We start from the raw sequence: 63808 nt of genomic DNA, 5'->3' as shown, positions 1-63808 counted from the left end.
CATCATAATGAAGAATGGAGATGCGTTGCGAGATCATGTTTGCGATGATTGTGAACGAATTCGGACATGGGGATGTTCAACCCATTCTTCCGGGTTGTTGCAGCAATAGATTCGAGGTAGGTTTCTAGTTCTTGATCAAAACGTTCGGTTTTGACCGTCCGTTTGTGGATGATAATCGGTGGAAGCAGCGATGTCGTATTAAAGTTTTGCAAGGGCTTTAGAGAATTTGGATATGAACTGTGGGCCACGATCTAGTACTTTCTCGTGGAGCCCAAAGCGGCGGTAGACGTATTTGAAAAACTTCTTTGCTACACCTTCTGAGGTGATAGTTTTTCGTACAAGGTATGAGAATTACCCCCTTCGTAAGGCCATGGTCTACCACGACCATGATAGAGTCAAACCCGTTACATGGGGGAAGATCGGTTATGAGGTCGACGGAGACTTGGGAAATGGAGTAGAGACCGAAGAAGGGATAGGAACCAACGGAGGTAGTGGGGATGGGTATCGGATTTCATTTGCTGACAAAGGCGCAACCTTCAACGTATTTACGGATATAGGTTCCCATGGACAGCCACCAGAAGTCGCGTTTGACTAGTTCTTCGTTTTAAACGCGACCGGGATTCCCACTGTGGCGTGGTCATGGGTTCGTTCTAAAATAGAGTGGGCGGCCGGCCGGTCGGACGTAGGCACGATCTTTGTAGAATAAGACGTCATCTTTAATCGCCAGTCAGAGAGAGCCATTTCATGGGAAGGCAAAGGCCATTTAAGCATCGGAGGCGGCTTGGAAATGGGGTCGGTGTCATCAGGATCAGGGTTCGCAAGAGTAGTCATGAGCTCTTGGTCGAGAAGGCAATGAACATAGAATCAGGGAGGATGTTACGTCTTCGTTATCGATGGTGTCCGGTGCATGATCAGGTCGTCGTGATAAGGCATCAGGTGCAGTAAGCTTGGTTCCTGGACGTGGTGAAGTTCAATATCATAACAGGAAAGAGGAGTTGCCATCTCGCTTGGCGACGGTTAACTTCTTGCGCAGTACGGAAATAAAGAAGGTTCTTATGATCGGTGAAAACAATAATTGGTGGGTTTCCTTCCAAATAATGACGCCATTCTTGGAGTGCACGGATAACGGCCAGGAGTTCTCGATCGAAGATCTGATAATTTCTTTCAGCGGGTTAAGGGATTGGGAGGTATCCGCATGGATGATACACGCCGTTTTCGTCGTCTGCAGTACAGCACCTGTTGCAACAAGGGATGCATCGGTGGCTACAGCGAATTGTCGAGATGGATCAGGGTTACGGAGGACAGGCTGTTTTAGGAAACACTCCTTTAGCTTCGTAAATGCCTCTTGACACGTGCAGACCAAAGGAAGATGTTATCTTTCTTTGTAAGATCGATAAGAGGTCGTGCGATATCGAATAATGAGGATAAGTTCCGGTAGAAGTTACAGAAACCCAGGAACGATCTGGTTTCCTTAACAGTGGATGGAGTTGGCCAATCGCGGATTCCGTCAGTTTTAGCAACGTCCATAGCTACACATCCAGGGCGAATAATCATGCCGAGGTATTCAACTTCTTGTGCGTCAAAGGTACATTTCTGGTTTCAAGAAGAGTCGTTCTTCGCGGATCTTCGTGAAGAATTCGACGGTACGAGCGTGATGTTCATCAAGGTTATCCGAAAAGATGAGGATATCGTCCATATAATTACTAACCATCCTTCATTGATTTCCTGTTGGAAAGTGCGGTTCATGTAGGCTTGGAACGTGGCCGGGGAATTGCAAAGCCCAAAAACATGACATTCGGCTCATAGAGTCCGAATTCCGTGAACGCAGCTTTCCATCTATCATCAGGGTGAATGCGGATGTTATTATAACCGGATCGGACGTCCATCTTGGTGAAATACTTTGCTCCGTAACCGTGCGACAAGGGATAAGGGAAGCGGCAAGGGTAGGCGTTCTTGATCGTCCAATCGTTGATATATCGATAATCTTGACAGGGTCGGAGATCTCCGCTCTTTTTCCTACGAAGAAGAAACCGCTGGCTTGTGGCGACTTGATCCGAGATAAAACCTTTCTTTACGTTTTCGTCAATGAATGCTTTGACAGCGGTTCGTTCGGCGATAGAGAGGGGATAGATTTTCGACGTTTTGGGGATGAATCCGGGTTTCGTTTCAATACGATGGTCAATACCGGGTCGTTCAGGAGGGAGTTGATTGACCGTCTTTAGCGAAGATATCGCGAAGTCGTGGAGATAGGAGGGTACGAGTTCTTCGAAAGTTTTCTTCTTCTGTTCTAAGCCCGCAGCTAGAGCGAACTGCTGAGCTTTGTTACTAACTTTCGCGTATTCCGTAGGCCGTGGCAAGGTTTGACCGTGGGTTTCTGTTCAGAACGACTGGTACCGTCCGGGGTCAATGGCGTATCCATGGTAGTATTTGAAATTACCCGGAGTTCGGATGCGTCAAGGGTATTCCACCAGAATTCGTCATCATCTAGGTCATACATAGAGACTTCTCGCACTGGTGCGGCAAAGTTCTCTTGCGTCCAGACGTCTTCCTTGGTATCAAAAGTCTCATCGTCTTCGTCGGGGATGGGGAGTAGATCAGGTAGTGAATCATGGTGGGACGGATGGTGCTTCTTCGTCAACGATTTCTTCGATGGTTGCTTAGGATAAACGACAGGGGTTTCGATGATTGGTGCTTTCTAAGTTTGGATTGCTTCCAAGTCCGATCTATGGGTTCTTGTCGAAATAGAAGTGGAAGATCGTTCTTCTTCCTTTCTTTGTCGACTTCTTCTTCAACTTGATTACTCTTTTCCGTTCGAGAAAGGATAGAGTTTCGCGCTGCCCAGTCAATAACCGGGTTCATAGCCCGTAGCCAGGGGATCCAAGAGTCTGATCTCTTCTGCCAAGACGTGTGACGTTAAACTTCCCTATCATAGTTCGTTCGTCAATTTGATGGTGAGAACGCAGTATCGGCGTATAGCTCCGCTTTTGGAATAGCTTCCATCGGCGGTAGTAACCCGGAAAGGTTTACTAAGGGCGTGGGTTCGGATCTTGTGTTTTTGACGAAGTCTTCTGAGATAAAGGTTCCGGCCTCCGGAATCAACAACTGCGGTGGTTTCAACGGTTTTCAGACGTGTTTTCGAAATGAGGGAAAGGGGAACCCGAAGTTCTTTTCGTTCACCAACTTTTCGTACAAGTCTTATGGGTACATCGAGAGATACTGACGTTGATCCAGTCTCCCATATCAAAAATCCTCGTTGAGACGACGGACTTCTGCTTCTTCTTCTTCTCGCTGCTTTCTACTTCTTTGCGGCGTACCGGAGTCTTTCCTTTCTTCTTCTCTGGACAGTTTTGAAAGATGTCCGGTCTTGTGACAGGTGAAACATTTTCCGGTTCGGAAATGTTCCATGCGTTCTTCTTCAGAAAGCCGATCAATTACCATTAGTGGGACTCAGAGTAGAAATTAAAATGTCGCTAAACGTCGCTAAAGCTCGCTAACTCTCGGTTAGAGTTCGACAAAACTCGGGTAAGGCTGAAACAAACAGAGCTGAGTAATGCTCGGCGTACATCGGCACGACGTCGGACATTCAAACGACACTTAGGATTTGCGAAGCATGTAACAGTACATGTAGTTGAATTATGCAATGTTATGAGTAGCTATTACAAAATTACAATAAAAAAACCAGTCCCACAGTACGGTAAGCACCAGAGGAAGCAAATGAGCACCTGGGGAGGAAGAGGCTGAGGGCTGGGGAGGAGAGAGAAGGACTGAAGAAGATGGCAGGGGGGGCAGGACTTGACGAAGATGGCGGGGGCAGGACTTGATGAAGACGGCGGGGGCAGGATTTATGAAGATGGTGGGGGGCTGTTACAGTCAAGTACGCCCCTATTCATTTTCCTTTTCTTACATCATTGTATTACATCACGATCGCATCTTGCCGTCGCTAGATGATCTATTCCTGTTATCTCTGACTCGTCTTATCTCATGATCTCATCGTACCGGCCCTAAAGTCGTTACCGTTCACTATATAAACTCGTTCTGTACTATGTAGTTCTTTACTTTAATCTTACTAGGTTTTACCTGGAACTTCCTTCGCTTAAGACCCCCAATCTTAAGTCGTATTGAACATGATTCAAGTCGAGGACACTCTCCTCGTCTTGTCTTAAAGAAACCCTGAACTTCGGTATACGCCGAAGCCTTGAACCGACCTTGGCCGATTACTCTTATCGAGTAGCCATACGTCAGAACCATCCTAGTTCGTAACAAAAGATTAAAGGTCTTTTACGAATACATCGCTATCACGCGTTGTAACTCAGAACAGAACAAACCCTGGTCATCACGACAGATAGAACTCCAGGTCCCCAGAAGCTGAAAACAAGCTGACGTCATTAACACCAATTTTTGGCGCTTTGAACCTAGGTGCTGTACCACCCCTACCACCTTTGAATCCCCCAATGTCTTCCACGAAACCCATTGAAATCAAAATCGGATCTCCCCCGGTCTTTGACGGGGATAGAGATAAATCCGAAGGATTCTTATGTCATGCATTGTCTTACCTCGATATCAACGAGAAGATCTATGTCAATGACAAGCAGAAAATCATTTCGTAACCTCCTTCATGAACGAAGGGGAACGCACGCTACTGGAAGGAAGATTTCCTCAGGCAAGCGCAAGACCCCAACAATAAAACCACCGCAGGCCTTGTCAAAGGATACGGTACATGGGCCGAATTCCTTACTGACTTTAAAAGCGCGTTTAGGCCGCTTGATCCCTCGGAACTGCGCTAGCCAAGCTCCGTAACCTGAAACAGGGGACCGAACTTCAGATTATATCTCGGAGTTCTTGATGCTCACACGACGGGCAGGGAATTCAAGGTGACGTCGCCAAGAAGCAATTCTTCCTAGACGGACTACACCCAGGACTGCTTGCTCGCCTTTACGGCACGGGCGATGTCTCTGACGATTCAAGTTGTCCTCTCTACCTGTATTAACCCTCGACAACTCACGCCTTCACCTGAATGCCATTAGGGCACGCAACCACCCCAGAAGAAGAAGAACTTCGGATTCCAACCGATACGTGCCATCTAGAGACCCCAATGCAATGTCTTCGAAGGATAGACTATTCCGGGCCGAGACTGCATTGGGTTCAAGGTGCGGAGCAATGGCCATGCATTACCGTCCACTAGCTGGCCGCTAATGTATGATAATTACATGCAAGGTAAGAATGTCAATTTAATCTCAACAAGCTCTTAAAAAATGGCAGCACCAGCTAATGTCTTCGAAGTATAGACTGTTCTGGTTCGGGACTACCTTTGGGTTCCAGGTTGCAGGAGCCATAACAATGCGTTACACTCCGTTAGCTGGCAGCTGAACTATGGCCACCACGTTCCATTATTCTTTTCGATTGCCCGAGCTTGAGAAAAACGTTGACCGCAGGTCGAGTGAAACCATCGAAATGTCTTTTCATTCTGTCTCCTCCCCCCCGTCCATCACCATCGACACCTCGGCCTTCCTTACGTAGAGGTGGTTAGTGACCACACTCTCGATACCTTCGATGTCGTGCTGGACCGAGGAGACGATAGTGATGTTTCTTATACGTGAGTGGGTTTCTGCCTGTCAAAACAATGAAGTTAACCATCTTTTACCGGCGTCTCCCTCAATAGGATGTGATAGTGGAGATCATCAGCTTATAGTAACATCCAGATGCTCATGACAAACGGCCGCCTTTCCTCAGCCTCCACGCGTAATCGATGGGGTTCCCGAATGTGTGAAGAAAAGTGAAAACCAAAGCAATATCCCCCAAAAAAGAATACGGTGCATACGAAGACAGCCTTTTTCATCCACTAGTGACCGTCTTGATAGTTGCCTTCACCAAGGCACGACGACCGTCTCTCCTCGTGCATTTTGCCTTGATCCCAATACGCCTTAGTTCATCACCTAGTTTCGACATCACATTTACAAAGCTCCTCCATTCTTTGAACAACGAGACAGCGTAATCATGACCCTCAATTATAACACTCCTTCACGCACTCCTGCACGTATCGTGCTAACATACACCAGCGAAAGCAAGCACATCAGCAACTCGGACTCGGGAGAGACGAGAAAAGACGAGCTCACCCAGGCACTGTGGTGTTGTCAAAGGCATTGAGGCATCATGTGCCCGCCTTCGTTAAACAATTGACAACAATTTTTTCCGGGTATACTGCACGAGCATGGAAACAAGGTCTCAGGGTGTCCATCATGTCCGCATATAAACCCGAAAGCGTTGCCGTTGTTGTAATTTTTGACGCCGTTTGAGCACCCCGCTTTATAGGTCGACGGCCATAAGGATGTGGCTCAAGGTTTACACGTAGGCAGTAAAAGCGCTCACCTGTGGCAGGGGTGCATTGTATGTTCGGGAAGGCGTCGCCGAATGCTACGCCAGCCATTGCTGCAGCAGCGATGATTATAGTGGTGAGTGAAGTGGATTTCATGGCTGAAACTTGATGGTGTTCTCTTGAGTCCAGTACCCTTGACTTTATACACGAAAAAGCAATAGGGCGCAGCCAAACGCTTTGCATATGCCGGCTCACGCACCGTGACATAATTTTTCATGAAGGCCTTAAATGTGCCGGACGCACTCACGAGTCTTTGGTACGGTTGGCGGATGTGATGTCGGTCTGTGATGCTGATTTTATTCATCCAATTCACATTTGCAGGGATGCAATAGATGAACTCACCGCCTATACTTATATGCACACTCGATTAGAGCGATTGCCCGGTGCCCGCATAATTCTCCCAATAACCAGAGTAAGTAGGTCAGTGGTTGTGGTGACGGAGAACGTTTTCCGAAGACGTTAAATGGATGTTGCTGATACGAAACCTTCTTGATATCCCCAATATCGCGGCTCGCGAGTTGGACCCCACCACTTATTGGGCGTTATTTCTGACATTATTTAGTGGAATCCCGGTACACTGAAGAAACCCCCGATGATGAACGTTAGTAGGGGCGACTTGATGCAGGAAGAGGATTGCGATGTGATTGCAGGAAACTGCTAAACTCTTGACGGTCCCGATAGCATTCATATTCATTATGAACATTTCAACTGTGCTAGCATTTCCTGCTAGCCGATAATGAAGCATTGTAGGGCTGACGACTCACTTGTTTTGTGAAGGACAACATGCAATGTGGCCGATGCCGGTCGTTGAACCAATAGATCCGTTGTCAAGTTTAATAACTGTTTTTATTTCGCATTGAATTCTCATGAAGCACAACGAACTGGACAGGACCCCATAACGCTTCAAGTTGAGCTCGTTCTGGTGAAGGAGGGGAAAATTTAACGTTCGAGGACGAGGCGTTTGTAGTCTTACGTAATTACGTAAGGTCAATTGTTTGGAGGTTAAGCAAAGGGTTTCCTTCTCACTCGATGCGCACTCCCAGACAGAAGTATAAACACACCTGCACTTCATTCGTTATTCACAAAGGAGCTGTCCTCCTCGTCATAGACGCTTTACATTTCAATTCCATCGCAGCAGAACACTCGCCAGAACCTGCATCACCTTTCCATCGTGACATCCTAACTTTGCCATGCCAATTGACTACCGCTCATCCAAGACCGGTCATTTAACGCGCACTCTGACCCACCGACCTCCATTCATGAAGATTCTATCAGCTAAACGCTACAGGCAGAAAGGAATATGCTGGCTGTCTTTTTGCACTCCGTTTCCCTGATACAATATACGAAGGAAAGATGGCTCTCGCTAGCGAAGACACTTAGCGTCACCCTTTTCCCAAATGCCTTTCAGCCAAAGAGTCATTTCCCTTTGACTCCTTCAACATCGAATGACTTCACACTGTAGACCAAGGGGTCCGAGTCATCGATAATCTTCCTACCCTTGATGCGACATCATCAAACTCGTGGGTTAGTCACGGTTTAGGCGTCGACCACCCAGGTCACAGAGTCGGCCCAGATCATCCCGTTGTCAGATAAAAACTTGTAGTAGACGAACAATATTTTACGCTATGTTGTTGCAGCTATGGAGATGACACCTTCCTCATAATGCTCGGGGATCATGGAATGGATAAGATGGGTAGCCGGATGGGGCCGGTGACCTCTTGCTGTGGCACACTCATTCGGTCCACTGAGTCTCGTTCTCTCCGTTCCCTGCAGTTGATCAAATCGATACTTCTAGCTCTTTATTATTCCCAGTAAATTGACTTACGAAGGCGTCAGAGAACCTTACGTAGACCACGATATGGAGTGTATATAATTCATTGAGTTGTTCGACATGTTAGATAGTTGATTGGATAACTTAAGGTATTTGAGAACACGTACTTAATGATCATTAGGCAATGTGTGAAGTGATCAGAGATGTGATGCACGTAAGGAACGGAGGGAAGAGTATGTTCACGCGGCTCTAACAGCGGATTGAAGGAACAGAAGACTGTAGCATCGTGGGGAAATGTTTGAACATTGGGGATTCGCTTGTTTCCATTGTAAACACGCGGGTTTAAACTTAGGAATATTGAAAGAAATGGGTTGCTGTGAAAGAACATAGCTCATCGTCTACTATACAACACGTATATTTGACAAGGAGAATGCTGCACCATTATCATGATGTGCAAAAGGATATGCGAAACCTGAAGAACAAATGGAAATGGGGACATCAGTAATTCGGACTCGGGAGACAGCGAGAAAAGACAGGCTCACCCACTGGGCACTGTGGTGTTGTCAAAAAACTCATGGCACGCAATAGGGCGTGAGATGCCCATCGGGTTGTTCATCCACTACACAGCAATATCGAGTATTGCAACTGCATGGAAACCAGCCATCGATGTTTCCGTCAGGGCCGCAGATATACCCGAATGCGTTACCGTTGTTGTAATTCCCGATGCCCGCCGAGCACCCCCCTTCATAGGTAGATGGTCATAAGCATATGGTCTGAGGTTTGCAGGCTGCAAAAGTGCTCACCTTGGTTAGGGACGCAGGCGAAGTTCGGCAACTCGTCGCTGAATGCGATAACTACGCCAGCCATCGCTGCGGCAGTGATGATTACAGTGGTGAGTGAAGTGAATTTCATGGTTGAAACTTGACGGTATTTTCTCGGACTCAAGTACGTTGGCTTTTATACACGAATAGTATAGGGCGCAGCCAAATGATTTGCATGTGCCAGCTCACGCACCATGTCATGATTTCTTGAAGGCCTCAATAATGAGCATACAAGTAACCAGGTCAGTGGTTGCGGTGGCACGGTGACAGTGGAGCGGTGTATCCGCGACTGTGTGCCTGCGTGTCGTGAGCAAGGCAAGAAGTGGTGAAGAGCACTACGCTACGACAAAGCCCGAAGGACACTGAATGGCTCGCTAAACTACGGTGCTGCTCGGCTGCCACTCGGCTCCTACCCCCGGGGTCCCCTACTCCAACAGGGAGCGTTTTCTGAAGACGTTAAATTCTAGATGTTGCCGATATCGTTTGTGGAATGCTTGGAGATATTTCCTATATTACGACTCACGAGTTGATCCACCTGTGGTTCCCACGTAACAGATGGGCCTGATGGCAGGCAGGCCGATCAAATTTGAGTAATTCTGTTTACCTGATTCAATTGGCACAAACGACAAGGGATCATAAACATGAAGCAAACTTGACACTCTGGGCACAGCCCTACCTTTCTATTTGCGCCACACGAGATCTAAAGCGAGTCCAGTATAGACAAAGCTGGACCTAGTACTAGCTGGACAGATGGCAAAATGGCGCATGCTACCGTTACCCCGATCGGCGTACTATTTGAGCCAGCGCTACGCTGCTAAAGCGATATGTCCTAACTAGTCTAGGTCCCCCTGTTACTCGATTTGCCCCCATAGCCCATCAATAAGAGGTGATAGGCCCGGCCTCCTCACCACTAAGCCGAAGGGTTATAGCTAGGTTTGCAATATCTCTGCCTGGGACTTGTCTCGGAGAAATCAAGTGACAACTCGGCAACACCCGCGTATCTAATAATAATGCTACCGCCCGAGCTCGCTGTGCCCGACGACGAGCAGCCCGTTCTTGCTCATTTCTCAATCGTTCAATACAGGTACGCAGTACTATTACTAATTAGTAATATGAACGGTGCCACCCAGGTAATTTCCTGATGAATGTGACTTCACGGCCACTACAGACAAGACAGCCTCGGACTCTTCTTCATAGTTGATATCCAGCAGTACTAGACTGGCACCAGCTTGAGAGGTGGCGCTCGAAGTATCATCAACTTCAAACCGAGGGAGTGATAGCCCCAGTAATGCCGACACACTAATTCCGCCCTCATTATCATCCTCTTCTTCATCCTTGGTGCTTTCTTCTTCCTCAGTGGCGTTCTCTGTATCTCGGGTCATTCACCTGTGACAAAAATTGCCGCCTCACATCACCTGCACCTCCCCCACCCACCTCAGACCCTGATCTCCGAGCCTTCAGAGCCGATCCCAATTCCAGGAAGTGACCAGAAACACTGCCCTATCCGCTGCGAGACATATCACCTCTGGTGAGTTCTGCTTGCTGAATTTCCAATATGTGACCAGACTGATCGAGGATAACATCCAGATGTTCATGACCACGGCGCCTTTCCTCAGGATCCGCGCGTAGTCAATGGGGTTCCCGAACGTGTAGAGGAAAAGTAAAACTAAAGCAATATCCCAAAAAAAAATACGGTACATACGAAGACAGCCTTTTCCACCCACTAGTGACCATCTTGATAGTTGCCTTCGCCAAGGCACGAAGTCGTCTCTCCTCGTGCATTTTTGCCTGGATTCCAATACGCCTTAGTCCATCGCCCGACATCACATTTACAAAGCATTTTCATTCTTTGAACAACGAGGCAGAGTTATCATGACCCTCAATTACAGCACTCCTTCACGCACTCCTGCACGTATCATGCTAATTGTTCCATGCACTAGCGACAGCAAACACATCAGCAACTCGGACTCGGGAGACAACGAGAAGAGACGGGCTCACCCAGGCAATGTGGTGTTGTCAAACACATTGAGGGATAATTTGCGCGCCACGGTTAATTATTTGACAACAAGATGGACCACTGCACGAGCATGGAAGCAAGGTCTCAGGGTGTCCATCTTGTCCGCATATAAACCCGAAAGCGTTGCCGTTGTTGTAATTTTTGACGCCGTTTGAGCACCCCACTTTATAGGTCGACGGCCATAAGGATGTGGTTTAAGGTTTACACGTAGGCTGTGAAAGTGCTCACCTGCGGTAGGGGTACATCGTACGTTCGTCAACTCGTCGCCGGATGCGATGACTACGCCAGCCATTGCTGCAGCAGTGATGATCATAGTGGTGAGTGAAGTGAATTTCATGGCTGAAATTTGATGGTGTTCTCTGATACAAGTACCTTGACTTTTATACACGAATAGTATAGGGCGCAGCCAAACGATTTGCATATGCCAGCTCACGCACCGTGATATAACCTTCTTGAAGCCTCAATAATGTGCCGGACACACTCCACGAGTTCTTTGGTAGTACCGGTTTGGCGAACGTTGGTCTGTGATGTTGATTTATTCATCCGATTCACATTTGCAGGGATGCGACAGATGAACTCACCGACCCTACACATATACACACTCGATAGAGCAATGCCCGGTGCCCGCATGACTTTTCCAAAAACCAGAGTACTAGTAACCTGGTCAGTGGTTGCGGCGACGGCGAGCGTTTTTCGAAGACGTTAAATAGATGATGCTGATACAAACCTTCTTAATATTTCCAATATCACGGCTCGCGAGTTGATCCAACACTTGTTGGGCGTATTCCTGACATTATTTAGTGGATCCCAGTACACTGAAGAAACCCCCGGTGATGATCGTTAGTAGGGGCGACTAGATGCAAGAAGAGGACTGCTATGCAGTTGCAGTAAACTGCTAAACTCTTGACGGTCCCGACAGTATTCAACATTCATTATGAACACTTCAACTGTGCTAGCAATCCCTGCTAGCCGACAATGACTCGGAAGCATCGTACAGTGTGTTGCATATGAGATTGCAGTGCGTCTTTTTCAAAACTCGGCCTCGCTACCTTTACCGGCACTTGTATACCATAATTAGATGTCACATCTTGTAATACGCCGTGCGTCTGTGTGAGTGACTCAGTGCTTTGACCACCATCAGCATCGACCTGCGGTCCAACACACCACATGTGAGTCTTTGCACCTTCGCTACTTACGAACGACTTCGACCTGTTGTTTTTTGACTAGATGAATACTGTTAGTCGTTCTAACCTATCTGCCGCATTCTCGGCTCACGTACTGCAAGACATGGAATGCTCGTCTCGATTTGAAGAAAGCTGAGAAGAGGCAGCGCATTAATTGACTTAACTATAGATTGTTTTTCATTGATATTGACTATGCTCCGAGTCGTTCCTACATTATCACTCAATTTAGTTCGTGATGTGGTTGGATTCATACTACACTATATACTGATACTACACATTGAAGGACTGCCCTCGAATGAAAGTTGATCTGCGAACACACGCGCGCCCGATATCTGCCTATCCCTGCATCCTCTGATTGGTCTTGTCATCAACACTGGACTCATCCAGCCAGACAAAGTATTCAGCCGGTATATCCCCATATGCGGCTTGCCAAGTTACCCGCAAGAGCTCATTCCTCTCCGCAGCCGTTTTGGAAATGTCTTTGTGGGTCATTCCCAGCCTTCGAGTGGCGCGTGAAAGGGTAGCGAGAGAAATGTCTTTGTTCCGAGCAGTGAGAAGTTGTTCTTATAGTTCATCCAAGTACATGGCAGGGTTTGCCTGGAGTAGTGCATGGATGTATTCGGTGTCGACGGTGTCAAGAACGCGGGGACGACCCCTGCGGCGTGCAAAGGGGTTGGTGACTTGACCATAGTCTCGGTGCAAGCGAAGAATATTGTATACTGTCTTCTCTGAGCATTGAGCAAGCTGAGATATTTCAAGAGCTGTCCTGTGCTGTTCAAACCGCCAGAATATGGCGTTATATCAGCACTTTTATTATTTGCGCGTTGCGCACCCCTGCGCGCTGTCCCCCGCACTTGCGCATCTTGTCCAGAGCCTCCGCGTTTGAATTTAACCTTCCCCGCACTACACACTTCACACATCGAAATCTTTGTCTATTTGGAAAAGAGTGTGAAGTAATGAATGAGATATGTATGTGACCGTGATATATCATTAGCTAGTGCACCGCGAGGATGCAAGGTAGGAAGTATAGGATGGGTGATGTGATGAGGCGGGATGAGGTTGACAGTATGTACCGCAAAGCACGAGGAAGAACATGAAATGAAATTAGTACTATCTGTAGCTCAAAGGGTGATCAGCGATTCAAATAAGAAAGTTAGCAGCATTCTGCATCATGATATAACGAGAGTCCCAAGGATTGATGCGTTCCGGAGCGAAGGGGTCATCGCCGTCCGTTCTGTTGCGCCAGAGGACATCGTCCTCACTGACGGACACAAATTCGGGTGGAGATGACACTTTGAGTCGCAGGTCACCGTGACGGAGGCTACTGAATTGAGGCTGGGTTGGTGGAGGGGCTTGACAACTTGAACTTCCTGAGTCTGAAAAGAATAGCGGAACGTCACTCGCTGATTCTGAACATCAAATACATATCATTAAGTAGTATCTGAGAAAACAAGCAGGATGACGAACCTTTCTTATGTTTCTTTTGAACCACTCGGCGCTTCGTATCGGATGATGACTCGTCAGGAGAAAGGACTCGTTTCACTGCAAAACAGACAAGTAAGACGTGAACAATTAGTAGAAGTTCCATAACACTCACTGTGATTGGTACGTTTTGGTGTTCTTGCCTTCATTTTACCTTTGGGGTTTGAGTCCTTGACTTTGACATCAGTCAGATCCAATTCCATCAAGGAACTTGCGAGCTCGTTGTCAGACTTATCGGCAACTGAACCGTCCGTATCAGAGAAAAGTTGGTCACTCTCATCACGTTCGGAATCTGAACCTGCAATAACAGGCTGCGTGTTCCAAGATTCGTAAATATCGTCCGGGATCCGGTTCCTCGTTACTGAAAATTGAATTGGATTTGTTAGCACATAAAGGTCAAAGCAAATAAACATGAACCTACCAAACCAGAGATGGCATTCGCTGGCGCTGGCTTTGTCTCGTCCCTTGTGTTTTGAGAGGTCACTTCCAGTTGGAAATGCAACATCGACAACTGTCAACACCTGTCCAGACTTGTTTAGGAGGCGCCAAACAGGTTTTTCCTCATGGCTGGACCGTGGTTGGGACGTTCGCTTCTCAACTTGCGTATCCAGGTATCTGAAGACCTTTGGGAACCAGGTACGTAGGTTATTGGTGATCTTTGCATATGACCATCCGCTGTCGATTCTAAACTGCTGGTCGAGGTAGGGAACTGCATGGGTATACCCCCGGGTATCAGAGGCCTTACCCACACCCGTACCCGGCGAAAACCCGTACCCGCTCTGACGGGTGCGGGTTTTTGGCGGGTACGACGAGCTCATACCCTTACCCGCACCCGTGCAGGGTTTACCCACGGGTAATACATATAAATATTAAGTTAGCAATTATAAAAATATGAAAAAACGATTGTGAAAAAGGACAAACTCGCCGACACGCTGCAGACGGCGGGCAATGACTTCGATCAGCATGACTCGAGCTCGAAGGAGGGTTGACACACTCACCTCCTGCGAACAGCGGGAAACGACTTCAATCAGCATGGCTCGAGCTCGAAGGAGAATCGACACACTCACCTCCTGCAAACAGCAGGAAACGACTTTGATCAACATGGCTCGAGCTCGAAGGAGGATTGACACACCCATGCTACAAACAGCAGGAAATGACTTCGATCAGCATGGCTCGAGCTCGGAGGATCGACGCATCACTTCCCGCGAACGGCGGACTTCAATCAGCGTGGCTCGAGCTCGAAGGAGGATCAACACATTCACCTCCTGCAAACAGCAGACTTCGATCAGCGTGGCTCGAGCTCAAAGGAGGACTGACACACTCACAGGTGTTGTGTTGAAGAAGATGGAGGGGCATAGCAGCAGGGTGTGGATGAGTGCAGAGGATGGAGAATGAGGTTGAGGTTGGATAGCGGCGCTGTGCGCAGACAAGTGCCTGATATTGAAAAAAGGGTGTAAATACTTGTAAGTAATGTACTGTACATACATACATAGATTTTGAAAAACATACCTTTAAGTTTTGAGAGCAGCATTACCTAGAGTCAGCAACAATAAGATCTAATAGTACGAGTATAAAGAGGAAGCGTTAGTGATACTTTGAACAACTGAATGCCAAACAATTACCACATTAGGAAGGCACGGGTATGCCAGGGGTACAGGTTAGCCCGCGGGTTTTTGAATCCCGACCCCCACCCGTACCCCAGTGGTACCCGTACCCGTGACCCGCACGGGTTACCTGTACCCGTGCATATGCCTAGGTCGAGGTAGCACCCGCGGTTCCTCATGGCTTGTATTTCATTCTGGCCACCCTTGCCTGGGGCTTTGGCTTCTCTGATGAGACCACTCTTCTGTGAAATGATACGGTATTAGCTTGATTCATTGAGGGTACTACTTGACTGACATCGGTGCCGCAAATTAGCATGGCGATTGACGCAACTCGAAACACAGTGGCAGTCGCTGCTGTGGCACTATTAGAGGCAGTGTTCCGGCGCACTTGACTTGGCGGGTATGGGTTGGTTTTCTTTGCGATCCTAGAAGTTATCAATGAAATTTTGTACTAGCTGTCCATGTATATCAGGCTCATACCTTCCGCAAGCCAGCTGATGGCACCGGACCCTTGGCCAATTTATTGTAGCCAGCGAGTCGAGTAGAAGACAATGTTGAGATGGCTTCGTCCCGGGCAGCAGTGAGTGAGAGGCTCCCTCGCCTTGTGGCAGATGGCTTGTCATTGATGCTCCTGCCACCAGCGACTCGATCAAATATCTCCTTGATGGTGGCCGATGAACTTGGTTGAGGTTCGTCTTGAATAGTATCTTCTGGTCTGTAGTCCAAGACTTTACGAGGGTGCTTGCTACGGCCGTGGCCACACTCCACACAATGACCCTTGTCCTGTGACTGAGCAAAAAACTCCTCGCAGTCACATGGTTCACTGTCAGCCTTGACGCCTCTACAGAAGATGACTTTGTTGTTGCTCTCGCTGATGGAATCCATGCAATTACAGCGTCACACCGCAAGTGGAAGGGTGCAGAGTGAACGTGACTTCAAGAGGAAGCGAAAATGACCTGAAGTGAGTTATCGAGTCTGGTTATTGTGTCTATTTAAGCTAATACGAGATCACTACCAGTTGGGCTATGCAATGCTCTCATTCACGTATTAAACCAGTAAGTCTCGTCACTCTCTACCAGCAGCTAAAAAATATGACAACACTACTAATGCTTGACACCACAGCTTTGCTCGACTAAACCATATCAATTCTCCAAGCGACACATGAAGCTCTTTGGATCCCCGGCGACCAACGGAAATGGTCTCAAAAACGGGGTATCCATTACCTTCCCACTCATCTGCGGCCAGCCTGCAATGGCGTGGTGTTATGTCTTCGGCTACGACTTCGGTGAGAGTGGCAGAAAATTGCCGGTATGTTCCTTCATTGACGAAAGGGTTCCTTTGCGACGGAACACCAATGGCTTCATGGTGGACATGATCCCTTTGCTGATTATTGACCGCTTGTGCTATATCTTGAGGTTCCTCACCATCATCACTGTCTTCTTCGTCCATGGGATGACCTGCTCCAGTCTGGTGTTGGCGTCGAGTTTGCAACACGGCCATAGACGCCGTAATACTCTTCAATTACGTCGGGATGTATCCCTTCACAGTCATCTTGATATACTCCGAATTGTACCTGTCCCAAAAAACGTAAATCCTTTTTTATAATGTGTCAATATCATAGTTGTGTCAATAATGCATCTGTGAACTTACCTTTGGACTCTTATCATTTGTATCCGGACCGCTTATTGGATGACAATTCCATTCCGCTTGAAAGTCGTAGCAGTCCCGATTGATTTCGCTAAGAAAGAGTGTTTGAAGTAGCCAAATGTGACTAGGGATGTCGGGGCGAAGTCCGTGGTAATTCTCAAGGCGAGTAAAAAAACGCCCTCCATCTCCGAGCAAACTGCGTGCCCACCTCAACCCACAAACGTTCGATCCGTGAATTCCGGGTAGAACTGGTACTTGTAATTAGCATATAATACAGTAAATAAGTAGAATAACTTACGATCCCCACATGAATGATGCTCAGCGTGGTCCATGTTTCATTATCATATAAGTCGCAACATCAATATTCTCTCCACCGCGATCTCCTCGTACACGAGAGGGTGTGCCGTATTCTTGTATTGAATGTTTGAAAAGATCTAAGACAGTAGTAGAGCGGTTGTTGTTACTTGCTTTGAGTCCAGTTATCTGGCAAGGCTAGACGTCAGAATCAGATACAGATGAGACACATTAGACTCGGACCGTTCTGCAAAACCCGTCGATAAATCCATGAATCACGATTCCCCATCGAATCAGTTTATGGTGCCCATCCACATGCCATAGAGCATTTGGCCGCTTTACATAGTATTTTCGCCTGCGTTTGACTCGACGGTCTCGTAACACTTGACCCAAGCCATCCACTCTCCGAAGGGATTCTACAACTCGTCGATGTTGTACTCGGAGTCCATATCTGCGAAGAAAACCAATTATATATCTGATGCCGGAGTCCGGTCGCTTTTTTTTGAACTCGCCAACAAGGATATCGAGGTCGGCATTGGTGAGTTCAGAGTACCTTCGTATGATTCCATGGGCTTTCATATAAAGTCGCAGAGTATTTCTGTGGAGTCCTAGTGTCTTGGCCAATTCCGTCAGGTTAATAAGTCGTGAATTTGAAAGCGCTTCAGCGAGGAATTCAGTATCGATGATTTTTTTCGGGCGACCTGCACGATTTGTGCGCAGTAAGGTTACTGGTTCAAGGAACACTATGTCCTTGTCCATACTGCATTGCTTAATCAATGACTACTGAAATAAAGCAAGTCAAGAGTGCGAATCACCAGTTTTGAATATTGCATTGAAACAATGATAACTGCGCTGAGAGCTCCCCTAGCACGCCTGCCGCACGAGAAAGCCAATCACACATCTCATTTCCTTGGGGATTCTGTGCAAGCGCTGCCAGGAGAGGTATGGCATCTCCAGATAGTGTTTCTATATGAAACATAAGCTGAATTGGATCAGCGTCTTCTTGATTAAGAATCTGTAAGGCATGCCGGTAGATATCTGAAAGTATATCGTGTGCAGTGAGGAAGTTTGCTGACAACGGAACCTGAGTCGCTGCACGAAATGGGAATTGAGGAAAAACATCTGGTAGTACTATAGGCATGATGGCAATGACATTCGTTGTCGATGAGTTCAATGTTAGGACAACACGGTCACATGATTATTTCGTCATTTGTCGTCCTGGGATGATAGATCAAAATGATATTGGTATATAAATTATAGCTGCACTCCCTCCTCCATCCACCCGTAACAATCGTCCTTGCTTAGGCAGCTTCGATGGGCGTGTCTGACGTGCACGCGTCTGCTATCCTCACTGACCCCCTCCTGCTGCTCCGTTTGGTCGGTGAAATCGACCTACTGAAAGTCAGTGGCTTAGTTTCATGTATGAATTAATCTTCAACTTAGCTTTTCATTTCAGGCGAAGAGCCTTTGCTCAAAGAATCCAAGCGCTGTTTCGTTCTTTTCCCCATTCAATACCATGAGGTTTGTTACTGTCTGTCCTCCTGTTGACTTCGTTCTAACAAATCATCATATATGGCAAATGTACGAGAAAGCCGAAGCATCATTCTGGACTGCTGAGGAGATGGATCTCTCAAAAGACATCCGGACAACTTCAACAAGTTCTACGAAGCTTTCGGCAAGAACTTGAAGCTCGGTATCCACGAGGATGCCCAGAACCGCAGCAAGCTCACTGAGTTCCTCCGCTTCTTCTCCACCAAGGCGCTTGAGGAACAGACTTCGCCCAAGGGTAAGTGTATCTTGTGTGTTCCGTCAGGACAGCTCCCTCACAATGTTTTCAGATTACATCACGTGTATGCCCGAGGTCCAGAAATCGATCTATCACCTCACCGGTGAATCTCTTGGCGCTGTTTGCGACTCACTCTTCCTTGAAGCGCTCAAGAAGAAGGGCTTTGCTTCCTTCTCGTTGACCCCATTTATGAGTACGCCGTCACGCAGCTGAAAGAGTTCGAGGGCAAGAAACTTGTTTGTGTCTCGAAAGAGGGTCTTGAGCTCGAGGAGACTGATGAAGAGAAGAAACTACGTGAAGAAGAGGCTGCTCACCTGACTGGACGAACCGTCTTAATGACAACGAACGTCATTTTGTTTCACACGTCCTCGCCTTCTTCGCTGCATCCGATGGCATTGTCAATGAAAACCTCCTTGAACGTTTCTCCAATGAGGTCCAGGCTGCTGAAGCCCAGTGCTTCTACGGCTTCCAAATTATGATGGAGAACATTCACTCCGGGACCTACTTACTTCTCATCGACACTTACATCAAGGATTCCACCCGGCGCGAATACCTCTTTGACGCCACGGAAACTATTTTTGCGTCAAGCGCAAAGCTGACTGGGCCCTCAAGTGGATATCTGATCAGCATTCCACCTTCAGTGAGCACTTGGTCGCCTTCGCTGCCATCGAAGGCATCTTCTTCTCTGGTTCTTTTGCGTCCATCTTCTGGCTGAAGAAGCGTGGTCTGATGCCTGGACTTACGTTCTCCAACGAGCTCATCAGCCGTGATGAAGGTATGCACATCGATTTTGCTTGCTTGCTCTTTAACCACCTCAAGCGTCGCCCGCACCCTGATATTGTTAAGTGTATCATTATTCAGGCTGTTGTCATCGAGCAGGAATTTCTCACTGGTTCGTCATTACCTTCTTTTTGCTCATCTCACGCTGACTGTCTCTCTGTATGCTCTCCCTGTTGGCCTCATTGGCATGAACGCCAAGCTCATGTGCCAGTACATTGAGTTCGTCACAGACCGCTTGTTGGTGTCGCTGGGCAACGACAAAGTGTACAACGCCACCAACCCATTTGACTTCATGGACATGTCTCACTATAGGGGAAGACCAACTTCTTCGAGAAGCGCGTGTCAGACTACTCAAAGGCGAACGTCAACCACACGAATGCCAAGACCAACCAGGTATCGAGCAAAACTTTGTGAGTATACTATCTTTCTGGTAGACTTTGTGTTTAACAATGTTTCATCCAGCTTGTTGGAAGAGGACTTCTAGTAGATGTGTCATTGCGTTCACCTGTTTTCATATATCATACTACCCCCATGCACTATACCTCATTGCACTATACCTCACTGCACCATACTTCATGTCCAACCGACACTCCGCTGACTGACTAAGGGTTCTAAACTCCGCCTAGTCATACCAACGACTACCCAATTCCCTCATGACATACGATTAGCTTGAACTCTCTAAACGTCTGACTCTCGCCAATTTTACCATGTCTAATGCACCAACCCGACACCCAATATATTATTTTCATGCTTCAAGTCATATTTTCCAGGTGGGGTTCTTCTATTTATCAAATTGTTCCTTGTTTGAAATTTGAATGTTATGCTGGCCCAAGGTTGAGAATATGCTGTACAAACTCTGCAAATCAATTTTGTCGACATCTTCAAATGTTTTTCGCGATATGTTTACTGCCACACAGAGTGGACAAATCGAACTAGATGGAATGAGTGACGATCGGCCCATTCGCCTTGACGGATTGTCCCGGGAGACGTTCGAACTGTTTCTTGAACATACCTTTGGAAGGTATGTCAACTATACATCATCTATTCTTCTTACTGTTAACCTGTTGAACTATTTGCAGAGTTCGCACTGGCTCTTATACTACTGACGAGCTCTCAAGATTCCTTCACTTTTGCGACATGTATCAATGCCGCCATACACAAGAATTTGTTGTGCACCGTATATTCACTGCACGTTTCCGCTTTCACCCGGCTCAGTTGATCAACCTCGCCATCAAATACCATGTCCGGACCATCTTTCCTTTTGCTTTCCAACAACTGGCAGAAACACCGATCTCTGAAATCACACACGCACACCGGGAGCTAATGGGACATGAGGTATTTTTGAACATTGTTTATGTTCAAGCGGCACTCGATCATCATCGTCGGATGGTAGCTGCAGAGGAGCCGAAAATCTTGATGCATTCAAGCGACTGTCAAGACCCAACAGGTTGCAACGAGGATTGGCATGCTATTTGGTGGAATGGAATGGGCCGGTTCCTCCTCGATGCCAGGAATCCACAGCCATATAGTGACGCTGTCAAGCGCTTCAAGGAACTGAAGTTTGGACGGGTTAGTGAGGGTTGCAAGGAGCTGATGTTCAAGCTCCTGGATCAGGGAGCCGCCTTTCATCATGCTGAACATTTTATTTCTGAAGCTTGTCACCTTCTGGTTGAAAAGTTGGTTTTTGAGCCATAGTTTCAGTCATATTTAGTACCTTGACTTTATTTCAAACATGTGGCGAGCTTGAGAACATAAGTATAGCAAATCAGACGCAAGACTCAGAATGCTCGTCATGTGCACGTTTTCCTGGTCATGCGACAGTGTTAAATTCAAACGCGGAGGCTCTGGACAAGATGCGCAGTGCGGGGGACAGCGCGCAGGGGTGCGCAACGCGCAAATAATAAAAGTGCTGATATAACGCCATACCAGAATACGATATTCTGGCGCATTTCCTGGCTAGTGAATGACCCTGGCATAACGAACTGACTGAGGTTTCGTTTCATCAAGCGGCAGTGGCTAGAGTGACATGTCACATCCCTTGACCTAGTTAAGGTATACAAGTGCCGGTAAAGGTAGCGAGGCCGAGTTTTGAAAAACACGCACTGCAATCTCATATGCAACACACTGTAAGCTGACGACTCGTTTTGTGAAGACAACATGCAATGGGGCCGATGCCGGCCGTTGAACCAATAGATCGTGTACATCAAGTTTAACGTGTTTTTATTCGCACGAATCCCATGAAGCACAACAAACTGGATAGGACTATAGTATAACGCCTCAAGATGAGCTCGTTCTGGTGAGAGGAACATTTGAGTTCGAGACGAGGTGTTTGTAGCTTACGCAAGCAACGATATCTTGTGAATTCTCGAATTTTGAGCATATGTGGCATATGGTATTCAAAGGGTTTCCTTCTCACTCGATTCGCACTCTCAGACAGAAATATAGACACCTGCACCTCATTCGTTATTCACAAAAGAGCTGTCCTGCTCTGATCATAGACGCTTTTAATTTCAATTTCATCGCAGAACACTAGCCAGAATCTCCATCACCTTTCCACCATGACATCCTAACTTTACCATGCGAATTGACTGCCGCTCATCCAGACCGATCATTTAACGCGCACTCTGACCTACCGACCTCTATTCATGAAAATTCTATCAGCTAAACGCTGCGGGCAGGAAGGGATGTGCCAGCTTTCTTTTTGCACTCCGTTTCCCTGATACAATATACGAAGGAAAGATGGCTCTCGCTTGCGAAGACACTTAGCTGACCCCTTGCCCAAATGCCTTTCAGCCAAAGAGTCATTTCCCTTTGACTCCTTCAACGTCGAAGGCCTTCACACTGTAGACCAAGGCGTCATCAATAAACTTCTACCCTTGATGCGACATCATCAAAACTCGTGGGTTGGTCACGGTTTAGGCGTCGACCACCCAGGTCATAGAGTCGGCCCAGATCATCCCGTCGTCAGAGAAAAACTGGAGTAGACGAACGATCGTTGGCGCTATGTCGTCGCAGCTATGGACGATGACACCTTCCTCATAATGCTCGGGGATCATGGAATGGATAAGATGGGTAATCACGGCGGTGACAGCATCCTAGAATGACAGCTCTTTGGATCTATAGCAAGGACCCTCTTGCCCTTTTCTCTTTCCCAATTCCAGAGGCCATTCTACCGATGATCACATTCCTAGCCGCGTCGGCTCTCCCTATTTGATGTTCTGGCTCATCTTCAGCGACGTATGGTTGATGACACCCCTTTCGGGACAGATCGTCCTTGGATTATCAGCCGTCGCTCTTCTCTCCTATCTAGAGATCCTCGACAGCGTCCGAGGTGTCCGCAGCCTAAACAACGCAGTCACATCCTCCATACTCGACCTCGCAAATACCAATCCAAACCACGCCCTCTTATTCTCATTCTCAGAAATCGTACCCCTAGCGCTCCTAGCGACGCACATGTACTACAGTACAAGCCACCAATCGACATTCTCATCCATCCAAATGGAAAAGCGCATTCATCCTCTGAAAGTCGCTTTCCTTCCCCTTTCCGTTGCTCTCAATACCTTTGGGTCCTTTTTCCTCGGGGCGCTGGCGGTGCCGCTAATCGTACTCTGGAACCTCTCCCCTTTGCCCGCCCCAAAAATCATCTCGCCCCCATCCAAATGCACTAAGAGCCGCATTAGCGATATCGGCGTGTGGGGCGGTGTTGAGGAGGCATTTGATGGTATGGAAGATCTTTGCGCCCAGGTATTTGGGTGCTGAGTCTGTGCTTTGGGTGGTTGATGTAGGCGTTGGTGCTGGGAGGGTTTTTAGGGGGCTGGGTGCATGAGAGGTGTTGATGAATTGAATTGAATTGAGTTCCCATCACTCCGGTCTCGTACCTCTTTTTACTAGCGGCCACAGGAAGAACTCGATACTTGGGGAGATCAAAACGTGTTGATTGTAAAGCGACAAGGATTTGGTACTCGGGTCGGAACGTATCTAACGGGTTGCAACGTTGGCTGAGAGACACCGTGGACACGTGTACTGTCACTGCGTTGATGATCGCGGTAGCTTTGACGTGTTTAAACTTTAGGAAGGTTGGGTACCTGTACGAGCGTGTAAATCAACTGTCTTGGAGGAGAGAACAATAGTCTTCTCATACGTCCTGTTAGATCCATGGGTAGTCACCTGCCTCAAGCTTACGGCCATGGGCGCCGGTGAACGGACACCATGCTTCGTCTTCTATTGTCCGTCTAATATAAGCAAGCGCTCATGTCGGATCATTACGTTGTATCCCGTGCCCGTCGCTCCTTTGAAAATCAGTGTCACCCTGAGCCTCCCTCAGGCTGGTGCTCCACTCTATCATTCAACTATTAGGACCCACAACGCGAACGCAATTTCATGTCCAACTCACCACCACCAGCTCCTGCCTGTTCGCACACAGTAAGCGTCCAGCTCCCTGACCTCCTATCTTCATGTACACCCTTTGAACTACGCGTAAATCGGCATTGTAGGTCCGTGTCTCGAGCGAGCGAGGCGTGGCTGCGCGAGGTAGGGTTGAAGCTGGAGTGGAAAGGGATGAAAGTTGGGTTGTGGGCTGCTTTGTGCTATCCTGGTGCGGATTTAGCGCAACTGAGGTTGGCGGTGGATTTTTTGAGTTTGTTGGTTTATGAGCAGGAGCGGGGGTGGGAGCGGAATGGTTGTAGTGATGAGAATAAAAATGAAAATGAGAACGGGATATTTGATCTGTGAGTTCCCATAACGGTCCAATGACTTGATTTCGCTGACAATGTGTACGAAGGATATCCGACCGACTTAGTCGCGTCGCGTACAAAAGTCCAGCGTGGTACATGCGTTTTCATCGATCCATGCGTACGTATTACGATGCAAGGCGGCGCCTTCATTCGTTGGATTCGACGTGTATCCCGGATCTGGAGACATATGTCGATCTGCGAAGAAACGCGTCAGGTTTGAGGATGGTGTTTCACCTGATCGAGTACGCGGGGGGATTGGACCTCCCGGAACGGGTGTCTTCGCATCCGGTGTTGAAGCGGTTGACAGACCAGGCTTGCGACCTTATAGCTTGGTCTGAGGTACGTCCTTGCATGAAACATGTACTTGGGATTAACGTCTGTTCTAGGATGCTATCTCATGCGCAAAAGGCATGACTCCAAGCTCACGACTCAATATCGTCACCGTCCTAATGAAAGACCGGAACTGTTCGTTCGGGAGTGCGCTTGCGTATATAGGCACGCTCGTGAAGCAGACCGCAGATGCATTCTTGGCTACTGAGCGCCAGTTCGCTGCGTGTGGTGTGATAAATGACGATACGAGGCGGTATGTCAGGGGGTTGTGGGATTGTATTGCTGGGAGTGTGAATTGGCTGTATGAGACGGAGAGGTATTTGGGGACGAAGGGGAATGAGGTTAGGGCGTTTGGATGGGTGTTTGTGCCCGTCTTCGATTGATGTCCATGTATACATACGAGTTTTGTGTACGTATTGGATGTATTTCGATTTCTGACTGACTGGGAGTGTGAAGGTGCCATGCATCGTTCCGTGGGTCCCCCGTTGTTACATAATTAGTAGCCGTATTATAGTATGTCCATTGTCGACTTGGCAGCTAAATGCATAGTTTCTGCACTAAGACAGCCACCGCGTTCGAATTAAACTTGCCTACTATATCATGGCTTGAAATAAATTGGCATTAGATATACTGCTGCACAGACGATATGCAAATTTATTATCTTGTCGATTTAGCTCGTGATGTTGGACGCTGGGGAAACGAATGAGGGCGATACCGCATTCATCATGATGGTGCAGCCAGTCGGTGACCTCTTGCTGTGACACACTCATTCGTTCCACTCAGTCTTGTTCTCGCCGTTCCCCGCAGTTGATTAAATCGCTCTTTATTATTGACTTGCGAAGACGTCAGAGAACCTTATACCTGGCCTTGGGTTTCAGATCTCAGATTGGAGTTGTTCGACGGGGTAGATAGTTAATTGTGTAACAGGTTTTTGAGGACATGCGTGACTCGAGTGCCTGGGACGAACAAAGCGAAAAAGAATAAGAGAGACAACCTTTCATTAAGGAGGCCCAGACATGCCAGGGCGACAATATACTCGTCCTCTTGTTTAAGGAGGAGATGCATCTGCTTGATGGGGTTGAGGCGGCGAGGGTTGCATGGGAGGCTGGGAGGGGTTGGTTTAAGAAGCTAGGGCAAAACCCAGCTGACTGGTGGTAATATGCGGGCACAAATAATGATGATGTGGATGATTTATATGCTGCTGTTGTGTGGGCGGCGTGTGGGATGCAGGACGTGGGCAAGGGGGATATGTTTGCGTAGTGTTCGGACTGCGATTGGGCTGGAAAGCATCTCACGAGTTCGCCCCATTGCGTATATAGTATTGCTTCGTACCTTGTTATACTCGCCCATCCTTGAAATTCATTTCCTATTTTCATTCGCACCAGAGCGTCCGAGCGAGCTGATGTGTCGGGGCGCTCCTAGGGGGTTAGAAAAACTAGAAGTGTTCCAAACATCGAGATTGTCATGAAAATCACTGTGGCCCCCGTCTATTGCCCAGTTTATTCGACATCACACTTACAAAACATCTTTGGACAATGAGACAGCGTAATAATGACCCTCCATTATAGCACTCCTTCACGACCTCCTGCATGTATCATGCTAATTTTTCCATGCTGGCAAAAGCAAGCACATCAGCAACTCGGACTCGGGAGACAACAAGCAAAGACAGGCTCACCCAGGCACTGGTTTTGTCGTACATCCGGGAATGACCATCCCAAGGCCCGTAGTTACTCCACAGCAAGTTGGACACGAGCATGGATACCAGGCCGTTATGTGTCCGTCAGGTCCGCAAATATACCCGAAAGCGTTGCCGTTGTTGTAATTTTTGACGCCCCCCGAGCACCCCCCTTCATAGGTAGATGGTCATAAGCATGCGGTCTAAGGTTTGCACGTAGGCTGCAAAAGTATTCACCTGTGTAAGGGGAGCAGGGTATGTCCGGCCCGTCGCCGGATGCGATAACTATGCCAGCCATTGCTGCGACAGTGATGATTACAGTGGTGAGTGAAGTGGATTTCATGGCTGAAATTTGAAACTTGATGGTGTTTTTCTGCGTCAAGTACCGTTACGTTGGCTTTTATACACGACTCAATAGCATAGGACGCAGCCAAATGATTTGCCAGCTCACGCAACGTGATATAATTTTCTTGAAGGCCTTAAATAATGTGCCTGACGCACTCGACGAGAATTTTTGATATAGTTTGGCGAACGTTGGTCTGTGGTGATGATTTATTTATCTCACATTTGCTGGGATCATGATGCGGCTGACGAACTCACTGACCATACACACATAAACACTCGATAGAGCGATGCTCGGTGCCCGCATGACATTGCCACCAACAAACCAGGACATACAAGTAACCAGGTCAGTGGTTGCGATGGCACGGTGGCAGGGAGTGTTTTCCGAAGACGTTAAATATATGTTGCTGATATCGGCTGTGGAATACTTGGACGAAATCTTAAGCTTGATATTTGCAATATCACGACTCACGAGTTGATCCACCCCCTTACTAGGAGTATTCCTGCCATTATTTGGTAGATCCCAGTACCTTTGAAGAAACCCCCGATGATGATGGTTATAAGTTATACCTTGGGAAGTTTTACTGATGTGAGTCCAGACGTCATTAATTCATTGGCGGAGTTCGAAAGCAAACAGCACTCGGCAAGTACTCAAGTAATTGTTGAAGGAAATTAATGGCTATCGTCTGCCTACTATATTATTACTAGGGGAAACTTCCTCAGCAGCGTGCGTTGAATCTTGTTTTTGTAAATTTAGTGATTGACCCAAATTTTGCCGACACTACCTTCATCCGAGTATTTTTTGAACACGGCGCAAATGGTTCTATTCCGCCTCCAAACCTTCTTGACAAGATTGCGTCTGCTGCTGATAATTTGAAATCAGGCCCCGGAGCACACTGTACACCATCTACACCAGCACCCTACCCACTTGCGTCTTCCAACGGGACGTTCACGTACTCCCTCGATAGCTAGTTTATCAACGCTCAATGCATTACAGACCCATATTCGAAGTTCTCCATTTCCAACTTGACGTTCTGCACTCCCGTTTCCCCCTCTGCTCCACTTATTCCTTCATTGAAGTTATCAATAATCAGACCGTGTCTTTCAACAGGTTCTCTCTTTTCTTCTTATTCCACAAACTCCTTCTCGTATCATGTACAGCAAGTTGCATCTCGTATATTCAAATCTTCTCTTGCAGTCGTCTTTTTGAAAACTGACCTGGTTTCAGTACTTTGTTTCCGACTTTTTCATTTTCTGTTTGTCCTGTTCGCCTCCACCCTACTTTGTACAGCCTCCTATTTCTTCCGCCTATCTAATACCCACCCATGCCTTCGCTCCTGACCGGTTTTGTTTGTTTTCCAATCGTCAAAGGTATATCTTGAATGTCCCCCACCTTGTATATGCTGACAATCCATATTTCATTCTCTATTTCTTAAGATGCCCCAAGGCCACACACTTGCTCGTTCGTTCGACGCCATGCGTGACAATGCACGCTTGCACACTCCTTCGTTCTCCTCTGTAAGCAGTTACTGGCACCTGTCGCTCGTCCCATGAAACGCGCAGTTCACATTCCCTAGTTTTCGGTTTCTTGATCTTATCAATATCGACCGCTGCCTCTTTTGGACAGTGTTTTTTACGGATGGAGGAAAGTCTTCCTTTAATGAACGGCAGATTTCTCTCTGATTCTCCCTCTTCCAACCGGCTATTTGTTTCTCAAGCTCGTTGACGACCTTCATCTATCTATTCACCAGTGCATCCATCCAATCCCGTCATTGCCTACATATGAACCACCAAACTGGAGCCATCACATATTCACTAACTTCGCATTCAAACCGTTTACCATCACTGCTCATTCATCATCGCTTTCGCTCCACTGCCTCCGTTCCTGTTCACATCACTTGATCGTTCTCTCTTTGTGCAATAACCCCTTCCTTTTTCGTACGACCCTTTCCCCCTTTGTACAACTTCCAACTTTCTTTGCACGAGCTGCCCTTGTCGCTACACACGTTGATCGTATTTTATGCCAGAGAATTGGATACGACGCATGTATGTACTTTTGGTCGCATTTGTACTAATCGGCGTGTACATGAATTAGAAGAAAGGTTGTGGACCCCGTTCGCGTCGTAATTGACAATGTCTGCCACGAGGTTACTAGTCAACTTGGGCGCCGTTTTAATGTCATCGATGGGCCGAGGTCGAACCCCTCACTCAACTGTACCAAGAGTACCAATTACCAAAAGAATACTTCGAAGATCACACTGGCAGGTTGCCGATATCACGAAGAGTTCTCCGATCTTTTGCGGCGTTCAAACATTCCATGCGAGTCGCTGCTTTAGGATCTCACCAACAACTTCGATCTTGATCCCATCGGTATCCCTGGATGCACCTTGTCTTTCTACTGGAACTCATGCTAAAATACTTGCTTCGATCAATCAGATATCATCCTTCAAATCTCAGTTTGGCGATGTAAGCGCTGGATGGTGGTATATCAAGCACGAATGCGATCGTTATGCTTCCGCCAAGTTCCCCGCTCGCTCACTCTCATCCTCTAATAGTATGACTGTAGTCTCGAATGATCCCATTTGGTGGCCACTCATCAATGCGAACCTTATTGGCAGCTATTTTATAGGTTCGTGGAGAATCAGCCACATGACGACGTTAATGACTCGAGTAATCTTGGCTACGGTTTTGCAGTTGCTGCCTCTGTCGGGGTCATGTACGATTGGGGTGAGCAAGACTAAGTATGAAAAGGCCACTGATATCCTTATGGATTCTCAGTGCTTACGTTTGGACAAGAGGTACGTCGATCCATTACTGGGGCAGCCAACTCACTCAGAATTGTGTTATAGGTCGAACTGATCTGGGTGAGCGGACTTCCACATCAAAAGAACGATGTCAAAATACAACTTGTTCATGGCAGAGACAACGCTGGTCCTTAATGACCGTTCTCTACCTCGGTGTATGTACCTCGTCTGTCAATATTTACGCCTAGCAAGTCCAAGTTTTGCTGACTATCCTAGGTGCGCTATGGTGGAATAGGATTTTCTGTGTATGTTTGGAGGTTTAGGCCATTGATGTCGCGCTCATTACTCATCTCTCACAATCAGGATGTACATGCTGGGTATGTATCCTCGCATAGACTCTGTTTCTTCTAATGACGGGCGGCATACAGACAGTGTTCCAACAATTTCGTTGACAGATGCAGTGAGTATTCCACACTGATGCCTTCCATTCCCATCCAAACAACTGAACTGCCATGCAGGGGTGAGCGTCATTCTCGAGCAACTCGTTGATTCAACATAACGACTCCCACAGTTGTGAGTTTGTTTCGAGCCTGTGATCTTCCGAAGTTGATAACTATTGTTGCTGGATTTGTCAGGCCTTGTCGTTTACGACGCACTTAATTGGACAAATGACGTTGTAGAGGTAATACTGGGCGGTAAGCTATACGCCTCCGTGATATTGACTTGACTGAAACATCATGCAAGTCATCATGATTGCTCGGTTACATGCCATGTATCAGCGATCCAGGAAGGTACTGATATTTCTCGTTGTCAGCTTGCTGGCCATCACAATCGCCAACGCAGTGATGGGCGTAATAATGATGTTACGTATTTCAGGGGGTAAGCTTTAATTATGTATGAAATGTTTGAGTGCATCAGGCTCATTGACAGATACCAGAGGAATACATTCTCTCCGGCACCTATCAGTGCAGTATTGGCTACGCGGGAGATTCCATATTTCTGGGTTCCATGACTTGGATACTTGGGACTGTATGGGAGGTCCTCGCACTGTGCCTCGCGGTGTGGATTGCTATAAAACACTTCCGTGAATTGCGACGACACTCAACAAGTGGCATTATCAGGGACTGTTTCACGGTGTTGATGCAAACTCATGTGAGTTACTTTGCAAGGTGAGCTTATAATGTGAATGTGGTTCTCTTGTTCTCCTGAAGTTTTGCACGTGCTAGTTTTTTGGTTATCTCGTGCTTCGAGATCGGTTTATTCTCTCCAACGCTCTCAGCGGTATGCTAATCTGTCACCGACCTTTACATGTAATCATGATTCATCGTTTTTATAGGACGTATTGTCCCTGGACACTCAGATTTATATTGGTCTCCGTCAGATATTCCAGGTCGTGCAGATGTTTGTGCTGGGACCACGCCTGATCCTCGGTGTTCGAGAATATCACGCTAAGCTCGTGGCCAACTCTGATACAGCATCCGCTATGTCTTCAGTTGCTTTCCAGGAGCAAGTCCATGTGTCAACCAGCAATAGTGTATAGCGCAGGAGATGCTTGATATGATTGAATTGTGATAGGCAGGTAGTGTGCAGGGAGCGGGAGAATTTGTTTTTATTTATTCCAGGTTTCGTCGTGGTACTTATTCAAGTTGCGAAGTATATATAAGTCATACAACAGCTTTTGGCGAACTATGAGCAGAGATCTCTCCCTGATGCTGAGGTTCACGTACTCGATCTTAGTGCGTACCGGCTGGTGGAAGTCTTTTCGCTCCTGATGCCATTGCTGAAAGATAGCTGTTTCTAGGATATCAGAGAAACACTCAACCACTCAAGTGGCGCATGTGGACACTGTCAGCACCCCTATTTATTCTAGCTACTTCAGGGTTACACATCAAGTACCTCTAACAGGACTTTGGCTGGCAGTTCAGGCTACTACATCTTCATTGAGCCAAAGCGGATCCATGCTGCAGTGCCATAGACCACATTCGAATTAGGACGACAAGGGCGAATAACGACAAACTAGCGTGCACACTGGACGGTCCGACTCAGAGCTAATTTTCAAGTGTTGTTAGAACGAGATAGATAGTTGGTGGGGTACAACAAACCAACCAGTAAGAAGAATGATTAGACAATAACATTCGCTCAAAATCTTGAAGTCTATGGAGTCATAAGTAACCACTTTGGCCAAGGCGAAGTTGAGATGAACCTCTGAGGAACTGTTCATGAGTGAATCTTCAAGGCGTGTTCTGATAGAAATAAAACATCGTCGGCAGGTTTCGAACCTACACTGTACAGTCCAAGAGACAGATTTCGATTCCGTTGCAGTGACCACTTTGGCCAGAGCGAAGTTGAGATGACATCTGAGGAACTGTCCATGAGTGAATACTCAAGGCGTGTTCCGGTAGAAAAAAAACCTGTTGTTTGGCAGGTTTCGAACCTGCGCAGTACAAGAGAAACAGATTTATTGTGGTAATCACTTTGGTGAGAACGAAGTTGAGATTAACATCTGAGGTCTGAGGAACTGTCCATGAGTGAATCCTAAGGCGTGTTCCGATAGAAAAAACCTGTTGTTTGGCAGGTTTCGAACCTGCGCAGTACAAGAGAAACAGATTTTGATTCTGTTGTGGTATCTACTTTGGCCAGGACGCTTGATGGCCAAGTTTAGACGAACCTCCAAAGGACTCCATGTCGGCAGGTTTCGAATCCACCCCACCCAAAAGAGCAGATTTCTAACCTATTCTGGTGACGGTTAGCTATGACTACTCAAGATAGGCCTTGAAGAATCCATCCACGAGTGAATGTTCAAGGCGTGGTCAAAGGAAAAAAAGATTGTTTGTCCTGTCACGCTTACCACTTTGGCTAAGACTGGTCAAGATGGACTCATTCGATTGACGGTAGAATCACATGGGATTAGCAGTCATTCACCAAAAAAAACCTAGTTTGCGTTTAATTCGATGGACACAAAACATCAAAACCTGCACATCTGAGAAGGCGAATGGGCACATCTATCGGCTGTCGCTACATAGATGAAACGCATGAACTATGGGGAACATTGACATGTGGGAGACCCTTCTCCGATACAACTCCAAGTACCAACTGTATTTCCGCGAATTATCCTCGGGCAAGGATCATTGATCATCCTTTGGCCCTCGGATCCCAGTTATGTAGTCACCGTTACTAGAGCGACTTGGAAAGAATCGTCAGAACATGTTTCCTCTGATGGTGTAGTATTTCTCGATATCCTCGGAGACTACCTTGCTCATTAAAGCTTTATGGTCAGGATGGTTCGTTACGTACTTAGATGGATGGGACAGTCGTTCATTATGTAAATTTGTTATTAGTGACTCTCAAGTACTGTCTACTATTTGCAGCTACGTGCCTTCAGCAGACTCTCTCCAGACGTGGCATCAACTGAAGGACTACTAGATTGCGGAAGGAACGAGTGCAAGACATTTGGCTGTTGATTCTTCTTCAAGTTGGTAGGATCCTGAACCTCCGACCTGAGGTACTAATAGCCTATGGCTCGTCCTTGATGACACCGATGTCCGACAAGTTGAATCCGAGTCCAAGCACATCGCATTCATGACCTGTTCATTGTTCCTCCACACCTCTGACACGCATCAATCAATGTCCCTGTCACCCATACGCACGCTCGCCCGCCGAATTTAGGGTTGTCATCAGCGAGAGAATCCATGTTTTATTTTGACATACACAATTCACTCAGCGCCACACTGGGTAATGGTCTGTAACGTCTGGGTCCCCAGTTTCAAGTGCGTGCATGTCTATTTGTACTTCCTTTATCCTAAATACATATCTAGCGCCGCAAGGCAAATGGATCTGAGTTGTTCAAATAGTGTGTCCACCTCGCCCGTACGCCCACTCTCCGCGTCCGGATTCACGTTGCAGGTTCTACAAACGCTTAAGTATTAAACCGAGCTGAGCTCGCCGCTCCACCTCGGTAATACAGGGTTGTCATCGATGAGACAATTCACGTTTTATTTTGACCTACTAAGTTCACGATCCACGCAATGGCAAGTCAGCGCCAGGCCGAGTAATGTCCTGCAACGCCTGGGTCCCCAGTTTCAAGTGCGTGCATATCTATCGCATCCTTCCTTCATCCCATCCCAAATACGACTCCGAATCACTAGTGTTTCTCCTGCAAGGTCTTACTCATGGGTTTTGGATGGTTTCGAGCCTACTCCCAGGAATTCTGCCGTTTCCTGAGTCCTCCACATGCACAAAATCTGGTTCCGATCTCACGGACACAGGGGCGTTTCTTGCCAATGCCACTCGTATACTTCACCCGGTTATTCCTTTGCGAAAATATTGATGAGTTCAAGTCACAGTACCAGCCGACCACCGTGGTGAGGCGATCGCGGAGCCGTAATTGGCGGCGACCGCGGCTGATAGTTCCTCGAGTCTGTGAGAATTTGTTGAGGAGCAACGGTATGCAAGCGGTTCGTCTTAGATCAAGTTCCTTTGATTTTCATCTAATAACTGGTCTCTAGTGCCGCAGCCAAGCCAAGCCAGAACTCGCACAACATTCAATAAGCCCGACCCTGTTATCTACTGCTGGTAATGTGAATCCTGGTGTAGGTCCATCGGAGGTGCATCGAAGTACACATTTGTACGATCTGCGCAATCTGAGATCCACTAAGTAATATCAAGAATACGTCCGGTAATGGGTGAATTGGTGTACCACTGTAGGGGGGCAGAAAGGAATTGGCCTTGTGGCAATTGGCAGAATGACAGAAGTCAGCAAAAAGTATTGTGAGCGTTTTTGGCTCTTTTCGACCATGTTTCTACTATGGTAAAAATAGTTTCGACTACACCTTCTGACGTCAAAAGCGCATCAATATTCCACCCTGATGCACTCTTTGAGCCTCGATGAATGGGCGGATCAACTCTTTCACCGCAACCACTGGCATGGTTACCAGTATGCTTTGGTTCATGGCAAAGGCATGTAGGCACCGAGCACCGCTCTATCGCGTGTTTATATCAGTGTATGGGCGGTGAGTTCTTCTGCCGCATCCCTGTAAATGTGAATTGGGTGAATAAGTGATTATCATAAACCGAAGTTCGTCAAACCGTACCAAGAGGACTTGTGGAGTGCGTCCGGCACATTATTTGAGGCCTTTAAGACGATTATGTCACGGTATGTGATCTGGCATCTGTTCGTGATGCAAGCACATGCACATCGTTTGGCTGCGCCCTATACTATTCGTGTATAAAAGCCAACGTACTTGACTCAGAAAATACCATCAACAGTTTCAGCCATGAAATTCACTTCACTCACCACTGTAATCGTTACTGCAGCAGCGATGGCTGGTACAGTTATCGCATCTGACTCCGTGAGCCGACCTGGCGACCAATCTGGTGAGCACTTTTGCGACCTACGTGCAGACCATAAACCACGTGCTGATGGCCATCCATTGATAAAGTGGACTCGACGGGCACCACAGATCCCGAGAACGGCATCGATCTCGGGTTTAACTGCCAAACTATCGGCCTGACTGGCACGTTGCTATGCTTGTGCAACGCTTTAACAACAATGGGAACTTCCCCATCCATTGAGGGGTTTATAGGTTGCATTTGATGGCATCACACTGCCTAGTGAGTCTGTCTTTTCTCGTTGTCTGCCCAGTCCGAATTGCTGATGTGCTTGTTTTGTCAGGGCGTGAAGAAGTGCACTGATTGAGGGTCATGATCATCTATCTCGTCCAAAGAATGAAGATGCTTTGTACACGTGATGTCGAATAAAATAGGCGATTGACGAGGGCCACATTGTGGTTTTTATGACAATCTCGATATTTGGAATGCTTCGGATATTGAGCTTGAACACCGGCAAACCTATGGTTGGTCACCCGTATGTGCGTCACTCCGCAGTACCTGACATCCTTGTTCCGGTTGGGCCTGTGTGATAAGCGAAGCTCATCAGGTGTATGTTTATCCGTTATACATCTTCTGGGGACTAATATTCTCTTGAAGATTGACCGAACCCTCGAGCATCTGGCCCAGTATGTGTGCCTATGGTGAATAAAATCAACGAAGGAATGGTCATGAACCCACGCAACTTGATGTGGGGGTCAAATGTAGAACATAGGAATGCTTGCACTAGCGCTGCGTCAAGACTCGTCAGTCCCGCGTCAAAATAGCTACGCCCAGATGAATATACGTCCCAACTACCGGACGCACAATGTACTCACCTGGTGTCCCTTGTGCGCCTCTGTGCCTTGTACGCGTGCCAACGTCGTCTCCCGTACACTCATCCAGACATCAACGAATACTGAGAGGTGTTGTGTCGTGTGTTGGGAGAGAGTAGAGCTTTAAAGTAGCAAGAGTGTAGGGTACAACGAGCACCAGCATGAACTCTGAAGTAAATTATAGATAGATGGGAGAGCCGTGGCCGCCACGATGGGAAAAACCAATTCTGAAGCATGAATTTGAAGGACACGAGGGAGCGATCAGGGATTTTGTTTTCTTGCACAATAACGTCCGCATCATGAGTAGTTCAAAGAACAACACTATGCACAAGTGGAACTGCGATACGGGACTTGTTGTCGAGGAAGCGTGGAAAGGTGGGGGCGTCTATGCATTAGTATTGGCACTTGCACCGGATTGGAAGATAGTTGGGAGGGAGGATGGAGAATACCAACAGGGAGATGTTCGAACGTTGAACGTCCGTGGCCTTCGCAATCGGAACTTTGACTAAAAGAGGTGTAGCAGCGAAGTTCATATTCTAGAATCTTCTGGAAGGACTTCCAGCTTATCTTGAAGAACGCTGACTTCCAGGACACGGAGCAGGACAACGCCTGTCCACCAAGTCCGAGTCTATGTTGAACCCGATGAAAGCGCCGGTTTCTTGATCATGCCCTATGATTGTTCCATGCTCTCCGAGATCTGTTATACAGCAACATGTTGTTCACCCAAAACTCGAATTTAATGCTACGGCTGTGCAGGAGCTTTGTGATTTGGCAGCACCTTTGTCACCACGTGGTACCTTGGTTGCTTCCATTTGAATTTTAACCTTACCACTCGATCATGATCCGATATATCTGCTGTACTAACCCCGAGTCTCTCAAGTTTGGTATCATCTTGTCCAAATCACAAATTTCCAGCCTCAGTGAGATCATATTCAGTATCACGGTCGGATCCAGTATATTGATACCTGACGCGCAGATAACAGTCCCATCAAGTTCGCTCCATATTTAGTATCCCCTCCGAGTCGGTTTGAATCGGCTGTCCTACTAGTAAGTCTTACTTGAGGTCTATGTCGTCTGACAACAGTACTTAGGATAATAACCTGTCAAGGGTTGTGACATTCAGACACGGTGCCACCTTCGCAATATGCAAAGTTTGGAATGCTCTACTTTTCTTGAGCGCTCTGAGCCTCCCAGCCTTTTCATTTCCGCTACTTCAATCAATATCGTACCCTACAACATGCCCTTGCTGTATAAATCTGATGCCCATTGTAAATGAGGCTATTGATGTTCTGTGAGTCGCTTCTGTCCTCGGTCCTTCACGATGTGGATGTCACATGCATGCTGTGATTCCCTCACTTATAATACATAGGGACTTTACAAGCACTGCAGTGTTTTGTGGCCTCCGGCACACATCGTGCTATCAAGTGTTACTTTGGATCCGTCTCTTAGACATATGGCCCTGCCTCGACATGTCACCTTTGAGTCTTCGAGCTCATCCGAATCAGACTCTGATTCAGACTTTTCTTCAGCGTCATTGTGTAAAACTTCTTTAGTAGAGAAATCCGCTCCCAGTACCGAGCCCTTGAAAGGCAGAAAACGTAAGTGCGAGTCGTCAGGCAACGATAACGACAACAAGACGAAGAGTTCAAAATGTCTACGATCATAAGTCGTTGTGTTGTATAGCACATGTATGGACTTAATCTCGCGTTTTCAGGCAAAAAAAGGACAAGTAAGTATATGAAGCACTGATCAGCTGAATGCCTGACAATGTGCAGTATTGTTCAGTGAGGAGTCAAGCTACCCAGAACACACCCAGGACCCGAAAGAGATACACCAACAAGGTGTCATTACCGGTATGTAATATTTACCTCCGCTCAGCTCGTATTAACAATTTCCCTCAAGCCATTCATGCAACTGATCTCACTCTTGGTCTCCAATGTATCCCCGCTGGCTTCCATGCAGTGATAAAGACTGACGGTGCTGAATGCCAGACGAGCAACAAACCTGTACACGTAGATCAGGCTGTCGTCAAATGGACCGAGCCCATACTTCTGTATGTTGTCCCTGATCTCATCTTTCCTGCACGTATTGAAAAGGACTCTAGGCCGTGCGATCTATCTTCTAAAGTCCGGGTCAGCGTGTATGCCTCATTTGAATTGGGTCCGATGCTCGGTCATGGAGAAGTCCTCCGCACATTCGAGATCTCCGTCTGAGAATTGCTGGATCGCAGTGAAAAGTCACATCGTCAGTAATATATTTTGCAAATAACATCTGACAGATGTTAACGAGTATCATAGCCATACTCTTTCAGCCCAAGCAGGGGGAAGTCGTATCTCCATGTACTTCATTGTTCATGACACTGGAGCAGCGACTTTCTGATGAAAACAACGCCGCAGTTCTTTGCCCCGTTACTACTGTGAGTGATCAATACAGTCTAGCATTCTAGTCCTGAGAGCTTGCAACGTGTAGCTTACATCCCACAATATGGATGTGTTAGTACTAAAGACGGATGCCGGACATCGTCTTCTCGCGTGATACCATAGGACGCAGAACAGTAGGGATATCGACCAATCCATAAACCACTTTGAACGCGCCTCAGATCTCTGCCCCATGGACCATCCCTACCGCCCTGCAGCACTGCTCAATCTAGCTACCGCAAAGTTTGTCAGTTGCCAAGCTGACGGAAGACACCTCAACCTCGATATCCCTATCAACCTGTTTCAAGATGCTCTTGATTTGCATCCCACTGATCACCCGGACCAAACCATCACCCAGCATCTTGCCATTGCTCTGTAATCTTGCTTCGCGAAACAGGGATTTCAAACGGATGCTGATGCAGCTAGAGAGTTACTGAGTAAAATCCTCGATGTCTGCCATGCCAACAGTCACATTCACAGAGCAGCTTTGATTGCAATCGAAACATCCACTCTGTATTCTGCTGAAAGCATTGATGCAAATGATCTTGGGCAGGAGCGGCCCGCCGCACCCATGCTTCCGTTATCCCTGAATCAACTTGCTCATCGAGCAAAGTGGTGTTTGCAGAAAGATGATCCCCGTTGGAGTAGGGGTCCCACGAGCATAGCATAGCATAGGAGAGCCCAGCGGCCCATTCCGAAGCTTGGTCAGCAGGGTAGCATAGGTTGTCTTTGTCAGTAGAACACACACTCTCGCTCCGAGTTGAGCCTTTCTCTGATTCTTGGTCCAGGGTCGTCCATCCTGCTCAGCACCTGTGCAGCTCTCGGTTCGAGTCCAGCCACCCTGTCCACCATGCCTTAGATGAAGTGATATTCCTTCATTATGATGCACTGGGATACTATAACACTGAGCATGCTTTCCGAGGGCAATTGCTGTGTAATCTGAGTTTAATGCTGAAGACTCACTTCAATCGTTGAGGCAATGGCGAAGACTTGGATCAGGCGATCGCACTTCAGAGGGAAGCGCTGGCTTTGCGCCCGGTTGGTCACACAGATCGGTCCCGGTCATTAAATAACCTTGCCGGTCAACTCTCCTCCCGCTTTGAGCACCGAGGCAATGTCGAAGACTTGGATCAGGGTATCGCACTTCAGAGGGAAGCGCCGGCTTTACGCCCAGTCGGTCACACGGGTTGGTTCAACTCATTAAATAACCTTGCCGGTCAACTCTCCTCCCGCTTTGAACACCGAGGCAATGATGAAGACTTGGATCAGGCTATCGGACTTCAGAGGGAAGCACTGGCTTTGTGCCCGGTCGGTCACACAGATCAGTCCTTGTCATTAAATAACCTTGCCCATCAACTCTCCTCCCGCTTTAAGCACCGAGGCAATGAGGAAGACTTGGATCAGGCTATCGCACTTCAGAGGGAAGCGGTGGCTTTGTACCCGGTCGGTCACTCAGATTGGTCCAGGTCATTATATAACCTTGCCGCTCAACTCTCCTCCCGCTTTGAGCACCGAGGCAATGGCGAAGACTTGAATCAGGCTATCGCACTTCAATGGGAAGCGCTGGCTTTGCGCCCAATCAGCCACACAGATCGGTCCCGGTCATTAAATAGCCTTGCCAATGGACTCTCCTCCCGCTTCTCGCACCGAGGCAATGACGAAGACTTGGATCAGGCTATCGCACTTCATAGAGAAGCATTGGCTTTGTGCCTGGTCGGTCACACAGATCGGTCCATGTCATTAAATAACCTTGCCGGTCAACTCTCCTCCAGCTTCTCGCACCGAGGCAATGATGAAGACTTGGATCAGGGTATCGCACTTCACAGGGAAGCGCTGGCTTTGTGCCCGGTCGGTCACCCAGATTGATTCAAGTCATTAAATAACCTTGCCCATCAACTCTCCTCCCGCTTTAAGCACCGAGGCAATGAGGAAGACTTAGATCAGGCTATCGCACTTCAGAGGGAAGCGCTGGCTTTGTGCTCGTTCGGTCACTCAGATCGGTCCAGGTCATTACATAGCCTTGCGAATGGACTCTACTACCGCTTCTCGCACCGAGGCAATGACGAAGACTTGGATCAGGCTATCGCACTTCACAGGGAAGCGTTGGCTTTGCGCCCGGTCGGTCACACAGATCGGACCTGGTCATTAAATAGCCTTGCCATTCAACTCTCCTCCCACTTTGAGCACCAACGCAATAGAGAAGACCTCGACGAGTCACGAGACAACCTAGGCCGTGCATTGACTCTGTTGACGCAACATGATCCTCATCAATTACATGTCCATAATTCGCTCACTAACGTCTATCTATTATTCCATGGACTTAACGGCACCAGCACGGGCGAAGTCACCGACAGTCTGAATGCTGCCATGCATAATCTCAAGGCAGCAGCAAATGTTGTGTCTGCAGGTTTGCTGCCTCGCCTGCGAGCAAGTCTGAGCTGGGTTCGCCATGCTCTTCAACATTCACATGGTACTGAGCTGGAGGCTCATGTGACTTCCATGCAACTTCTGGACGCTTACATGTCCACGACAGCTTCAGTATCGTCTTGTCACAATATCATGAAGGACTTCCTGAGTACACTTGCCGTTGATGCTGCATCGTGTGCTCTTCGTAGTGGTGAGGTGTGTCGTGCTGTTGAGTTGTTGGAACAAGGCAGGACTATCATCTGGACCCAGATGACACGACTCCGCACACCTCTTGACAGCCTCCAGACATGCGACGATCACGCAGCGGCCCTGATAAAGAAATTCAGAGACCTCAGCTCCCTCCTCGACAAACCTCCTGCGAATGATCGAGAAGCAACCTCAAGAGTCAATGTAGAAGCACAAGAAGCCCGGTACAGACATTTAGTGAAGGACTGGAATAGAGCTGTAGAAGAAATCTGGAAGATCGAGGGCTTCTCTTGCTTCCTCCTTCCCCCCTTATTCTCCGATCTTCAAGATGCAGCTCGTGATGGGCCTATCATCGTGCTCATTGTGAGCAAGTCGTCTTGCGATGCCATTATTATCCTGCACAAGCAACCTCCGACTAAGATTCCACTCCCTACCAATATTGAGAAACTCCAGATATTGGCGACCAGACTCCAATGCAGAAGTACACCAGCGCTGACAACAGCCTTGGCGGAGCTGTGGGATGACGTAGTCTGCCTGGTGGTCGAAAATCTGGGCGGACTTGCATGACCAAGCTCTCGAATATGGTGGTGCCCGACGTCTGTGTTCAATTTCTTGCCCTTGCACGCTGCTGGCCAGTACTGGAGAGATGGGCAGTTCCTTTCACAGTTCTACGTCTCTTCATACACACCATCGCTTACCGCGCTGATAAAGGCTCGCAGACATGACAGGTCTCTATCAGTGTCCTTTGCTGCCATCGGTCAGGATCACCCAGCCGGTGCTTCGCACACTTTGGAATGCGTGGAGCCTGAACTGGAATTAGTGCAGAGTCTTTTACCCCCTCCCCCAACCGTTTCCTTCACCAAGATAACGAGCGTTGATGCAATGCAATCAAGGGCACTGTGCGCGCTGCGAGAGAATACTTGGCTCCATTTTTCGTGTCACGGGACACAGAAATATGAGGACCCCTTCAATTTGGCCTTTCTCATGCGAGACCAGCCACTTTCACTCCTTGATATCGCACAAACAGATCTGTCTCGGCATGAATTCACATTTCTCTCTGCCTATGATACCGCAGTCGGTGACCAGGATACTCCTGATGAAGTGATACACCTAGCGGCCGGCCTGCAATTCGCTGGGGTTAAGAGTGTTGTTGGGACATTATGGAAGGTCAACGATAGTACTGTGCAGCGCTTAGTCGAGGCATTCTACAAAAACTTGTGCGGGGATGGCAAGATGAATTCCAAGCAAGCTGCCTGAGCGTTGCACAAAGCGGTCCAGTTATTGGCTTGCGACAAGGACATGCCCTTGGAGCAGCGCATAGTGTTTGTGCATATTGGCATATGATCAATTTTGTGCGTACTCCAGCTTGTTGATTAACGCGTTAATCTGACGATTTCGCGTGTAGTATCAAGTCGTGGTTATGTGCAGCCTGTTGCCAAGATAAATTTCCATTTTTCAGACTGTGGAACTATATACTTCCCGATATGTGCACTCATTGTAGACTTTTATTTGTACAGTCTGTTGCCTCAGAACCACAGGTGGCCGCTCCTAAGATGCACTGGTGGGTAAGAATGAAGTTCAAAGTCATATAATATTCGATGGCAGGAAGCATGGGGCTGCATTGAGCTGTGCGCCCGCAGGAGTGCGCGCCAGCCAAAACTCACAGCGCGCCCACTGATGGGGTCTGTGGGAGCACAACTCCAGTAAGGCTACTCAAAGCGACCAGCCAATCGACCGCTCAGTTCTGAATCAACCGACTCCTGTGCTTCTGGGAACCCGCTAGGTGAATACTGTAATGTGTCTTTCAAACGCGTTCGCTTGAGGTATGCTATACATCGTACTCTGCCTTTGTCCAGAAGCGGGTGACACGGCCTTGCTTGGAAAAGAGCGCATTAAGCTGAGTACGAGCCTCTTCCATCTTACGAGCATGCCTGTGAACAAGATGGTGATTTCGACGAGGCAGTACTTGTAGAAGAAGCAAAGAATGAGAATAAGGGATGCATGGATAAGTGTTGGTGGAACTTGAAGCGTGCAGGTCATATAGTAGTGGTAGGGTGTGGCCGACGCCATTGGTTGGTTTCAAGAAGGGGGCGACGAGGACTGTGCAGAGGTTTGGTTAGGGAAAGAAAACGCGGAAGTTGTACTAGATTGGTAACTCACGAAAGGAAGCAAAAGCCAGGAAGAATACAGCGAGAGGCCACCATACTCCATCATACGCATTAACGTACCACACAGGAAGAGTGACCTATTTGCTCACCTTTGAATAGCCAAACAGCATCTGACTTCTCAAGTAACATGTTCAAGAATTATAAGTGCGGTGCCCAATTAGTCCATGACACCGCTTTGTATGCGTCAGGAGGAAGATCGCGTAAAGTGGTGAACATGATTACCAAGAGGAAGGCACGAGCTGTGATGCATCGATGTACAATATGAGACATAGTAATTCGTAGACTATGAGGCAGAACGTAAGTGGTTCGCACATGAAGAGCAGGCAGACCAAGAAACATGTAGTGGTGAGAGTAAGCCAGGGTATGCGACTTATAGCAACGGCACTTGTGCGCCATAGTACCTGTTCCTGGTATGTGGAGAAGGCAAAAAACCAAGCTATACAATTGTCAATGAATGCCGCCAAATATAGTTGCCACAAGCAATGCAGTAAGCAGAATAACTATGATGTCCGAATTTTTGAGTTTGATGCTGCCGTCTTCAAATGTTGGAACCTGTTGGAACGGCATTTTCCGGCAGGGTCTTTATTCTCGCCTTCATAACGTTCTCAAGTGTGGCGCAATAAGCAGGCGTGTCTCTAGATTTCTGGAGTGCATTTAGCTGTAGTGCATGTCGTGGTATCATGTTCATGTCTTCTTACCGTCTATTCAATCGCGTCAACTTGTTTTCAACCAATTTAAACATTGGCCCGACACGTGCTAAATACATCTTTCCGAGTCGTCCTCCCACTCTCGGCTTATCCAAGCGGTCATTTGTGAAACGTCAGAATCATACAAGGACTACTACTGACATGTCCTTACTTCAACACACCGGTCCATCAACGCTTTACACGGAACTAGCAGAGTTACCCCTTCCTGTATCTGCTGATTTTGTTAGTGGCGATGGTGCGTAGGCTATCAACATAATCAGAGATTGATGATAGACACCCGCACAGTTGCACGCGTCACTTATTCTGTTCGCGATCACGAGCGTAACATCACACGATCCCTCACAAAGACTTTCCCCGGGGGCATCACTTCTGATAATCAGACAACCTCCCATGATTCCTCTGAAGTTAAGGCGTTTACAACATCTCCTTCCAAGTCTCGTCAGGCAATCCTCCGAGAGGTTGCTAATGGCACAAGTACGAAACGTTTCATCGAAATCTGGGCCGACACCCAGATAGAGGCTTCCTTGGATGTTACCAAGTACCATGATGCTTTCCATACAGATGGTGAGTTCAATAGTCTGCGATTGTCCTGAAATACTTGCAAATCAGATGTCAGATTTCACATCATCGCTCTCCTTCTCCCCATCGGAAACATCCCTTCTATACACCGCCGAAGCAAACATCAACAGCGATGATAATGCTTCAGACGATCCTTACCCTAAATTCAGATACACCCCGCACTTTGGCGAACCATCTTGCGCCAAGAAAAGATCGACCATTTTTCTATTCCGCTGGACAAGATCCACGGCATTCACCAGGGCTGCTAAGCAGGACATGTTGCTCGTTGCCCTTTCGTTGGCACAGCCTACCCGAGTACCCGTCCTGTTTGGCCAAGCTACTTTTGCAACGGAAGATGTCATCTATGCCAGTGGACACGAACACACCAAAGACGGTCGACTGCTGGGGGTTAAATGGTGCTTCAATCGTCCAATGGGCATATGGGAGATTAAACTTCCCGAGTCAGCAACCGTGCAAGGGACACCTTTTGGCACCAAAATATTGTGTAACGCATTGAAGCTGACTCCGTCAGAACGGTCTTGCCGCTCACCTCGTGTGTTATACAATGATAGTCATACACCCACTAAGCTCTTCTGGTTCTCAAATCCCGTCGGTGGTCCCCACGCATCCTGCGTTTCTCTGGAATCTCGTGACCTAACCACAGGTACCAACAAGGTCCTCGTGGACACCGTGATGGAGCCTACCCCGGAAAACGACTTTCCAGGCCTGTATCCCAATTATAACATGCCATCCAGCCCGTTTTTACGTTGTGGAGACCGTACATACATCGTGCTCCACTCCTTATGGCGCTCTCGCGCGACGATCCTCTTCATCGATACAGAATCAGGAGCAATTTCAGACAAGACAAAAATGCGAGATGGCGAACCTTTGTATAGTTGGGACTTGCATGCTACAGACAACAAGACGCGCCTCATCTGTTCAAGGAGCACGCCTACTACCCCATCCGAGGTATTACTAGGATACTTTGATCAACACGACAACCTCAATTGGAAAGTCCTAGATAAGCCAACAATATCTTCCGCGAGTTCGTTCAAGTCAATTTGAATTATTGCCAAGTCTCATCACACCTTTCAGCTGAAAACGCACTTCGTGATCTCACTGTGTCGATCATACCCATCGGTGCGCGTCCTCCAACAGAGACTCTTGTTATTCAGTCGAAGAAAGCTTCCACGCGACCTGGCCCGAAACCCATCTGCATTACCATCCCACATGGAGGACCACATGCATCATCGACAACATCATTCTACTCTGCTACCGCTGCACTAGCCCTAGAAGGATGTAAGTCTTTTCCAACTTCGCAGCTGCTGATCACTTACGGCAAGCATGCTCCCAGATACCCTCTCCCTTCCCAACTATACCGGCTCTATGGGATTCGGTGAAAAATATATTCAAAAGCTCCTCGGGCACTGCGGAAAAATGGACGTGCAAGACGTCGTAGAGAGCGTCAATGAGCTCATCCGACTCGGTATCTCAGAGCATGGACGACAAGTCGTTCAAGGTGGAAGCCACGGCGGTTTCCTCACAGCGCACTGTAAGACACCCCTTCTCCAAAAAAAAAACATTTTTTTTCACATCGACACTGACACACAGTGATCGGCCAATACCCAACCCTATTCAATGCAGCAGTGATGCGCAACCCCGTAACTAGCGCAGGCGAACTAACAGCGTCCGACATCCCCGACTGGGCCTATGCTGAATTCGGACTCCAATTTACCCCGGACTCGCTCATGACGCCTGCTACATTCCAAAAACTTTTCGAAGCATCGCCTATCGCACACGTCGATAATGTACGCGCACCTGTGTTGTTGTTGATTGGAGAAGATGACTTGCGTGTGGTACCGGCGCAGGGGTTGAGGTATTATCATGCGCTCAAGGGCAGGGAGAGGAGAGTGGAGATGTTGTGGTTTAAGGGGAGACGCATCCACTCGATGGGATCGAGGCGGCGAGGGTTTCATGGGAGGCTGGGAGGGATTGGTTTAAGAAGCTGGGGCAAACCAGCTGAGTGATGGTAATATGCGGGCATGAATAAAGATGGTGTGGATGGTTTAAAGGCTGCTGTTATATGGGCGGCGTGTGGGATGCGGGGCGTGAGCAAGGAGGATACGTTTATATAGTTTGGTGTTCGGGTTGAAAGTGCTTCGCATGTTCACCCCATTCCGTGTATAGTATTACTTGGTACCGACTGCTCTATTATACTCGCCCATCCTCAAAATATGTTTCCTATTTTCCTTCGCACCAGAGCATCTGAGCGAGCTGATGTGTCGGGGTACTCCCGGGGCTTGGAAAAACTAGAAGTCCTCCAAATATCTCGCAACTTAAATCAAACATCAAGATTGTCACGAAATCCACAATATAGTCCCCAAATAGTCTAGTTTATTCGACATCACATCTACGAAGCATCTTCATTCTTTGGACAACGAGACAGCGTGATCACGACCCTCAATTATAGCAGTCCTTCAAGTCCTCCTGCACGTATCATGTTACTTGTTCCGTGCTGGTAAAAGCAAGCACATCAGCAACTCGGACTCGGAAGATAACGAGAAAAGACAGTCTCACCCAAGCAGTGTGCCATTGTCAAAACAAGAAAAAAACTTAAAAACAGGTGCAGGTGGGTACAGGTCATCGTGATCGTCACCGTGATCGCCAACTTCCTGAACTTCATTCAGATAACAGCAATTTTTGCAGTGGCATGGAGTCCAGTCCATCATGTATCCATTATCTGAGCAGATAAACACGAAATCGTTGCCTTTGTTGTAACCACCGACGCCCTTTGAGCACCCCTCTTTATACGTCGATGAGCACAGGGGATGTGGTTCAAGGTTTACACGTAGGCTGAAAAAAATGCTCACGTTTGCCATGGTCGCAGGGTAGTTTCGGCCCGTGGCGGACAGATGCGACAACTACACCAGTCATTGCTGCAGCAGTGATGATTACAGTGGTGAGTGAAGTGAATTTCATGGCTGAAACTCGATGGAAAATGCACGTTGGCTTTTATACACGAATAGTACAGGGCGCAGCCAAATGATTTACGTGTGCCAGCTAACGCACTGTGACATAATTTTCTTGAAGGCCTTAACTAAGGTGCCGGACGCACCCCACGAATCCTTTTGGTACGTTTGGCGAATGTTGGTCTGAGATGATGACTTGTTCATCAAATTCACATCTGCAGGGATGCGACAGATGAACTCACCGACCATACACTCGATAGAGCGGTTCCCGCATGACTTTGTCACCAACCAGAGCATATTAGTAACCAGGTCAGTGGTTGCACTTGCAGTGACGGCGAGGGTTTTCCGAAGACATTGAATAGATGTCGGTAATATCGGCTGTAGAATACTTGGACGAAGTTGAACGATCTTGATATTTCCAATATCACGACTCACGAGTTGATTCATCCCTTACTAGGTGTATTCCAGACATTATTTAGCAGAGTACGCAGCGCAGAATCGTGCAAATGCGTACTTCAATACAACTCCGATGAACCTACACCAAATTTCATATGGCCAGCAGTCGACAACATGCACGGACTTATTGTGTGTTGCGGGGGTTTTGTTATAGATGAGCTTGGCTTGACTGTGGTACTAGAGACCGGTCATTAGTGTTAATGTTGACGGACATCAAAGGAACTTGATTGAAGATGAACCGCTTACATACCGCTGGTCTATTCCCCCTCAACAAACGTACTTCGCGGAGAATTACCGGCTCCATGACTACTGATCACGGTGGTTGGGTGGTACTGCTTGAACTCGTCAATATTTCAGGCGACAGTGTTTAGCCGTATTGCATTCGCGATGCAAAATCCTTCCAAAGAACAATACGCATGCTACTGTCAGCTCAATCGGACGAGTCGTATAGAATCGTTCGACTTTTCTGTGCGCACTATTTTCGGCGGTTTGCTTTTGCTCCTACCTTTGGAAATACACTCGATGAACCACCAGGATCCACATAGCCAGTAGTCGACAACAGGCGTAGGCTCATTATGTGTTGTGCGAGTTGTGTTATAAATGAGCTTGGTGCTAGAGACCGGTTATTAGTGGTAAGGTCGACGGGAATGAAAGAAACTGGATCAAAGATGAACCGCTTTCATACCGTTGCCCCTCAACAAACGTAAGTCGAATCTCATATATTCGCGGAACATCGCCGCCAATTACGGCTCCACGACTGCTGATCAGTGTGGTCAGGTGGTACTGTAACTTGAACTCGTCAGAATTTTTGCAAGGGAATAACTGGAAAAAGTACGTGAGTGTGATTGGCAATTGGATACAGCGTAACAAATGGGTTGCCAGACATTTCGAGTTTGAGCGTTGTTCCAAATGGACCACGGTTTTGGACGGTTCCGGGTTCTACCACAGAACGTGACATCTGACATTGTGTCATACACTGGACTGCGGATACGTGTAGGGCGATGCAAATTAAATATGCAGCATACCGAGTGGCCATGGTCAGCTGCCGTTGAAGTCTGATTTTGAGCCTCTGTAATCTATCTGTTGAGCGCGTGTGTAGTGCACGATCAAATTGTGCTCGTTTGACATTAGTGAGGCTCTCATGGGATACATGCGGCAACCTGGTGTGGTCTTTAACATTTGCGACGTAGAATGTATCGTCGCCCTGGTCCTGAATTAGTTATATTCCGAATCGAAGCGCCCCTGTGTCCAGAGATCGAGGATAATTGAGCTGCTGCATATGGAAGAAATATTCCTAGACACCACTAGTCTCGATCCAGATCCTACTGACATCAAAAATCTATTAGTAAGGCCTTGCAGAAGAAGCACTAGACTTGTATTTGGGATAGGACGATGGGAGCAAGTGATAGGTATGCATGCAATTGGAACCGAGAATCCAGATGTTGCAGGACATTGCTCGGCCTAGCGCTGACTCGCCGTCGAGTGAATCGTAAATTTAGGTCAAGAATTGTCCCAGCAATGACAGTCCTGAATTGCTGAGGTGCAGTGCCGAGCTCATCTCGGTTTAATACTTAAGTGTTTGTAGAGCCTGTAAAATGAACCCAGAGGTGAAGGCGGGGAGTGTACGTACGGGTGAGATGAACACATTTTTCGAACAACTTAAACTCAGGGCCATTTGCCTTGCAACACTAGACACGTATTTAGGATAAAGGAAGCACATGATAGATATAAACGCACTTGAAACTGGGGACCCAGACGTTACAGAACATTACTCGGTCTGGCACTGACTATGCTGCCATCGCTGAGTGAATTGTGCATGTCAAAATAAACGTGAATCGTCTTGCCGAGGATAACCATAAATTCGGCAGGAGAGCATGCATGCGGGTGACAGGGACATTGATTGATGCGTTTCAAAGGTGCGGAAGAACGATAAACAAGTCATGAATGCGATGTGCTTCGATTCAATTTGTCGGTGTCATCCAGACAAACCATACCTCGGTCCAGGGTCCTGTCAGAAACAATCAGCAGGTAAATGTCTTCAAGTTGCATGCAACGTTGAGAGCCACATGGTGAGAGTTACTAAGCAAGTTTACATAAGCGACTGAGATCTTAGACCCGTGACCATCCACTGCCGCCAGCACACCCACTACAAGACGCGAGCAATGTAGACCGTGCACGAGCCATACGATTTTTTCGGTCAACTACCCACCCTTCTATGTACTCCCATCTTTACCTCCGCCTTGGCATTTTAAAAAGCCACTAGGTTGCCCAGTCCCTCCCCTTAATGTCCGCATCTTTCGCGGGTGTGATCGCACTGGAGTCTCAGAGCGTCATTAGTAACGGTTCAAGTTGAAGAGAGCGATACCGGCGCTAGCTATACCTGCTTATTATAGCTTCTGCATTTCTCATCTGACTATATCCACTCATCGCCCCGCCCAAAGTTTCGCATCCTGTGCCTATGCCAGCTCGTCCTCCTCACTGTTTTCCTATCTGGACATACCCCAATACGCCATGTAGTCCAGCATTCCGAACTTCCTCCGTCTACATCAACTTTGTTTACTCCTCCGTCCCACTGCAGTACTATTTCCTCATTACTCGGGACATTCTCTGCAAGCTGACAGCTAGATAAGCTTTCAGGCTGTCGAACCTTTTTTGAATGTATCTTTGTTTTCTGTTTCAATTGTATTTAAAAGGAGTCTCAAACGCGATGTATGCATATATCGCTCAGGCCTCAAGTGGAGATGAAAGATATCAGCGGATCTTTTGAAGCATATAAGCCTGGCTGTGTCAAGCCATAAATAACAATTGTAAGAAAAGGCGCTAAGCTGAGAGCCTGCGACAGCCGTTTGTGTGAGTGGTCTTATAATACAAATTGACAAGTATAGTCACGGCAGTACTTGCACAGCTCCTGAGATATCTGGGGGTACTTCAATCATTGTATGTCTGATCTCATCATATTTTCTATTTAACGTGACTGTGTTTTCTTACCACGTCAAGCTCGTTGACACGGTATTCTCTGTCCGTGTTATATATATATGGTAATGGAGAGACGTTACGCACCCACCAGTAAGTGGTGCGCATAGCGTCACTGTACCGGCATGCCAGCTAACTACCATCTGCCAGTGATATTCCTTGATCAATAAGCAGTTACCCTCGCGCGCCGTGGATTTTGATCAGTTGGCGAGTCTTAGCTGTAGTGGCAGGTACTTGGAAAATGAGCATGTGCTACTCTGAATATCATATCGACATCACCAGGTACTATTTCTCACCACCGCTGTGCCCATTGCTACTAGCACCTATGATGCCTCCCGCGAAGATAATTTCGTCTGTGGGCTTTTCCCACCTCTGCAATTGTGTCATGAAATCATCACAGAAAGGCCCATAAAATGATCATTGCATGATGCGCTCCTCTACGCTCCTGTCTCGCCTTCTCCGCTAACATGCCGTCGGCTGTGATGTCAATTATGCAAGGTCCGCTTTGTGGTGCCTTAGCTACCATGCTACTCTACGGAGTCATCTGCATGCAGACATTCCGCTACTGGCAAGCATACGAGCATGACAGGAAGATTCTGAAGTGTTTGGTAATTCTGCCAGACATATATAAATGAGGCTTTATCTGATACTGCCACAGGTCGCATCCATCTGGTATGCTAAATTTTGTTCTGTCGGCGTGCCAGCACGAACCACATTTGACCCTTCAGTATTCTGGAGACTGTCCATACGGCATTGACAGTATACGCTGTCGAGTTTTATCTCATTATGCATTTCGGAGATGACACAAATTTGGAATACGCAGTTTGGTGCGTCCATTCCTTCACACATCTATTCTGGTTCATTCATCCTTTATCACAGGGGCATGCCCGTAAGCAGTCGGCACGAACACACAATCTACCGCTGATCTTGCCCCGTTTCGCCAGGCTTCATATGTTATCGGTGTATGTCGTTTTGCATTTGCCTGCCGTTTGTCATAGTGACACGATAGTAGTTTATTATAGCTTATGCTGTAAATCTGTAAGTCTTTCGAAATATCATAAAGGTTGAAAACTCGTGCTGATGTGTAACACCAGTTGTTTCATTTGGCGAATACTGCAATGTGAGTACCCTGATACACGCATTACCTTCCGCCTCAATTGTGTGTGCAGTGAGCCAAAAACGCTGGATCGCTATTTGCTTTGTACGCCGCAACTATCTTTGACGTCGAGAATTCCTACTCAAGCTCTTGTTATAGATCATTTTGGCAACCATTCGCTGTGGTAGAATCTTCTTAATTTTATCATCGAGCTGTACTTGAATTTTCTGCAGGCTTTGGACTTGCAAACTGTTCCTTGAGGTACGTCCTAGTACCTGTATCTGATGATCTAACTACTAACTACAGTTAGGAAAAGTTTCTACTATCCCATGTGGAAGATATTTAGGCAACACGTCTTTGTACGTACCTCGCATATACTCGTGTTCGTTGGTCTCAATATGTCACCAGCCAACTATGGTGGTTGGATGGGTGCTTTCAGCAGTGGTCGATAGTACGATTGCATTCACACTATGTCTATACCTCCGAAAACGTCGCACTGGCATGAATCAGTAGGATATCAGCTAGCCCAACTCCACATTAAATTCACTTCGTTGCCCTTAGAACTGACAGTATCCTTAACCGCCTCCTATTGTATAGCATCAACACTGGTGCAGTCACATCGTAAGCCTACATCCAATGGTCTACCTTTTATGACTCGGGGACTTATTCTCTGTAGGTTCTGCGCTATTCTGGTGGTAATCATGGTAAGCGGATATCGAAGATAGTCCACCTCCAAAGCTAACTTCAATCAGTTTTCTCAGTCTACCAAATAATCTCGCGTTCATTGGTTTTGTCCAAGTCCAGAGCAAACGTCTGTCCAAATTCAGTTCCCATCCCTGACTCCTAGCTGACACTCTGAGCAGTCTATGCGATATCATTTTTGGCATCGTGCGTGTTGTGATTCCATCTTCTATACATTAGCTTAAAATATCCACCAGGTTAAACACTCGCAAAAGACCTGGAATGACCAAGCAGACCGTTCCTACAGTGGAAGGCGTTGCTCTTTCATTCATGCCTGACATTTCGGCGTTCGAGACATCACACCAACAGTCGTCACACCTGGTTCGTACTGCTACTAATTCTTATCTGTCATCGTCTGGCGCTCAAGTCGTATGTTTTAGCCTGCCATTGAAGTCCGGAAGAGTATTGTGATGAATATTTATGGCGATGATCTGGATACTGGAATGGACAGCACAGTTCACGAGAGCGAATGTTAAGTCTGCACTAACAAGCCAGTAATTTTTGTGTACACACGCACGCTGTGTACTTAGTTCATTGCTTACCGTCAGCGATATTTTGATGCTAAGCGTTAAGCATTAGTACAAGGCGACACTAGATTAATAGGCCCATGCCGATCGAACAAGGATCTGTTTGCGGTCGACAGGGCTTCCGGCTGCGTACCTGGGGTAGTAGTAGTTGTAATACGGGCGTGCTACTACATTGCCATGGAGGCCTCTGCCACGCTGGACGTTCGGAGTAAAGCACTGGTATCAGAGGGATACTACCTATAGTACCATGTATGAAATATTACGCCTAATCGTGATCACATGGCCGGCAGCAGTGATTATGCTAATTCAACTGGACTGGGTAGGGGATAGACGATACGATAGAACAAGGGGTGACAGCTGCGACAAGACGCGAAGATAGGAACGACAAGCCTACTAATGCTGGGGATCATCAGGTCCTGTGTTCCGATGCTTGCGCTGCCTAGGGTTCATATTCAGAACATGTTCTTACTTCAACAGAGAGCGAAGGGTTGCATACATGATGCTACCAATGCGCGGGAATTTCCACCGCTTGGAGTCTACAGACGCTGCAGACCTATTAAATATAGAAAAGTGCTTCCACAACGACTTTGGAGGTGAGGCAAAGACCGGGGTGGAAGCTGATGCAGCAGCTATTTGAGGATGGGGGGAGCCTCGAGGGAGAAAAGATGGGGAAGGGGATGCAGCTGAATCACGCGAGTTTGCGATTTCTGGAGGGACTTGTATTCTGTCCGGAAGCTCGACTGGAGGAGAGGCACGGACTAGAGAAGGGATTTCGTGATTGGAGTGACCTTGAGGAGGCAGAGATGGGAAAGGTGAAGTAGCATAATCACGCGAGCCTACAAGTTCTGACGAGAATCCAGTTCCATCCGGTAGCTCGTCCGATGCTGATGTGGAAGATCCCGAAAGAGAATCGAGCTTACGGGAACGTCTGTGAAATTGCAGTCAGATATGCTACTCTATAGACAAAGGACACGAATTTATTACCTTGGTTGATGTATTTGTGATGTTGGACACCGGAGGTAACACATAGGGACGAATAAGGCATTCGTCATAGTGATGATCGCCCTGCGAGCTGTCCCACAGAAAGATTGTGCCTTTTCCAGACCACCTGTGGCGATGAGCTGACCGTCCCTGCGAGAAGGCTACTGTGATCACTACCGGTATGCTGGTTCACACGACCAAAAGGTTTGCGGGTAGAGGTGTCCACAGCCTTCGCGGTGGATGGCCACAGTAATCTGTTGGATTGCGGCATGGGGATCCAGCTGAGCACCTATCAAGAAGTAAATCGCCATCATACAGGTGGGACCAGACTACCGAGCCATCGCGCAAGAAGTGTTGTATTGCTTCAAAAAAACCTCGTTTGCGGGGCAAATGTGGCATTGCACCTCTCCTGCAGCATGGGGTATGATTTCTGACATGGCCCTCATTTTTCTAATCCTCTCGAAAAGGCACAATCATAGGCTGGTGTGCTGCGTCTTCCTCGACTAAATTTCCCATGTCAAAGCGTCAGAATATCGAATGTTGTGATGTTCTACATATATTGCAAATACCTCGACCACTGTGACGAGGCAGAACGCGAAGAGACACGATGTGTCTATGCCAGAGGCAAGAAGACAGAACGTGCTGGAAACAATGTATTGCTATGGAGCCGACCGAAGGGGAGTCCTTGTTATATAATATTGCAGATGTATGTAAATAGTGTGGTCATTGACAAATGCCGTGGACATAGACATGGATGATAACTAGACTCGACGCATCGGCGATTACACAGCTCTCATACGGGGACGTAGTCCTGCAATCCTTCCTTGCAGCATTCTCTACGACCAAAAAGGTCCTTTATCATTGCATCCCAACCGTTCGCTAGGTAATAGGCTAATCCAGACACCACCACAACCACCACAGCAAGCCCAAAACATCCCAGAGCAAGGGTCCCAGCTGGCGTAGGTTCAACGTTGAACTGCAACTTAGCATCAGTAAGTTGACCGTTTTGGCCAACTGAGAAGTGCAAAACGAGGAGAGAAATATTGAGCAAGCATATTGCAGCGCCGATAGCGGCAGCTGAGCCATAAAGGAAGATATTGAGTAGCAGTGTCCAAACTTGTGGGGAGGCGAATACTGCATCTTTGGGTTGCTGTGAAGCCCATTTTAATAGTGCGAGCGCAACGGTTGGCACAATAAAACCGCAGTCGAACAGTGCAAACGCATAGCACATGAGCCCGATGTTACCTCTTGATGACCTGAGATAGAATCGTTGCTGTGCTGAATACATAGAGAACTGGATGTATGTACGTACCCAAATATCGCGCCGTATGTCAAGCCGGCACCGACGAATGCAACCTGCCCGAGAGTCAACAAAAGGTGCTCATGAGTTCGTGATGTTTTCTATGAGCACAGTGAGCATAAGACATGGCGAAGTTTGTGGGACTGTCACCTCTGCCCAATCGGCAAATCCACGGTATCCAGTGCGATCCGCAACAGCTTGTGTGCGAGATAAGAATGTTATGTCCTCTACGTCTTTCTCTAGCGTTTTCAACTACATCAGGAAAAATTGAGTTGCACCGTCCATTAAATATATTCATAGAGTACAGACGTGTGCTCGCAGTGATTGTGATTGTGAAACTTTCTGAAGATACGCCTCGACTTTGCCAGGTATCTGTCAACGAGAAAGTTGATGCGACCGATCCAGCGGGGATACTGCTTACCCCAAGTTCTTGTGCCTGTATGTTGTACCGTTCCTTGCGTACTTGACAGAGCTAACAATTATGAAATGAGAAATTGATATTAATGTACTATCTGTTCGATAGATGAATACCATGGCTTTGCAAAAATCGATCTCTTTTTCAATTTCCTTTGTGAGGTTGTCGCCTTGTTGGACGAACGCAAGCTTGTTTCCAATAGTCAGTACGCACAACGCTATTGATCAATGAAATGGGCTTACGTGGTTATCTGACTCCCTAATAGCGGCAGACGGAAATACAACTAATTTGAGACCTTGATATGACAAGCAGTCATTCAAACGAACCTTGAGAAGCAATATATGGAAGGAACGTACGATGACAGGTAGTAGATACTGCAAGTTGCCGAGCTAGCTGGCATTTCAACTCCATGAAGAACAGCCGATGAAAGGGGCAAGCGCCAGTGAGGGAGGCACTGGAGGGGCTGTGAATTGAGTGCCGTTGTCATAACAGTTCCTCACTAGGAACTCAGGCATACCCTCGAACAAGCCACTCTATGACCAACAGAATGGATAGGCATAACCACACTATTCCATAAGGAAGGAGAATCAAACAACGCAAACATAATGGAAGCCGAACTTTCGTAGATGGACAACCCAACTGAGTCGACATTCGGTGGGCAAAAGAGGCGATAATTGAGCGGAGAGACAAGTCTGTTTTCAACTCCCAGCCCTGCGGTGGCGGGGAATGCTGCATGAGTAAACTCGTGTTGGGAGAATCCAGAAACGCATTCAATATTGAATGTGGTAATAAACCATCCACATGGGAGTTTGGACATTACTCTGCAAATTTCATCAAACATATAACGTTTCATTCTTGGAACGCTATGAGCGCTCTAGATGTTTAGGTGATTTCACAGTGCAAAATTATAACGTGTGTCAGGAGAAAAGTTGTGTGAAGAAGTCAGGACTCAGAGCAAGCTTCAACGTTTCACGGTCACGTGTAGGGCAATAATATTAATTCTTACTTATGCCAACTCTTCACATGGAGTCATCTAGTCAGGGTTCTGATCGCCAGCGTCAAGTACTGTGAGGCTGTGGAGCACGACAACCCGCAAACCTTTTGGCTGTGTAGGCTTCTCGCCAAATGACCAGCAGCCAGTTTGTCATGTCGTAAGCATCGGCGGCACGGGAATTCGTTCATTACCCCAGCGTCCAATCTCGCAAGTGATCTTGAACAGGCAATACAGTTGCGTCTTATCCAGTATTGTAGATCATTATAGACTGACTCGTGGCAAAACTGCAGACTTGCATGATGCAACTGATACTCCTTTACCGCTTCAAGAGTCAAGACTACTCCACTGGCGCCTATTCTACTTTTGCCCTGATCTCTACGGCGTCCGACATGTACCCTTCGCTCTCTGGTCGTGTGGATACTTAAATACAATCCCCGTGCACTGCGGCTGCATGCATCTGAATATGCCACGAACATCATTCTACTTCAGGGTTATAAACCTGTTCCATCTCGTCACATTTCCTGTGCGCCTCAATGCTTTAACAATAATCTTGCTCTCTATTCCCGGTGGGTGTCATATTTACTGCTGAACGCACGTTTGCGGACACAGATGACATTGCCACAGGGACATATCTATGTAGACCGATCCAGAGCTGAGGGTACCACGCGAACATGGTGAAACACCATTTCATACTGATTCTGTTTCGCGTGATATTTAATACATTATAGAGACAGTCATGCATCTACATCAAGTTCATGATATTCGTATCAGCCGGCACGACACTGCTCAGAATAACCTTTGTGGTAGTGGGCTAAGGGCCGGAGGACCCGCTGGTCGCAGGGAAAATGGTGCCCAGCTCTGACAAAAGTGCCCATCCTCTTCTTCATCTGCGCTGTGCGAATCTGTGAATTCACCCTCCCAATGCTCGTCGTTTGTGTCGAAACTGTGGTAAGAAGCAGAAGGCGACGATGATACAGGCGACTCTGGCATTGGCTCCATGACTGGTATAGTAGGTCCCCCCTCAACAAGCCGGACTGTTATTTTGCGTGTGTCTTCATCGATGTTCAAGACAACAGTCTTGTTTTCAGGCACATCGTTCTTGAGGAGGAGCTTTGCGAGTGGTTCCAGGATCTCTGATCGAATCAACCGATCTAACCATTACGCGCAGCCTACATCCCCGACACCCACGTTAGTGGGGGAGGGCTTTGTCGACCTCAAATATCTTCCCATCTGTCATAAAATATTATCACTCCGCGAGCTCAGAATGCATCCAATCAACTCCGCTTTCGGACTTCCAATGCATGAACGCATTGTTATGATAGTACGTCTTGATACCAGAGATCTGTCTTGCGTCCGTTTCTGTACTGCTTGCTTTGGCCTACAATCCAAATGACCTTCTTGTCGACTCTAAGAGTTTGACTGAACACAGCGCTATGATATGCCTGGCTCCCGCCATCTCCTGACACAGCTTGACTGAGAAACATTATCAGGTCCACTTTCGTGCCAGATAGCAAATAGCTGACCGGTTCTCGGATCTATTAGAGCGACTTCCAACCACCCTTTACTGAAGCACACTTCTGTACCGCTTCCTTGGGCCTGCAAACCAATTGATTCTCTTGCCGACTCTAAGACTTTGACTCGCCACAGTTCACTGCGCTTCCGGACCTACACTGCTGATCTCTGTGCTGTGATACGACTTGCAACCTCTCTTTACTGAAGCACAGATCCATCTTGGATCCGTTTCTGTACCGCATGCTCTTGCCTGCAAACCAAAGGATCCTCTTGCGGACTCTAAGAATTTGACTCAGTACAGACCCATGATACATCTTGCTCCCACCATCTGCTGTTGCAGCTTGACTGAGCTGTCGCCTCCCAATGCTTTGCAAATTGTGTCTGGACTGTCTCCGCACCATTGAGCCTCCACAACGTGGACGATGTGCCTGTCATGGTGCGCGACGCTGCTGATGTCTCTTATTCACCCAAGTGAGTACAGCAAGAAATTCAGCAAAGGCTCGCCCGTGGCCATAGAAATGGTGATGCATTTGTAAGTTGCCAGGCACAGCGAATTAAGTCGACACTAATCAGTATCAGGTGGACTTTTGCGCCTGATAGTAAATGGCCGACCGGCTCTCAAATCTATCAGACGTGTCTCGAATCACTCCATTTGCTGCCCATGGCGAGCGCGGGTGCGCCAAAGGCCATGACACACATGGACAACAAAGGTAAATGCAAGGCGGACGGTCCTGCAGGACAAGGTTCACCTGTGAAGAAAGGGATGGTGCAACAGAAGGGCTACCAGGAATAGGTGTTGAGCGGATGTTTCTTCTTCGGAATTCAACCCCCGCGTCTGAAATATTTCATGGTATTCAACCAGTGACAACCACCACTGTGCTTCGAATTGAAATTGGTGAGGATTGTTTTCGCGTTGTGAGCCTGAAGGTGTCGCTGCAGGTGGACCGTACTCAACTACGGCTGAGATCTGTTGTGTATTATCGCGAGGGTTTCAACATACACTCTGTACTTAAGTAGGTGTGTGAACTACAGACAACATAGGCTTGTTATGATGGCGACGACTTGAAGAATTTCTGACAGAGGCAAATCAGCGAAGTCAGGCCTGTGGAAGGCTTCGGGTCTCGGGAAAAAAAGGGAATGGTACAAGAGTTTGCTTCCATGCTATGTGCGTGGCTAAAAGGTGTCGGGGAATTGGTGCGACAGCACCGTTACGAATTGTTTAATGCCGCCTGGAACTGCAGATGATTCCTCACCGCGTCATGGACTGACAGCTGGAGGTCGATGAGGGATAATTGCCTTCTCAGCTCTTCAAGGCGAGCGTGGATCATTGTAATCAGAGTGGCTCCAGACATACGCCGCTAGATAAAAAAAGCTATAAGACACCTATGCTTGTCATTGGGAACAAGATAGAGCACAAACACCGCTACTTTGTCAAGGCACGACAGGAATTCATCAGGGAAATAGGTTTTAATCTCGTTCATGAAGTGCTTGTGCTCCGTCCCCGGCTTTAGCGCTGCAAAACATTTTATATCTCCCTACCTTCTCACAGCATGCCGCGAAACGGATAGCTACGCTATCAAGATGCCATCTAGAGGCTATCTGTTGGGTAAAGAAAGTGACTGTATAGCCACAGTTCGGTGAGACTTTGAAATGACTGTCACCAGCGAACACTTCTCATGACACACAAGCGATGACCCTCACCTGGAGTCACGGATGTTGCGGACCCTTCCATTACAATAGTATGTCATATCGCTGCTAGCACACTATGTTTGCACATTCACCTTGACATCAAATTGTGTTATTTGAAGTCGTCAGCACTAATAAACATATCGTGCCGTCTTCTATTCACATGGGAGGTAATAATAATCTAAGCGGATAACTCACCATCTTCCCATTCTCACTCACTCGTGCCATCCGGAATCTGGTCTTTACACCATGCGCAGCCGTCGATGGTGAGGTCTGCTTCCCCAAAGACGACGAGGATTGAAAACCTGCCAATACAAATGGTTTATTTCTCAATGTGTCAGTTTATGCAGGTGTTATAGGCAAATAAGCCACGCACCTGCCGGGTCCAGAAACACAACCTCTACGAGCACTGATTCGGAGTAATAGTGATGAACACTGCACGTCGGGTCGCGCCCAAACTTGAAGGTACCTGTCTCCTCGTCGATCGGGAATGCTGCTAGTTGTTCATCAGTCGTCCGTTTCATTAGCTGCAGTGTATTATTTCGTTGCCGTCCATGGTAATGAGCCAGTTCAAGTAAGACTGGGGCAGAGTTTGTTCGGTTCGCGTCACGCGACACGTACAGGTCACGTGATCGCGTCGTTCGTAGTGGTCGTGAAACGACTTGTAAGTTGTGTGGTATGTACCAGGTACCAAGCTCCATCGTGAACCACAAGAATGCCGCATCTGAATATCATTACAAAGTGTGAAGTATATCCATGACCGAGAATTATAAGTGCGGCACTAGACTGGTCCAGGATACCGCCTTGTATGCGTCAGGAGGAAGATTGCGTAAAGTGGTGAACATAAGTACCAAGAGTACAGCACGAGCTGTGATGTACAATATGACAGATGTGACAACAATCAGGCCAAATACAAGCACTGTGACCCTCTTTACCAACTTTCCTGTGAGACTCACAAGAAAACAAAGCCAAGGTGTGAAAGTTATAGCGACAGCACTCATGCGCCATAGCACCTGTTCCTCGTATGTGGGGAAGGCAAAAAGCCAAGCCACACAATGGATGCCGCCAAATACGGTTGCTATAAGCAATGCAGCGAGATTGAGAACCATCTTGTCCGAATGTTTGAGTTTGGTGCTGCCATCAAATGTTGGAACTCGGAGCTGTCGAGATGTGGGAATGGGATGCGAGCCTATTTGTCCTGCAATTGGACGGAAGACTGGAGCCAAGATCCCAAGCCAAGCGAGTTCATCTCCTTCGACACAAAGGCAGACATAATCAGCAGTGGTGTAGTTGTTGGGGGCGCGTACGTACTAAACGGCGTGATTCTCTGGCCTTGACTCGGTCGACTTCCAGTACACTGGATGTGGACATCGCACATTGAGAGGCTTGTTCCACCACACAGCATAGGTGAGGAAATTGAGAACCGCAAAAGCGAGTGTCCCCGCTTCGAGCTGGGTGGTTTCGAGGTGATAGATGGCACGGGTAATGAGCTGCATAAGAAACCAGGCCACCTGAAGCATGATCAGTCCTTTCGATATCGCATTGCCTTTGCTCTTGTCCTGGATCTGGTTTGCCGTTAGGGTAGGAGCGTCTATACACTCTTCGTGTATCAGTTTGAGCATGTGATCAGGCTGTAGAGTAAGGTAGGGTTTCCCATCCACATAAAGCATGAAACCACCCATCAGCACAAAAGAGCTGTGCGTTTGAGTCCACGTATAATCTAAGGATGCACATGAGTCAACGCTTGTGTGAGCACGAATCGGGCTTACCTTCAGATTGCTCTGAAACATAAGCCTTAAACAACTTTTTGAATAGCTTCGCAAGAGCATGAGTTCCTTCATGTCTTGAAGTGGGGCACTGGATTACTAGTATGAATTGCCAAAGAAGCACAAGTACAGATGACGGTTTCAGAAAGAATGATTCACTTTCAGACTGCTCCTGCGACTGAGAAACCTTGAAATATTCCAATTCGTTGAACTGTCTTGTAACACGACGAGCGCTGATCAGTTGACGCATAGCCCATGTGACAATTAGTTCAGGAGCGATTAGTGCCATTATCATGATCCCAAGTCGCCGCCGTAGGAGACGAAGGGGGCTCTCCTTGAGACTCGGAATATTAGGGTGAATGGCACTGTATGTGCAGGCAAATAGAGTGAGAACGGAGCTGGAGATGATGGACCATATGGTTCTGGTCGTGAATGATGGGGCTTTAAAGCTGTCGCTAGTAGTAGTATTTGTTGCATTTGTTGTGGGTGCAGCTTGGATGACTCCAACGAGGTAAAAGAAGATGCAGAAAAGTACTACTAAGCGCATTATTGGATGTCACTTTGGGGCGAACACACGGGTATACTATGCTCACTATTTGTATTTTGCTGACGGGCATTATCTCAAGGGAGTAATTGCAATGTACAACGAGGTGACTCCCGCCGCGGCTTGCACTTGATACATCTGATGTTTGCAGCATGACATTGGAGAAGCGAAGTACAGTACACTATCTCATAATGCATAATGTCGGACCCCTCCCTATGCATTATGAGATTTATGCATTAGTACATATGTCACACTTGTGACAAATTGTGACACCGTGCGGTAGAGCATCGCCGGCACAAGTCGGGATATCTGGCAACATCGGCGGTTTCCGAATTTTTCTGCAAGTCAGACTGCAATCAAAATGAGATTGATAAATAAGGGATTTTGAATTTAAATTTCGACGTTGGAACGATAACAAATTTGGAGTGTTGTGAGATGAGAGAGCAAAGTAACATATTTTGACAAATATTTTCAGTCCGGTCTAGATAGATAAAGTATTCAAGTTTTCCGCCAGGAAAATGACAATGCAGATATTAAACTTTGCAATCCAATTTTGTCTTTAGGAAAAATACAAAATTTGAGGCGCATAAAATGGTCAGTAAAATATTATATAATGACTGACATTTATATTCCCGTTGCAAAGCACAAATTTTCTTGTGGGTAAAAGTTGATTGTGAAAACAAGAAATTTAATACATAGTTAAATGACCTGCACATCGGCGAGCATTCATCGCGCGCTACATAAAGAAATCCATCGGGCATTGATTGGGCAGTACACTTGGGCATTTTGCAATTGGCAATTCAGAACACGCGAGAACGAAATGTTTATTGTGTACAGTAATGGCAAGGAGAAATACAGGCTTCCAAAGTACTGTACTAAAGTGTCATTGGTTGAGAGAGGCAAGATCATCAAGTCCAAGATGACTGAGGGTCTCCAGCATTACCCTCTGAATCCAGCCTACGTTTCTACTAGCGGGTGTGAGCTGTCCCGTCACGACCTGCGAGGCGCACAGTGACTTTGTATACATACGACGTCCGTGGGGTTGGTCAATCGGATGCAGTTTTCGCAAGTACAGCCCATCCTGATCAGGCCAGCCGGGTGATTTCAAGGTGTTTGTTTGTAGAATATATGATGACGGCCTCTGTGCGATTGCAGTTCTTCATCCCCATCTCACTTCTGGTAGGCACCGACTCCAAGAGGACATTGTTGTGCAGCATTCATAATTTTCCGCTGTACAGCCGTGGGCGCAGGCCCAACTCCGTCCATATTTCGGCCAATGAGAGCCGCAATTGCACAAGAGTCTCCTGCGCCTCAGGAGGAACCACGGAGTATCAATGCGCAAAGAACTGCGTGAGTTCAAGAACGACATCGTCGAGCGGTTTTGCAGTCGACGAATAAATCCCACCGAAAATCAGTTCTTGCGATGAGCCAATTCGATTTTCGCAGATCCTCCGGACCCCACTAGCGGATCAGCATCGAAACCTGCATGATAAACTGTGTCCGATCAACGGAGCTCATGTAGCTCTCCTTGAACATCAAGGCCGTCCACAAAACGACGTAAAGACTTGGACTCTAGGTCGTCCTCGACACCATGGACGGCGT

The 63808-nt window shown here is 47.4% G+C and overlaps 18 protein-coding genes across 18 annotated transcripts; 9 read left to right on the top strand and 9 right to left on the bottom strand.

Annotated features, from left to right (window-relative positions):
- Window positions 1-10007: 10007 nt before the first annotated feature.
- Window positions 10008-11371, bottom strand: DFJ58DRAFT_918001 (uncharacterized protein). Its single transcript, XM_041395566.1, has 6 exons — window positions 11211-11371; window positions 10870-10901; window positions 10690-10753; window positions 10489-10631; window positions 10381-10465; window positions 10008-10331 (listed from the first exon to the last, which is right to left on the bottom strand). Exons 1-6 carry the CDS (start codon window positions 11317-11319, stop codon window positions 10066-10068), a joined length of 699 nt encoding a protein of 232 aa, XP_041236242.1. The 5' UTR covers window positions 11320-11371; the 3' UTR covers window positions 10008-10065.
- Window positions 11372-13306: 1935 nt separating this feature from the next.
- DFJ58DRAFT_847624 (uncharacterized protein) lies at window positions 13307-14466 on the bottom strand (the record flags this gene model as incomplete). The annotated part of the gene is made up of 4 exons (XM_041393492.1): window positions 13307-13575; window positions 13634-13708; window positions 13764-14009; window positions 14070-14466. The coding sequence occupies 4 exons, from the start codon at window positions 14464-14466 to the stop codon at window positions 13307-13309; spliced, it is 987 nt and encodes a 328-aa protein (XP_041236241.1).
- Window positions 14467-16155: 1689 nt separating this feature from the next.
- On the bottom strand, window positions 16156-16820 carry DFJ58DRAFT_821535 (uncharacterized protein). The gene is made up of 3 exons (XM_041392030.1): window positions 16375-16820; window positions 16271-16307; window positions 16156-16213 (listed from the first exon to the last, which is right to left on the bottom strand). The coding sequence occupies exons 1-2, from the start codon at window positions 16699-16701 to the stop codon at window positions 16293-16295; spliced, it is 342 nt and encodes a 113-aa protein (XP_041236240.1). The 5' UTR covers window positions 16702-16820; the 3' UTR covers window positions 16156-16213; window positions 16271-16292.
- Window positions 16821-17622: 802 nt separating this feature from the next.
- Window positions 17623-20173, top strand: DFJ58DRAFT_869048 (ribonucleotide reductase small subunit; the record flags this gene model as incomplete). Its single annotated transcript, XM_041394252.1, has 8 exons — window positions 17623-17731; window positions 18454-18513; window positions 18650-18714; window positions 18782-18851; window positions 19285-19561; window positions 19621-19871; window positions 19990-20021; window positions 20072-20173. The coding sequence occupies 8 exons, from the start codon at window positions 17623-17625 to the stop codon at window positions 20171-20173; spliced, it is 966 nt and encodes a 321-aa protein (XP_041236239.1).
- Window positions 20174-20658: 485 nt separating this feature from the next.
- DFJ58DRAFT_670643 (uncharacterized protein) lies at window positions 20659-21454 on the top strand (the record flags this gene model as incomplete). The annotated part of the gene is made up of 2 exons (XM_041382879.1): window positions 20659-20822; window positions 20878-21454. 2 exons carry the CDS (start codon window positions 20659-20661, stop codon window positions 21452-21454), a joined length of 741 nt encoding a protein of 246 aa, XP_041236238.1.
- Window positions 21455-22606: 1152 nt separating this feature from the next.
- DFJ58DRAFT_218168 (uncharacterized protein) lies at window positions 22607-23737 on the top strand. Its single transcript, XM_041379298.1, has 3 exons — window positions 22607-22658; window positions 22712-23480; window positions 23545-23737. The coding sequence occupies exons 2-3, from the start codon at window positions 22973-22975 to the stop codon at window positions 23583-23585; spliced, it is 549 nt and encodes a 182-aa protein (XP_041236237.1). The 5' UTR covers window positions 22607-22658; window positions 22712-22972; the 3' UTR covers window positions 23586-23737.
- Window positions 23738-24050: 313 nt separating this feature from the next.
- DFJ58DRAFT_821528 (isoprenoid synthase domain-containing protein) lies at window positions 24051-25383 on the top strand. The gene is made up of 3 exons (XM_041392029.1): window positions 24051-24486; window positions 24540-24831; window positions 24879-25383. The coding sequence occupies exons 1-3, from the start codon at window positions 24140-24142 to the stop codon at window positions 25203-25205; spliced, it is 966 nt and encodes a 321-aa protein (XP_041236236.1). The 5' UTR covers window positions 24051-24139; the 3' UTR covers window positions 25206-25383.
- An 899-nt stretch (window positions 25384-26282) lies between these two features.
- DFJ58DRAFT_218117 (uncharacterized protein) lies at window positions 26283-26954 on the bottom strand. The gene is made up of 3 exons (XM_041379297.1): window positions 26735-26954; window positions 26498-26669; window positions 26283-26435 (listed from the first exon to the last, which is right to left on the bottom strand). Exons 1-3 carry the CDS (start codon window positions 26838-26840, stop codon window positions 26417-26419), a joined length of 297 nt encoding a protein of 98 aa, XP_041236235.1. The 5' UTR covers window positions 26841-26954; the 3' UTR covers window positions 26283-26416.
- Window positions 26955-29348: 2394 nt separating this feature from the next.
- DFJ58DRAFT_750188 (uncharacterized protein) lies at window positions 29349-31123 on the top strand (the record flags this gene model as incomplete). The annotated part of the gene is made up of 12 exons (XM_041387726.1): window positions 29349-29393; window positions 29458-29566; window positions 29618-29637; window positions 29689-29703; window positions 29760-29798; window positions 29860-29888; window positions 29947-29960; window positions 30219-30278; window positions 30328-30462; window positions 30521-30752; window positions 30810-30864; window positions 30920-31123. The coding sequence occupies 12 exons, from the start codon at window positions 29349-29351 to the stop codon at window positions 31121-31123; spliced, it is 957 nt and encodes a 318-aa protein (XP_041236234.1).
- A 6346-nt stretch (window positions 31124-37469) lies between these two features.
- On the top strand, window positions 37470-37996 carry DFJ58DRAFT_735825 (uncharacterized protein; the record flags this gene model as incomplete). The annotated part of the gene is made up of 3 exons (XM_041386700.1): window positions 37470-37512; window positions 37559-37636; window positions 37686-37996. 3 exons carry the CDS (start codon window positions 37470-37472, stop codon window positions 37994-37996), a joined length of 432 nt encoding a protein of 143 aa, XP_041236233.1.
- Window positions 37997-38393: 397 nt separating this feature from the next.
- Window positions 38394-42070, top strand: DFJ58DRAFT_735824 (CHAT domain-containing protein; the record flags this gene model as incomplete). The annotated part of the gene is made up of 5 exons (XM_041386699.1): window positions 38394-38575; window positions 38627-38844; window positions 39177-40048; window positions 40115-41328; window positions 41386-42070. The coding sequence occupies 5 exons, from the start codon at window positions 38394-38396 to the stop codon at window positions 42068-42070; spliced, it is 3171 nt and encodes a 1056-aa protein (XP_041236232.1).
- Window positions 42071-42414: 344 nt separating this feature from the next.
- DFJ58DRAFT_821500 (uncharacterized protein) lies at window positions 42415-43479 on the bottom strand. The gene is made up of 3 exons (XM_041392028.1): window positions 43071-43479; window positions 42974-43018; window positions 42415-42913 (listed from the first exon to the last, which is right to left on the bottom strand). The coding sequence occupies exons 1-3, from the start codon at window positions 43108-43110 to the stop codon at window positions 42642-42644; spliced, it is 357 nt and encodes a 118-aa protein (XP_041236231.1). The 5' UTR covers window positions 43111-43479; the 3' UTR covers window positions 42415-42641.
- An 83-nt stretch (window positions 43480-43562) lies between these two features.
- DFJ58DRAFT_908669 (uncharacterized protein) lies at window positions 43563-46269 on the top strand (the record flags this gene model as incomplete). Its single annotated transcript, XM_041395120.1, has 7 exons — window positions 43563-43923; window positions 43974-44252; window positions 44305-45291; window positions 45342-45545; window positions 45601-45798; window positions 45858-46156; window positions 46183-46269. The coding sequence occupies exons 1-7, from the start codon at window positions 43662-43664 to the stop codon at window positions 46267-46269; spliced, it is 2316 nt and encodes a 771-aa protein (XP_041236230.1). The 5' UTR covers window positions 43563-43661.
- Window positions 46270-51168: 4899 nt separating this feature from the next.
- On the top strand, window positions 51169-52976 carry DFJ58DRAFT_750186 (uncharacterized protein; the record flags this gene model as incomplete). The annotated part of the gene is made up of 18 exons (XM_041387725.1): window positions 51169-51252; window positions 51303-51316; window positions 51373-51471; window positions 51524-51533; window positions 51589-51606; window positions 51657-51682; window positions 51739-51764; window positions 51814-51845; window positions 51900-51924; window positions 51974-52001; window positions 52057-52099; window positions 52149-52249; window positions 52302-52361; window positions 52417-52444; window positions 52494-52551; window positions 52604-52628; window positions 52679-52802; window positions 52862-52976. 18 exons carry the CDS (start codon window positions 51169-51171, stop codon window positions 52955-52957), a joined length of 897 nt encoding a protein of 298 aa, XP_041236229.1. The 3' UTR covers window positions 52958-52976.
- Window positions 52977-53212: 236 nt separating this feature from the next.
- On the bottom strand, window positions 53213-54260 carry DFJ58DRAFT_821492 (uncharacterized protein; the record flags this gene model as incomplete). Its single annotated transcript, XM_041392027.1, has 4 exons — window positions 53213-53447; window positions 53505-53936; window positions 53964-53992; window positions 54135-54260. The coding sequence occupies 4 exons, from the start codon at window positions 54258-54260 to the stop codon at window positions 53402-53404; spliced, it is 633 nt and encodes a 210-aa protein (XP_041236228.1). The 3' UTR covers window positions 53213-53401.
- Window positions 54261-54701: 441 nt separating this feature from the next.
- On the bottom strand, window positions 54702-56411 carry DFJ58DRAFT_821491 (uncharacterized protein). The gene is made up of 8 exons (XM_041392026.1): window positions 56123-56411; window positions 56061-56097; window positions 55947-55999; window positions 55821-55892; window positions 55599-55661; window positions 55440-55541; window positions 55302-55390; window positions 54702-55245 (listed from the first exon to the last, which is right to left on the bottom strand). Exons 1-8 carry the CDS (start codon window positions 56189-56191, stop codon window positions 54783-54785), a joined length of 948 nt encoding a protein of 315 aa, XP_041236227.1. The 5' UTR covers window positions 56192-56411; the 3' UTR covers window positions 54702-54782.
- A 4252-nt stretch (window positions 56412-60663) lies between these two features.
- DFJ58DRAFT_670644 (uncharacterized protein) lies at window positions 60664-61053 on the bottom strand (the record flags this gene model as incomplete). Its single annotated transcript, XM_041382880.1, has 1 exon — window positions 60664-61053. A coding segment is annotated over one exon (390 nt), but the record flags the coding sequence as incomplete, so codon positions are not given.
- A 153-nt stretch (window positions 61054-61206) lies between these two features.
- Window positions 61207-63410, bottom strand: DFJ58DRAFT_719356 (uncharacterized protein; the record flags this gene model as incomplete). The annotated part of the gene is made up of 3 exons (XM_041384611.1): window positions 61207-61616; window positions 61822-62084; window positions 63394-63410. 3 exons carry the CDS (start codon window positions 63408-63410, stop codon window positions 61207-61209), a joined length of 690 nt encoding a protein of 229 aa, XP_041236225.1.
- Between the last annotated feature and the right edge of the window lie 398 nt (window positions 63411-63808).

This window comes from Suillus subalutaceus (assembly GCF_016647625.1).
Source record: "Suillus subalutaceus strain FC151 chromosome Unknown DFJ58scaffold_233, whole genome shotgun sequence".
Lineage (NCBI taxonomy): Eukaryota > Fungi > Basidiomycota > Agaricomycetes > Boletales > Suillaceae > Suillus > Suillus subalutaceus.
Note: the sequence above shows the minus strand (reverse complement) of the source record. Positions and strands in the feature narration are given on the sequence as shown.

Coding starts and splice junctions, on each gene's coding strand:
- DFJ58DRAFT_918001 (XM_041395566.1), bottom strand. CDS start 11,319: ATGAAATTCACTTCACTCACCACTATGATCATCACTGCTGCAGCAATG. Junction 10,754..10,869: donor TTAGCATGATACGTGCAGGA/GTGCGTGAAGGA, acceptor ATTGGAATCCAG/GCAAAAATGCACGAGGAGAG. Junction 10,632..10,689: donor AACTATCAAGATGGTCACTA/GTGGGTGGAAAA, acceptor ATATTGCTTTAG/TTTTACTTTTCCTCTACACG.
- DFJ58DRAFT_821535 (XM_041392030.1), bottom strand. CDS start 16,701: ATGGACGAAGAAGACAGTGATGATGGTGAGGAACCTCAAGATATAGCA.
- DFJ58DRAFT_821528 (XM_041392029.1), top strand. CDS start 24,140: ATGTCCAACTCACCACCACCAGCTCCTGCCTGTTCGCACACAGTAAGC. Junction 24,487..24,539: donor GAGAACGGGATATTTGATCT/GTGAGTTCCCAT, acceptor ATGTGTACGAAG/GATATCCGACCGACTTAGTC. Junction 24,832..24,878: donor ACCTTATAGCTTGGTCTGAG/GTACGTCCTTGC, acceptor CGTCTGTTCTAG/GATGCTATCTCATGCGCAAA.
- DFJ58DRAFT_821491 (XM_041392026.1), bottom strand. CDS start 56,191: ATGACAACGGCACTCAATTCACAGCCCCTCCAGTGCCTCCCTCACTGG. Junction 56,098..56,122: donor GCTTGCCCCTTTCATCGGCT/GTTCTTCATGGA, acceptor TTGAAATGCCAG/CTAGCTCGGCAACTTGCAGT. Junction 55,391..55,439: donor GATTTGCCGATTGGGCAGAG/GTGACAGTCCCA, acceptor CTGTGCTCATAG/AAAACATCACGAACTCATGA.
- DFJ58DRAFT_218117 (XM_041379297.1), bottom strand. CDS start 26,840: ATGAAATCCACTTCACTCACCACTGTAATCATCACTGTCGCAGCAATG. Junction 26,670..26,734: donor ACCCTGCTCCCCTTACACAG/GTGAATACTTTT, acceptor CTACCTATGAAG/GGGGGTGCTCGGGGGGCGTC.
- DFJ58DRAFT_218168 (XM_041379298.1), top strand. CDS start 22,973: ATGTTCTGGCTCATCTTCAGCGACGTATGGTTGATGACACCCCTTTCG. Junction 23,481..23,544: donor TGTTGAGGAGGCATTTGATG/GTATGGAAGATC, acceptor TGGTTGATGTAG/GCGTTGGTGCTGGGAGGGTT.
- DFJ58DRAFT_821500 (XM_041392028.1), bottom strand. CDS start 43,110: ATGTTACTTGAGAAGTCAGATGCTGTTTGGCTATTCAAAG. Junction 43,019..43,070: donor TGCTGTTTGGCTATTCAAAG/GTGAGCAAATAG, acceptor CGTATGATGGAG/TATGGTGGCCTCTCGCTGTA. Junction 42,914..42,973: donor CCTGGCTTTTGCTTCCTTTC/GTGAGTTACCAA, acceptor ACCTCTGCACAG/TCCTCGTCGCCCCCTTCTTG.